The sequence below is a fragment of the Phragmites australis genome, chromosome 4 (assembly GCF_958298935.1).
Source record: "Phragmites australis chromosome 4, lpPhrAust1.1, whole genome shotgun sequence".
In the NCBI taxonomy this organism is placed as follows: Eukaryota; Viridiplantae; Streptophyta; class Magnoliopsida; order Poales; family Poaceae; genus Phragmites; species Phragmites australis.
In genome coordinates this window covers 11,593,705-11,651,191 of record NC_084924.1, presented here as the reverse complement: position 1 = coordinate 11,651,191, position 57,487 = coordinate 11,593,705, and the positions used below count along the sequence as shown (strand labels likewise).

Here is a 57,487-nt window from a genome sequence, read left to right as displayed (position 1 = left end):
AGGCGATCACCAGTTTGCAGCAGTGGTTGATTGTGTTTATCCTCACTCACCGTCAGTTCGATATCGTGGATTTGATTCTGTGATTGAGGATGCGATATCAGAGGGGATGTCTTGGGCAAGACAGCAGCCATATGCGCACTTCATATCTCATATGCTGGCTCGTGCTATCAGGTATCCTGACTACATCAAGGCCTACGCACAGAGCCCTACTTGCTCCAAGGTGTATGCTCCTTCAGCTCCTACTGACAGACGTCGTGGTTAGCATGCTATGGTTCTTGCTTAGGATCATATTCTAGATGATGAGCGTGAGAGAGCAACAGCTGAGGAACAGACCCTAGCAGAGGCCAAGACAGAGCTACCTCATTATATCTTTGACGTGAACAGCGATTCGGACTCAGACAATATTGAGTATATTCCTCCGATCGCTAGGTCACACGATGCTGAGGTAGCAGGTTCTACTCAGGCTGCCCCCCAGACTTCAGTTCTTACCTCTTCAGCACATGAGTCGGCTCCTCCCGTGCCACCTGCTGCACCGCCTTCTGAGATGACAGCTATTCTTCAGTAGTTGCAACAACAGTAAATGGCAATTCAGGCATAGCTTCAGATGAAGCTTTAGGCTAATATGGTTCACCAAGACGAGCAACAGTTTGTGCTCATGTAGTCATTTTAGCAGCAGCAGCAGGCTATTCTTTCAGCGCTTCATGCCAACAGAGAGAACAACACCAGGTTGTTCACATGTCTCTTCCAGGCCCAGGGCCTTCAGCTGCGAGCTCCACCTTCAGCACTTGCTCCAGCTCCTAGTCCTCTCCTAGGCAGTGTTGGTCATCTCTTGACTACTCCGGGGTCAGACCTCCCCCTCTCAGCTCTTTTCACCACCGGAGTACTTTCTCAGCCTACCGGGACTGCTCAGAGGCTAGTGCTTTCTACGTTGTCATTGCCTTTGCCCGCTGGACCTCTTAGCTTTGAGGACTCTCGGCAGCCGACTCTTCCAGCTCCTCCAGTTGCTCAGCCAGCTCTTGACGAGGTAGACTCCACTCTTCAAGATGTGCTTAGTCAGGTTGACTAGGAGATGGCAGCTCAAGGTGTTGACACCTCCAGCTCCGACCCCCAACCAGACGTAGAGGTTCCTGCTCCTTCAGCTTCTATTCAGCCTACAACAAGATCTTCCTCTCCTGACATCGATGTCGGTGCCACCCAGATAATCTCTTCGTCCTCCAACTCCGAGATCTCTGCTTCCCAGTTCGAGGTGCAACCATCTTCAACGGCGTCGCCTTCCTCGTCTCCTCTGGCTCTAGATGCTTAGTGGTTTATATCTTTTTGGTGCTAAGATGCCAAAGGGGGAGAGAGGTCTAGTGTTTGGGGGAGTTTTGGAGAGAGATAATTAGATTGAGTGGCTAGAGAGCTTTTGTTTTAAGGGGAGTTTAAGCTTTTGGGTAGCTAGGTTCGGCTTGTTGGATCTTATGGATTTTGATGTAATGACAGGCCATTTGATTCTTAATCGATGTGTTTCGCATGTCATCTCATTGTGTTTAATTTCTTGCGTCCTTAATTCTTTTTTTCTAGCATGTTATATTGTCATATGCTATCATTGCCTAGCATGATAGGGTGTACTTCAATTCATATCTCTATATTCTTATTTGTGTTGTCATCAATCACCAAAAAGGGGGAGATTGTAGCATCTAGGCCCCTAGGTAACTGATAAGTGTTTCAGTGATTAATGACAACCGTATCATTGTGACTAACAATTTGTTTTGAACGGAATCAGTAGTATTGGTCTCTAAAGGACATGTGCATTGAGATTAAGGATCTTCTAGTTCTAGGTGTCACAAAGGAGATGAAGGACACTTAGAGTAGTATATGTTTCCTTTCTTAGTCTTTTGACCGTACTATAAAGAGGGGCTAAGAGTAGTAGCTTGATCTAGTTAAGTCTAAACTTGGTTTGATGCACACTTGTGAAATTCTAGCACTAGGTGGCTCATAGAAGTCTGTGGTTGAGATGTTGAGAGGTTAGAGTTCAAGGAAAGTTTGAATTGGATGGGCTCAGAAAAACTTGCCTCACCGGATGATCCGGTGGTTGTGTTATTGGTCTTACCAGAGCATTATTTGCAAAAGTTAGAAAAGCACTTCTATGTTCACCGGGTGCTCTGATGATCAAGGCTATGGTATCACCAGACGTTTTTTTTTTACTTGTGTCCAAAATTTTTAGAAGTGTTACACCAGATGGTCCGGTGTTAGAGTGTTTAAAGCACCAGACTAATTTCAGTAGAAGAGAATTTTTCTGGGAAAAATGAAGTTGAACTCATCGGATTATCTGGTGATGGGAAGATGTACTCACCGGACTAATTCTTGTAGAGAAGCTTTGCTGGTGACCAAAGAGATTTGTACTCACCGGATTATCCGGTGATTGAAGGTTGAGATCATCGGATTAATTTCTGTAGAGGGGTTTCTTCGGGCAGTTTGAAGTGGTCTACTCACCGGATTGTCCAGTGATAGATATGTATGAGCACCGGAGCATTTTCAGCAGAGAGCCTTGCAAAGTGAAGTTTGGCTTGGTTCAACTGACCGGATGGTCCGGGGTCAGTGTATTGAACACAAGATGTTTATCACCGGACTAATTCTCAGCAGTAACGGCTAATGACAACTGGCACTTGGGTATTAAAATTGTACTCACCAGATTATCCGGTGTGAGTAAGGATATACTCACCGGACCATCCGGTGATAACATAAAAAGTTGGTGGTTAGACAACAGCTATAATTTGGATCTCTAGCCTATTAATACCCCTCCACTTGGTTTCATTCCTAGCTCTTGCGATCCAAAGGAGTTCATACACTATGTGTGTCATCAAGAAGCAAAAGAGAGCACTTGAGTTGATTTCTAAGTCCCTAATTGAAGATTAAGGACATCATTAGTGCTTGAAGAGTAGCAAGTGTGCATCTAGCTGTAGTCTAGGCTTGATCTTGGTCAAGTGAAGCTAGTGGCTTGTTACTCTTGGTGGTTGGCAACACCTATCCGGTCTTTGTGATTGGAGGTGTTCTCAGTGAGCTCTTGGAGTTCTTGTGGAAGATCCGAGAAGAGTTTGTACTTGGTTTGATGCCTGCCAATCCGGAGATGGAGAAGTGGCAATCATGAGGGAGCACTTGAGTCTTGGTGACTCAAGGGTGAGCGATATCCTTGGTGGATGCTCCAACGCGGACTATAGGAGAGTGCCAACTCCTTGATACCTCGAAAAAAAATCCGGTGTTCTCTTGTCCATATCTTTACATTCCTGTATTTACTTTGAGCATTTACTTTCTTGCAAGCTTTTGTTTCCGCATTTCTCTTTGTGTTTTTGCTTCCTTGTTTTGGTTCCCTTTCCTTAGCTTGATTGTGTAGTTGCATTTCTTTGCATCTAGGTTAAGTTTGCTACTTGTTCTAGAAATCAGAAGAAGTTTTTTTTAATTTTTTTAATTGCTCAATTTACCCCCCCCCCCCTCTTGGGCCATTCAATCCTTTCATATACTTTATCCATCACCGGACCATCCTGTGCCTTGAACTCTTTCTGCCTTTTTGCACTGTTCATTGTTCGGTGTATTATCCGATGTAGCCTTACTTCATCATTGGACCCTCCGACGTGTTGATTTTGATGTTTCATGGCTGCAACCTTCTCTGGTGGAAATATTCTGGTGTGTATCTTCCTCTGATCACTGGACTATCCGGTGGGTTGTTCCATTATGCCTTCTGGATAGAAACACTCCGGTGTTGTCATGCTTTGATCACCGGACTATCCGGTAAGGCTTAGCCTTCATTCTTCAGCACTGCACCCTTCTCTGGAAGAATTGTTCCGATGAGCACACTTGCTAATCACCGGACCTACCGGTGAGGTCTCTAAGCCTCTCTCTCCCCTTTGTCAAATATGCTCCGGTGAGTTCAAACCTCTAGAGCACCGGATCTTCTGGTGAGTTCATTTCTCCTGGGACTTCTCTTATTCAACCAAACTTTATTCCGGCTGCGGTGGCTTCTTCATATGTTGTATCCACGAGACCTAGTAACAAAGATTCTTGACAAACGTGTTAGTCCCATTGACTATATTATCATTAATCACCAAAATCACAATCATAACCTAATGAGGCCATTTTCGCTACACCAGGCACTTAACGAAGAAACAAAAAGAAATACAAATGATGACAAGAAAAAGATTGGAGTATCGCGACTAAAATTGTTTCACAATAGGAATTGATTTACCATCTTTACTCATTAAAGCGCGTCGTAAAGACCGCCATCAGTTGAGCCATGTCAGCATCAAAACGATGTTTGTCGGATCATGATCGTTCGGCTGCAGGTTGCTCTCAGCTGAGGGTTCTGGAAGTTTGGAGAAGACACGCGTGAAGGAACCTCTCCTCTGTTCCCGATCCCAAATAAGGGATTTTTCTAATAGTAGTATTTTAATAGAAAATTGCAAAAATAATATTCAAAAATAGAAAATTGCAAAAAATAGGTGACAATTTGTACTTGGAGTGCCGACATCTGATGTGGCACGCACATGGCAGTGTGGGTAGGGACCTGTCGACACGTGGAGTGCTGGAGGCCATGAATTTTGTGTATAAGTAGGAGTGCTGGAGGCCATTTTAGAACGAAAGCAATCGCCACATCTTACCAGGGTTCCATGGATTCCTGGAGAAACCACCCCATGGGAGTGCCACACTGGCATGAGCATCTGTTGTTCTGGTGCAGTAACCATGTTCGGATGTCGACGTCTTTTGATGTGAAGATTTTTGGAAGGAGGTTCTTCATGTGTCCGGGAATTGATGAAGATTTCATGGTGTGTTATTCTTTTCCACTCTATCCGCATCAACCTATTCTATATTGCGAACAATACTCCTAACGCCACATTTATTATTAACAGCCTTATCGCTTCAAGGAATGGATTGACATGGTGAGGCCGCCTTTCAATAAGGGATGGATCAGAGAGGCTGAAACTAAATGGGAGTATGAGATCCGGATGGAGGAAGCACGATAGCGATAGGAGGCACATCTTGAGTGCCAACATGAACGTCAGTGCTGAGAGGAGAAACACAAGCGACAGGCTGAGGAGCTTCAAAGGCGGGAGGAGGAACACTGCCTCTGGGAGGACATTTTAAGGAGGCAAGAGGTGGAACTTCATAGACGTGAGAAAGTCCTTCAAAGGCATCAAGCACTCTTGCATCGCCAGGAAGAAGAGGAGCGTGAAGCGGCACGTTAGAGAAGGGGGAAATATCCTCGATCGACGCAGTAGAATCCATGTTCAATCCCTGACATTGTAATATTTAGAACCATATGTCGTGAACTTTGTATTAATCATAGACCTTTAACTTTGTGAATAAATTGCCTGCTTGTACTCTTATTATCCAATTAATCCACTTTTCATCAGCTGTAGGGGGGGTCTTTAGTTTAAATTTTTGAACATGCAACACAATTATTATTGAGTAACCTATCACAAAAAAATGAAATGTAATTGCACTTAATTTGTCAGAAACGTTTGCCGTTTCAGACATAGTCTTTTCTAATCACTTTATCACTGCAGCCAGAGTTATCAATTCCTTTCCCAACTAGTTTTCGTAGACTAAGTCCATACACCACCAGTGATGTTGTGTATAAATAGGACTGTAGGAGGCCTGTTCCTCCTCCAAAAGCAACCGCCTTGAGCTCTTCTACTTCTCCAAAATGGCCTCTGATCCCCTCTCCAAGAAATATCAGGCGGATACTACGCCTACCGGTGTGCAGGTGTCAATGTGTTGGTGTGGAGACCATTGTACAGTGAAGAAGTCTCAAAAGTTCTCAAACACCTACAGAAGGAGGTTCTTCATGTGTCCGAACTACGAGTATGATCCACTGGAGAGCAGCATCCCTGGCAGTTACCACCGCCAAGTATGAACTTGTTGCCAAACTACATTATAACTATCTATGATTTAGCACTGACCATTCTTGTCTCCATCGGCAGTATCCGCCACCTCTCTGTAATTTTGTACAGTTGCTGGATACAGAGCAGTCGTAAGCAGATGTGTTCCTCATACACACGCAACATCAGATGGCATGGAGATGATTTGAAGAAATGGAAGCGAACAAGAGGAGGGATACTGAGTGCAAAAGCATGCAGGAGGAGCAGCGGAAGCTGAGAGAGGAGCAGGCCCATCGGGACGAGGAGGCCCGTAAGGTGGAGAGGGAGAGGAAGAGCGAGAGGGCACGTCGGCTGTGGAAGCTGGGCCGGAAACTGCGAGGAAGGGAAAGAACCCATGTTTCACTCAGTAGAGTAGCGGTTGTAATCATGTTGTTTACTTTCCCTAAGGCATATTACATTTAGAGGCGGTACATGGCTTAGGTAGTAGTATAGCGTATTGTACATGCCACCATATCTGCTCATTGGTCTAAAAAGTTGTGATTGTTGTGTGGAACCCATGGTGCATTGAGGACTTGTACGATGTCCTATATGGAATGCGCATAAGAAAAGAAAAATATGCAACAGAACACATAACATAACAGAAGCATCCTACAAGTAGCACACTGCAACATAAGCATAACATAAGCACCCAACAACTACAACTACGACACTCAAGGCAAGTCGCGATCGTGGTGCCGCTTGGTGGGCACGCCTAGAGCCCACTTGCCTTGGCCCCTGGCTTGGTGATGGATGTGTTGCGTGGAGTACGTCAAGGGGTCTGGGGGGCTGCCGAGCCCGACTAGTGTTCTGCGGGGTGGAAGGGTCCTCCTGAGTGGGCTGCATTGCTACAGGAGCCCCCGGCATCTGAGAAGGGCCATGTACGTCCGGCGCTAGCTCCATCCAGTCATCAGGTAAGCTAGCGGAGGACCCTGACTGCACGACGTAGTAGCCTGTAGAGGCCGTAGCATGTGGATCGCCTGCCATGACATATAAAAGGTGTAGTGAAACAAATAAGAAATTTTAATGTGCGCTAGTGTGCAATGTATTGGAATCTAACGTACCTGGCATCGAGGTCCCCGTGGCCTAACCTGGGGTGGGCATGAAGCTTGGCAAAGGTGGCAAACTTGACGACGACAGCGCGGTGGTAAATCTGGACGTCCCTGCCACTATGCCCGGTGGAGACCTCCGACGTGCGCTATGCCCCATGTCTGACGTCCACTTCCATGAAGCCCAGTGAACCCTGCCCATGCAACGTTGCCTAAGGTGACGCAAAGCGTTGATAAGCTCTGTCTTGTCAACGCGAGGTGGGTTTGCCTCGAAACAATCGCCAAAGTCAAAAAGCTCATGTCCAACCTCCTGGCAGATGTCCGTCTGCAAAGCACAATAAGCACATTGAATAATTACAACGTACCATGTCTTGGTAAGCGGCTGGAGGCTTGGTGCCAAACATGTCAGTGATCTTCGGCTTGTGCTACAGAGTAGAGGGAGGCACTGGGAAGCACCTAACCCATGTCACCCCGTGAAACCAACGTAAGTAAGTGTTGTATGTGTTCGGGTGGTACTAGCCGCTCGGGACGTGCACGTCTGTAGCTGCACTCTCCGACTGCTTGATCCATGGCAGCATCTTCGCACTCCAGGTTGCATCATATGCAATCCCTTGAACCTTCCTCGTCATCTTGCAATAAAACATTGTTAGGAGCATAGTACTACAAATGTCATCAACAATGTAGTTAGTGAGTTGACTAAGCACTTACAAGTGAGAACCATCCATCAGGTGCCAAGGTATGGGGAAGGGCTACAGGTAGCCAAATTGTCAGAACACACGATTTGCGTAGTAAGGCTCCATGGTGACGTCAAAGACAAACTGTCGCCTCGTCAACCACAAACCGATGTCCTAGTAGCACAAGTGTGACAGGCCACGTGGAGAAGGCTCGCTACATCTGGTGTGGCGTAAGGTGTCCACCGAACTCGACCGGGGCGGAGCTGGTCGAACGTGATGACAAATGTCAGGTACACGCCTCGAGACATCCTCGTTGCCCACCTTGGCTGCAATAAAATAAGGGTGAACCATTACAGAAAACGTATGTATGTGCAATGAATACAAATGTATTAAATTCTATTACTTACATTGCGTTTTCACCAAAGGGAACCCATCAACTCACTGTCCACCGGATCAGCTAGTCCGAACTTATTCGTTCCATACAACGCGTCCTCGTATGGGTCGTACGAGCTAATATGTTGTCGTCCAATGTCGAAACGCTTGTACAACCAAAGTAGGAGGAACAATGGACAACTATTCATCGAACCCACCGAACTCTTCAGTGACCACGCGTCACACAGAGTTATGTACATCACAGCAAGTACAACCGAACCCCAACTGTATTGAGGTATTTGCAAAAAAGAATTTAGAAATATTGAAACATTGTTCGCAATATAACATGTAACATAGTACATGTTCCTGTGGGAGGCAAGAAGTCTCTTCAAATTGCAAGATTGATGCTCGACAATTGACACAACCCACACAGTCTCACACCTCAGCAAATAACCATGCACTTGCCAAGTACAACCTGGAACTATGCACTTCACGTCGTATGTCCTAGGATTAGAAATAATCACTTTGAAATCCCTCTTCTCTAAGAAACACCATCTTTTTACTGCATGTTGCAAATGCACCTTGTCATGAAACATTTGCCCTTTACCACAATCACATCATACTCCCAGGACGACTGGTGTCCATCGTTAACTATCAAATTATTCATTGCAAAATTTATCCATTTCTCTAGTATACCACTTCCCATATCTCATTTAGTTCTAGCAGCAGCATCCACAAAGGTGCGGAACTCATCATCACCTGCCTCCATCTGATCAACAAGCGTCTGCAACCATCACGGCCTCATCATCTTCATCATTGCAATCTTCTCTTGTAGGCTGCACCTCCTCCTGAACACTTATCCTCAAAGAATCCTGAGGAACCTCATTCTCCTCCACAACATCAACATTTTGACAAACCGCCTCAGAGGAACTAGCCCTGGCTTCTAAAAAACCAACACCACTCGCTTTTACAAGGATGACATGGGAAAAACCCCAAGTCAACCCCATTGTCACAAATTGTTGCCATTATTATGAACTTTTGACCTCTCAAAGCTCTCAATGCCATCCAGTTTCACGATGCCTAGGAATCAAAACCTTGACTACAAACCGCTGCTATGACGAACTAACTTGCAAAAGATTATGCAGCCACCCGAACACTTCGACCTGCTTCATCTGTTCTGGACTACTCAGGCTTGTGTCCACGTACTGAAAATTACTCAAATCTACCCCACTGTCACAATGCATGATATAGCCATGACCGTAAAATACTCTGAAATTCACTACTGTAGATATCCTTAATCTAACAACCATACTAATTTGCGTTAGCTAAAAAGAAACTAATGCGCTTACAAAACCTAATAGAAACATACAAAAATATGCGCTCAATTCCTATGCATTAATATTGTTTCTAAAAACTAACCTACAACCTAAAACTAATATACACTACCTAACACTAAAATTGTTTCTAACATTCTATTCCTAAATTACCTACTCTGAATATACCATAATACTACTCTAATTCAAACAAAAAATGACTAAATAAAACAACAACAAACATTACCTGCTGCCGGTGCTCGCTCCCCACCGCCGATTGTCGGTCTCGAACGCCCCTCTCCAACCCTCTCTCTCCGCCTGTCTGCTCAGCTCTCCCCATCGCCCCTCTATAGACATGAGAAAAGTTTTTTAGCTAACACTAACACTAACAATAAGTAAACCTAAAAATACCACTTAAACAAACCCTAATACGTCTAAAAAAAATCCCTAAACTGGACATACAAATTGCATAAACCTAACATTCTATTCCTAAATTACCTAAACCTAATATACATTATATTTCTAAATTACCTAAACCTCATATACATTATATTCCTAAATTATCTAAACCTAATATACTTTCTATTCCTAACAATATTTCTACAATTCTACCTATTATTATTTCTACCTAAATAAAACACTTAATAAAAAAAACTTAACTGTCTTGGGTCGCCACTCCTCTCCCGCCGGCCAGCTGAACCTCCCCCTCCACCCCCTCTCCTTCCCTCTCTCTCCACGCGTACTAGGGTCGCTGCCGCCACTAATCTATCCGCCACCACCCCACTCTCCCGAAAAAATCATTTCGGGAGAGAGGAGGCGGCCACCGCCGCATTATGTTAAAGGGCATGTCAGCACTCCAAGTACCGAGAGGCCTTACGTTGCAGCAGGTCGGCACTCGGAGTGCCGACAAGCCTTACGTGGCACCTTGTTGGCACTACAATTATTGACAAGACCTACATGGCCCCTAGTCGGTGCTCCGAGTGCCAATAAGACCTATGTGGTGTCCTATCAGCACTCGAAGTGCCGACAGGCCTCTTTGCCGACCGATAGCCTCCGTGGTGTCGACCTGGTAGGAGGCTGACCCCTTGTAAGCATTCAGTAAGCCAACATGTGTTTAGTCAGCACTCCAAGTGCTGACATGAGCCTAGTCAGCAATCAAAGTGCCAACTGGCACCTATATATGCAATTTTCCATTTTTGAATTTTATTTTTGCAATTTTCCATTTCAATAATATTATTAAAAAAATCCCCAAATTCAGGCATCTCTCCGGTTGCTCTCCATCCCATCCCCCTAATCCTCGACCCCGCCGTCGCTTGCTCGCACCACTGGCTCAACCTCGCGTCACTCGACTCCTCCCACTTTGTCAGTGACGAACCCACGCCGGTGTAACTGGTTCCCTCAAATCATGAAGTATCTGTCCCCCCCCGGCGCCGCCGCCGTCCGAAACCCTCGGTCGTATCCTCTCCAACCTCGAGTCCCACCCGTACCTACTCACCCCTACCTCCTTGCCTCCCTCATCTTCGCGCTCCCATGCCACCCCTCCCCACGCTGCCGCCTCTCGTGCCTGTGCCACCACCTCACCGTCTCACTCCTCCATCGCCAACCAGACCACACCGTTTGCCTCCTCCACCTCCACGCCTCCCTCAGCCTCGTCACCTACGTGCACCACCTATTTGACCACCTGTTGCCCACGCACGCCCGAGAGGACGCCTTCCCATGGAACTGCCTCGTCACAGGGTACGCTAGCCTCGACCACCACAAAGATACGCTTGCGCTCTACTTTTAGATGGATGAGCACGGCATCCCGCGCGACCGCTTCATCTTCGTGTGCGCACTCGAGGTTCGCACGGGTGTTAGGTCAGTCGTGATTGGCCAAGCCATGCACCGTGACATCGTGTGCGTGGGCCTCGCCTCTGACGTGCCCGTGGGTGACACACTTACGTATATGTATGTCCAGTGCGGCGACATTCCCAAGGCTCAGTGAGTGTTCGACGCAATGCGGTAAGGGACATTGTCTCATGGAACATCATGCTTGTTGGGTGCCTGTGGCTTGGGTTGTGGCCGCATTCTATGGAGATCTGGAGAAGTATGCTCAGAGATGGGCACTGTCGACGATTTGTGAACTGACAATCTAATGAACTTGTTGAAGAATTGGGGAATTTTGAGAAGACGAATCACAAGGGAATACAAAGGAGTTTTTATACAGGTTTGGGCCTCCAAGAGGATAATAACCCTATGTCTTATTTGTCTTGCATTGATTGAGCCTGTTACAAGGGGGTATGTGACTAGCCTAGACGGATCTAAACCTAGTCGACTACTTCCTTGCTCGGCTTTTGTTGGCTTTGATGGGCTTGTGTGATCTCTCATGGATCTGTCCTCCGTAGGGTCCCCTAACTTCGTATATATAGGAGGACGTCATACGTCCTTTGGCTTATTTGGGTGCGCACGATAGGTAAAGGTACACGGATTGCAGCTTACCGCCGGTGTACCTGTCTTACGGGTGATAGATGTTTAGTTTAGGGAAGATAAAAAAGAACACAAAGAGATTCAAGCGACCTTACGGGAAATATGAACATTTACTAGAGTAAACTTACTCTTAGTACTTACACATAGAACTTTTAGAGTTGGTCAATATTCCAAGAATTATTGAAGACTCATCCATCCTCCATTACTAAGAGACCCATTGTGAGTGAGAGGATCGGTGACGTCCTAAAAAGAGGGTGAATTAGGACACTTGAAACTAATTGGCTCCAAGAACTTCACAAGATAAACCTATATCAATTTCTATCTAAATGTATTCTAGGTTTATCTAGTGTGTCTACTCTACCGTTCAAAAGAACTTGCAACCCATCTAGGAAGGTAAATTGCAAGAATGTAAATGGAGAAACGTAAATAAGGTAGAGAGAGCAAACTCGACATAAGAGATTTTTATCTCGTGGTATCGATGGCATAAATGCCACCCTAGTCCACGTTAGAGCTCCACCAAGGATATGCCCCCCGGATACCAAGACTCTTCTGGTCATGGCTCTTGAGCCACCAAGCCACCAATGCAAGACCTCAAGTCAGATGAGCCACCAAGGCAAGATCTCACCACTAGCCCCTCTTCCGGTCACTTGCCGTCATCTTCACTTCAGAGCTTTAGTCACCAAGATAAGGGTCTCCACGTCCCCGTACAAGCTTTTTACCGCCGCTCCACACCAAGTAGGAGGGTCAACAAGCTTAAGCCGCCTATGGCCTAAGGTGCAGGAGAGTCACCAAGACTCCAAGGTTCCGGCGTACCACTTTATACAATGTAGGATCACTCATTGATCCCCTCTCTAGATAGCAACACCTAACAACACTTCTCTCTAGGCCTAATAACACTAATCACAACCTAATCTATGTACTAATTGCCTTGGATGAACACTTTTAGCACTATGATGGCTTGGATGTCTTCACTAGTGTATAGGAGCTTCCTCTGGACTCCATCACCCTCAAATGATCGAGTGGAGGAGTATTTATAGTCTCAACCCCACGGACTAGCCATTACCCCAACGGCTCAACTTTACTGTATATACCGGATGATCCAATGTAAACAGCATTGTACTTATCGGACCATCCGGCGTGTACATCCTTCAAAAACTAGCTGTTGGATCTCCACTCAAAACCCACTGTGAACACCGGATATCTGGCGTGTTCACTGTCTCCATCGGCGGACCATCTGTTGTGTTCACTTGAGCCGACCGAGTCACTAACATCTTCTCTACACAAAACACTCTGGCATAGCCAATCTTCATCGTCGGACCATCCGGCGTGTATAACCACGCCAAACTGCTGTTGAAATCTTCTCTGCAAGACTTGCTCCGACGTACACCACTTCATATCGCCGGACCATCTGGCGTGTTTCAGTTCTCTCCCCCTTTGTCAGAAACACTCTGGCGTGTTCAACCTTTTGAGCGCTAGATCATCCTGTGTGTGCATTTTTCTCTGAACTCGTCCAATTCAATCTCGAGTGAGGTTGTGGTGGCTTCTTCATGTGTTGCATCCATGAGATCTACTAATGCATATACTTGACAAACATGTTAGTCTCATTAGCTATGTTGTCATTAATCACCAAAATCACATTACATGCCCTAAGAGGGCCATGTTCGCTATAATGAGTAGACTCGACCACCATGTAGAGACCCTCCCACTTCAGGGATAGCTTGTTGCCATTACATTGGCTCGGAACAGGTTGTAGAACCAGGTTCCCGGTTTGGAGGGTTCGTTGTCGAACATATTAGTCGTAGTATCTCCGGAGGGATTTGATATTCGGCCGATCATATCAGCACTTGAGTCTTTCTTGGTAAAGGTACCGATGGAGATGAAAAAGAACTTAAAGCCCCCATGCGCTATCGGGAAGGGCCCCAGAATATCGAGCCCCCAAATTGCGAAAGGCCACGACAAGGGGATCATCATCATGATTGCCTCGACTGTCATCCCTGTGTCCAATGGCAAAGATTTCTCAGGGGTAATCTCCACTAGAGGAGTTCAGATCCATCATGGATTTGTCATCGGATTGCTCTGAGTAGGTATCTCAACAATCCGTATTGTCGAAAACTGTAGGGGAGGATCCTGGCTTGTGGTGAATAGGGCATTCACGGTTGTATTAGCAGCCGAGTAGTTTGAACTCGATGTCGTAGTCCTTTGCACATTGATCCATGAAGTGACTTACATCATCACTTCAATCGTCATCAGAAAGTTCATAATCAAAATTCACCCGATCGATTGCCGGCTCGCCAGGAAGAGAGATAAAGTTATCGTAGAACCCCTCATTCGAAAAACCGGTTCTCAGCGAAGGCTTAGGTGATGCCGACGTCATGTTCTATGTAGATTCTTCAACGCATTTTGTCAAAATCCCCACGGCCGGCGCCAGCTGTCGATGATTTGTGAACCGCCGATCTAACAAACTTGTTGAAGAATTGGGGGATGCTTTGAGGAAATGAATCACAAGGGAACACAAAGGGGTTTTATACAGGTTCGAGCCTACAAGAGGATAATAACCCTACGTCATATTTGTCTTGTATTGATTGAACCTATTACAAGGGGGTATGTGGCTAACTTAGACAGATCTAAACCTAGTCGGCGATTTTCTTGATTGGCTTCTGTTCGCTTCGATGGGCTTGTTTGATCTCTCATGAATATGTTCTCCGTAGGGTCCCCTAGCTCCATATATATGGGGGGACGTCATACATCCTTTGGAGTCTTCCTTCCCGTTCTTGGAGATAAACTTTCCTGTTTACGGGATGTCCTGGGTATCTACAGACAGTTTCCTTTCATCTAAAGATTATCTTCCTGGAGATAGAGATATGGCCTAAGAATTGCGGGAAACCCTGGGGTGCTCGGATATGGTAATTATACAGTAGTCATTGTTAGGAACAAGCTGGAATCCGCTGCGTTATCAACAATGTTATCGCTACTGCCATGCCTTGTAGGTTCTCATGATGCTCCGACGCATGGACTCCGGGGAGCAGCTAGATGAGGCCACATTTGCCATGGTGCTCTCTACCTACAACAATTTGGGGTTGGTGGAGGGTGGCATGAGGTTGTTCTCTGAGATGGAGAACGGGCATAGAATTCAGCCTACCATGGAGTACTGTATTTGCAAGGTTAACATGCTAGGCAAGGCAGGGATGATCAATGAGGCTTATGAGTTTGTGTCAAAGCGGACATCTCTCAGCAGTGATCTAACAGTCTTGAGGGCTCTGTTGCGTGCTTGCTCAGTGCATGGCAACACCAGGACTGCAGAGATCATCGCAAAGAGGTTGTTTGACCTAGAGGCTGACAATGAGCATAATTTTGTATTGTTGATGCAGATTTATCAAAACACGGGAAAGTTGGAGGATGTGGATTATGGAGAATGCGAAGATGATGGGGCATAGAGGGCTGTAATGTCAAGCTGAATAGATCTCAATGAGTGTGGCGGTCAGCGCCATCTGCTGCGAGGGCGCTGTGGTCATTGATGTCGGCGATGATGCTCGCCATGTTCGCCACCATGGCCTTCTTCTACATCACCGATCTGTGAGTCCGCCCCGCCTGCATGGTTTTCGATTCCCTAGGCGGTAAAATCTTCCAAGAATCTAGCTATTAAAAGGGCTCTGTGTTTCCTGTCGCAGGTTGACTCATGCTCTGATTCACCCATGGCTCACAAAGAAGGTTGCCAGGACAATTCACCACATATATTCTTCTTTCCCTCTTTAGCTTTGCTTCGCAGGTCAACTTGCAGCCCAAATTTTGGGCAGTTCACCGTGCAGTATTCAGAGCAGCTTGCCCATAGATTGCTCACCCCTGAGAAGTCAAAGCACACATTTGTATCCTTCTGTGGCAATGTTCGCACAGTTAGCTTTGTGGATTTGCTTCCTTTTTTAGATAGTACTAAGGAGAGTGAACCGTGTTGCAACTAATCCCCCCTATTCCTTCCATGGTGGATTCCTGTTCAGTCTGGCCGGTAAGGCTTCCCCTGCCTGTGCCTTTCTGGGCATTTCTTGCCCACTCACAACACTATGTTTTCTGTGGTGTTAGGGGACCCTACTCAAATAATTCAGGAAATCAACCAACTATGTGTATATTTATTTATTGGAAATCATCCGTATGATTGGATTGGTCCAATATTTCACAAAAGAAACATAATATGACTGGTGTGTAAATGCTTTGGTACAGTGGTCAGTAGTAGGTTGTATTGCTAACCTGGGCACCGAAAGTGTGGTTGGTTTACTGCTGGCAATTTCCCCATACCTGAGACGAATCATTTACTGTTACGGTAAACCGTAAGCGTATAAATCGCCACTGATCATGTGCCTTTGTTACTTTGTTTATGTTTGTTTCTTTAAGAAACTGCTTTATCGTTTGTATTGTCAAACTGGCATCAGGAATCACCGTAGAAAGACTGCAAAAACTACCAGTTTTCCTGGCAGTATGCTTAGTTTGTAAAGCGTAGGGTGATCTGGCTAGGGAAATTCTAATCCAGCTATTGGTGAATTTTGGAGCTCGCCTGAGTTCGGGACAGAGATTCAATTTATTTTTGTGTAGTTGATGTTTGCTCGTGCAGCTTCGGATCCTGACACCCCGCAGTGTCACAATTAATGCATGTAGCATTTTTTTCTTCATTGTTATTTAAATTTTGGACAGATCTTTGCTTTATCTGGTTGACAATTTGTCATAGTAATGGGAGAGGACTCATTTTTGTTTGCTTGTAGAAATGATTGAGTTTTGACCTTTTGCTGTTCCGAGAGGAAAATCTTGTTGTCTTTGAGATTTTAGATTGTGGCAGGATGCACAGAACCGAGTTTGCCTGATTAAAGAGCTCGACAGACGAACTGGTCAGGTGGTAACCTGAGATCCAGCCCTTTTGCTCTCCAGTGCTACTATTTACTTTACTGCTGAGTTGAGAACACAAATACTATTTTGTTATGTATAATTCAGGGGCAATCGGCAATATCAGTGGATGATACGAAGGTTGTTGCTTGCAGGTAATTCTGACCCTGCTGCTCCATTATTATGTATAGTACAATACCCGTGTGTTGCAATGGACCCTAAATCTAGCACCGCCACATTGAATGGCTCATAAATCTTGCACACAATATTGTTTTACTTCTCATACAAAGAAAACAAAACATGATGGTAAAGATAATACTTAATTTATAGGGCAATAATGCTCTACGATGCCTAAGATCCAACATTAGTGCAATATCATGACTCTTGATTTCTTGTCTAACATGAATATAACAAAAATAACATCTCCACAATAACATCCTAGAGATATCTATGTATAAGAATATCTCGCATAAAATGTTCTTAGTGACTGAAAAATGGAGTTTTTCAGTCAAACATCCCTCGCCATTGGATGTACATCCAACGATCCGCCATCATCTCCTCTAACCGAACAACCCAATTGCCTTTGTTCCTTGCTTTCTCCGACAGCGCGTTGCCTTATCTGCCACGCGCCACCTCGCCTCTAGCAGCTCTTATACACAGTTAGCATTGAAAAATCTTTTTTGTTTTTTCATGTTGTTTGTGTTGAGAACAAGATGTTGCTAGTCTTGAACCTTTTTCTGAAGCACGTTTCTGAACTCCCAGGCCATTCTTTGTTGGATGAAATGACAGTGGAGATAACAACAACATCAACTCCGCTAGAAAGTATCCCCTTGAACACAGTGCAGCTCGGATAAGTATTGATGATGTTGCTGAAATCCTCACAAGCGGCTTCAAGCTCAAGTCTGTTCAGTTTTGAAACACTTGAATACAAGAAACAATAATGCATTGAAGCACCTGGATGCTAGGACATAATTTTAAGTGACAAGGATATCCAAAATATAACTAAAAGAACAATAGAGTTCCTGAACTGTCCATATGCTTAGTTCACCAAGAAAATCTGGGAGTCTCAAAGACTAAATGCTCACAAAAGATGCAATACTTTGCATGCATTAACTTGCTCAACTGTAAAATTAAATAGAATGATAAAGAACGTTTTACCTGTTACATTAGCCTTTTGAAGAGCTCCACTTAGCCCTGTTTTCCAAGGGACTAATTGGCACACGCCCTCGCATTCGCCAAACCAAAATAAATGCAACAATCAGGCTAATAAGCAATATTGCAGCCGGAATTATGATCAAATATGCCCACTTGCTATACTTAGCGCCAGTCAATTCTTCATCAGTCGAGTGGGCCACTTCTGTAGATAACTGCTGCACTGTGGTAGCATCAATCACTTCAGGAACCAAAGGCATCAGAATTTGGCCATCTGATTTTGGAAATGCAGGGAATGATCCACTCCCTAGAGAAAGTACATCAACAGGTCTTTGGGTTTCTTTTGAATTTGCCGGATCAGAAGATTTAGCATCATTCCCTGAAAGAGGAGAGCAGGCAGGTTGCCAGCTTCAAGGACTGCATGGCACTTGCAAAGGACTGCAAATTCTGCATTATGTGTGCCTCACTGAAACCTGAAAGACATGCATACAAGGCTATAAATGTTTGATGCAGTATATGTAACATAAAGCAGAATGAAAATGCAAAAATACTAGGTATATTTGTGTAATATTTCTCTCGGAGGCCACTGAGAGAAATCCAGTCCTTATAGCCTGACCTGTAAAACAAAATCTGTTAGAAGGTGAGGTAAACATTTAGAAACAAAACCAGTAAATATTTGAAGCTATGTGGACAATAAACAGAAGTAACATGAAGTAGAGCCCCTTACCAGCACCCTATTTTTCTGCTCAAGCATCCTGCTTGATCAGCAAGACAGCAACTATCTCGTGGACATCGAAAGAAGAGACACCTTCTTGGAACTGGTTATCATGAAGCGATCTGGAACATAAGAGTCCATCAATATATCAAGAACAAATAATGGAGGGCCCAATAAGTCTTACAGTTGTCTGAGCAGTGGCATTGCTCTTAGTTCTTCCGGAATTGCTCCATCCAAGCTGTTGCTGCTCAAATCTAGCACTTCTAGATCAGTCAGCGTTCCAAACTCTCTGGGAATTTGCCCATAGAAATTGTTCTTTTGAAGTAAACTGAACAAAATAAGAGGTAAGCAAATATCATCCTGCATAAGGATTTGAGGTACATAATGCACAAGGAGCCTCCCGGGTCAGTTGGCTAGCACCATGGTGGTGGGTTAGCCAAATCGGGCTCAACTCCTCTCTTCTTCGAAATTGTTGGAGGGTATGTCACTCCCTTCCAATCGCGTGTTTAGGTACATAATGCATTGGACTGAAGCTGAAAGAAACTTTGAATGCAAAATCAGTATATTCAAGTAGCAGGCGAGCATAAATGCATATGAGCGAGGAGGTTATGCAAAAGTAAAATCACTTACGGTGAAGATGCTGTGAGAGTGTGCCGTAGCGAGGAAGGCTAGGGAGCAGGGCCGAAGCGAGGAGGAGCACGACAAGCGCTGCGAGTCCGCAGGCGCACGTCGGCTCGGGCCAAAGTTGGGAGCGGGGCGGGAGCCGGAGGTGTTACCGCGTTACCCGATTCATCGTCGACTCTGGCGGCGCGGCAGGGGCACGGATCGCATCGGACGCGGCACGCCGGCTGCTCGGCGAGAGATCCGGGATCCTGGCGAGGGTAGGGATCCGGAGGGCGGGAGGGGATCCGATAGGCACATTTTCTGCAGCTTCGCCCCCAGATTTTGTGGGGTTCTATTGGCTTCAGGTGTATGTGCGGGCGAGGAGGACTGGGGCTGCGCACGTGAGGAGGAGGAGGAGGGTGGAACGCTGCAGCCGTCATCATGCCGGAATGATGGAGCCGGGGAGAGGTGGCGGGGCTGCGCACGGGAGGATGAGGGCGGATCGCGGAATGCGGATGTGAGGGCGGCGGGGCTGAGCACGGGAGGACGAGATCCGGACGCATGGAGGTCAGGGATGCCGCCATCGACGAATCGGATTTGGGGGAGGCGCGGTTTTTCGGTTGGAGTGGGAGACGCGGTTCGGGTGAGTTTTGGGTGGTTTTTTTAATATAGCAGTGGGATGGGGAGGGAGGGGAGGATGACAAACTGTTGCTTTATATTAGAAAAAAGAGATAGAGATAGAGAAGAGAAATATCGTCTTTTTAATTTATAATCTGTAAATTGTTCAATAATTTGTAAAATATAAATGTTTGGTGGTAGATTAGAGCCAATACACCTAACATACATAATTAATTTTATATGCAAATTTTTAGTGTTATAGTAATTCTTAAGTGCTGAATATTCACTCTACATTTTAAGCAGCAAGGCAAGAAGTTGGTATCACTTGAGATAGAACTGGTTGTAGCGAAGCATGAAGGTTTTGTTGGAAAATAGAGCTCTGAGACAAATACAACTCATTCTAAAATGAAGCCATTAATTGTTATAGGAATAATGACAAGTTTTGGAAGGACAAACTACCATGATGTTGTAAGTCATGGCTTTCAATAGGTTCATAACTTCATACTTGCGTTTCTCTTATGTCTAGCTTCCAACAGTACACAACTTCGTACTTGCATTTCTCTTTTGTTTAGATTTTGATGCTTTTAACACACATTACCATAGTAATATTTTCATAGAAAGTAATAATTATATTTAGATTTGGACATTCAGTTGTAATTACTATGTTACAAAGTTCTTATAGTACTTTTAACATAAGATGCTTATTTTTACCAATCTTGCATTAAGAGAAAAGTTTTGTTTGCCAACTATCAGAATGTCGGCCAGTAGTTTGCTGTCATGTCAGAGATATGGCCGATTTCTTAAAAGTGAAGTTCAAACAAGTTCTGACCTTTTTCAAGTCACGAAGTTATTTTGTTGTAATGTAATCAAAGTCTACGTATTTTTTGCTGTAATATGCACAATATCTTAGACATTTTACAATAAACCTTTTTGTTCCTCTAAAGCATCAACCGGATAATCTCTTCTACTTATATACAACCTCTCGACGAGGGTCAACAGGCGCGATGGCAAAGCCGCGCCAATTTTCTAGTATATACTAATCTTCTATACAAGCATATATTTTATCACGATAACTCTCCAAACCAACAAGGCGTGTACACAAAAGCCGAGTCTATAACATCGCCACGATAGTTTACTTGTAAGTGACCCAAGTCTTGAATCTTCGAGCTATTCAAATGGCAAGCCACAACTCTTTCGTTGGTTAGAAACAAAAAGACTGTCTCTTTATAGGGATGGAATCCAAATATGAAAATATGCCCAATAGAATGGCACTTTTCACTCCTATATTCAATATCAAGGACATTATCATTGTCGGAGTCCCATTCCAAATTCTCTTCCATTACAATTCCTTTGTTGTTATCTTCATCGGGGTTGCCATCCTGTAAAATCCAGGGTTTGTCGATTGGATAGTGGCGATTTCGAGAGAAATGCGCTACCACGGCTTCCAAGTTGATGTCACGATTTAAAACCCACTCAATTTCATCACCCAATTCATTGAGAAATAGAACTTGGAGCCGGTATTGATCACGAACTAATGCACAATACACCCCTTTCTTTGATTTTCCAAGATGAAGTTGATTAGACACGCTCGAGTTAATACCTGTTGGTAGTTTAATTACTTGGTACTTATCATTTGATAAGGTTACTCTGCAAAGAAAGTTAGTGACAAAACATATTAATAAATCATACTTTGAATAAATCTTGTAATTAAGGAAAAATCAAAATAAAAAACAGCGTTTAAGGAATAAGTGGCTACCGCATAATAAAATCACTTTTGCAATGCACGTAAAGTGCTCCATGCCAGTAGACGGCGTGACGGTATTCAGGCTCCGAAGCTGACTGAACGTCTTCAATGGTACCTGCAGATCCCCCTTCCCGGACAAAGGGCTTCTCCTCCCATGTCCCTGTTCGTGATGAGTAGACACACATCGTGCATGGTGACGGCGGCCATTCTGATCCCTCTAATAGTGTTTTGCTGTAATCAAGGGGGTCTTGGATTAAGAGCACCTCGTAGTGTGGCGATAAGATGGGGTCGAACGCAAGGTAGGCATCGTCCCAACCGAAGCCCGTCATCCCGTCGAGCAAGGCCGGGCAAGGCGGCAAGCGTGCCCATCGTTGTGTTGCCGGGTTGACCACGCGCCCGTCGAGCAGGAGGAGGCCATTGCAGCAGTCGATGATGATCGGAATGCTCCAGCAGTCGTCCATCTTCACGTAGTTTTCGAGCTTGCAAGCGATCTTGGGCCCCTTCGAGGGCCGGGCGAAGAATTCTGGCGGTGCTGGCTCACGCGTCAGGCTGATGAAGATGCCACCCAACGAGAGTGGGAGGAGGTCTGCTCGCAGCAGACGGTGGCCGTCGACGACGGCACGCCATGCCTTGCAGACGCAGCGGGACACGGCGAGGCTGCACGGGGCAAGGCGACGGAGGACGTCCGCGAGCACGTCGTCTGGTAGAAGCCGTGGCTGGTCCTGCATCCTGTCGATTCCTTGGCGCAAGGGGAGGGGACACGAAAGGCTCTGCTCTCAAGGGGCGTGGGCGCTTTTGTTAAATAAAACGATGGGGGTCGAATCCCGTTCTGTTTCGGTACCATACTAGAGTCCGTCCCAGCACGGGACACGCGTACAGCGAATCGGACCCATGATGGAGTTCTGGCCTCTCGCGCCGCGGAGGAGAGCCTTTCTGCCTGTCCGTCTTTCCTGGCCACCATCTTCCCCCCGAACCTTCCAACCGAACGCAACCTTCATATCTGAAATGCCAGGTTCTCGTTTCTGCAGACCCATCGATGAGGTACAGATAACTGCTGCTACATTCATGAGGACATTATTCGTCACTCCTCCAGGGGACAAAGTATGTCATCTGAAGTTCCATTGTCATCGAATACAGACAGGCCGATGAAGGAGCACAGAACAGTCTTTGATTATACATTGCAGCCATTAGCCTCAAAGTCCTTGTCTCCAGCGCAGAGATTGATTCACGTCCTACGGCCATGAAAACTAGCTTGTGATGTGAAGGAACTCAACCATTGCAAATTTGCAATGTAGTCGTCGATGCAAATTGCAAAGGGAAGAAACACCATATTGTTTGTAGAATGAAACCAATTTCACTTGAACCCCCAGAATAATAAAAAATGGCAAGACCCGGAGAAGTCTAGAACGTCATACTGTTTCAACAGAACTTGACTGTACTCTTTGTATTTCAAGAACCGAAACAAGAAGAAGAAGACCCTAGCTAACCAATTCAAAGCAAGCATATAAATCAATGATCCGGGCACGTTGGCCTCCATTCCACTACTCCCAACTCAAACGTACATCCTTCAAGAAAAAACACTCAAATCTAGGCGTATTATTTCGTCCCAGCACCGGTCGGGTGATACGGAGGCCCGCTGCAACAATGGCCTGGGTGGCGGTGGCGTTCCTATGGATGATGCAACGCACTGGCGCCGCCGAGAAGGGCGACAAGGTGACGGCGTCCTGGTCCTTTCGTGGCGCCAAGGGGACGGCGGCCACCGCACTCCTGCTAGTATTGATAGCAGAGTGCGCGTGCGTCGCCGAACCGAGGTATGAGCCAGACGACGTACATTTATACTTCAAACTGTCCACCCAGCAGAGAAACGAGCTGTACGAGCCTCTACGCAGAGAGCTGGTTGATAATAAACCGAGAATGGTGGTAGCTGGCCACGTATACCTCGCGCCCAAGGACGCTCGACCTAGAAGCCCGCCGGCGAGGTGGATCAAACTCCACCTCGTTGGCGAAACCGACGAAGACCGGTGCACACTTGCTTTCGGCGATAGCGACATATATTTACTGGCATTTCAAAATAAAACCGAGGACTGGAATGCTTTCCCTGGATATGACACGCTCTTCCCGAAAGGGAGGAATCTGTCCTTTTCTGAGTCTTACACATCGCTCGTAGGAGGTTTTGACAGACTTTACACGGTGCCTTTGGGGAAGCCAGCTGCCCTAAGAGCAGTGAAGGTACTTTCCGGGTATAACCCTGACACCACTCCTGACTCCGAAGCCAAGGTGGCTGCGGCCACATTCATGGTTATGATAGCGGAGGCGCTGAGGTTCAAGCCGATACGCGAAGCATTCAGTAAAGACTGGGAAAGCGAGACATTCCTCAGTAAGGCCCAGTCAAAGTACGTGGTGCACTGGGGAGCGATCTCGTACCTTTTGTGGAAATGGGAAAGAACTGGCAACTGGGAAGGCAGCGAAGCAAAGGGGGCGAGGAGGATTGGAGTCACCAATGCTGCTCAAGCACTTGAGATGCTAGACCTGTTAAAGCGTCCGAGAGATCTATGCATCAATAGCACTCTTAGCAAGTAATTAATTGTTAATGTGATGATATATGTAAGCTCCTGTATCATTCCAAAATTCCAAAATTTCGAAAATTAAATAAAAAGAAAATTATTTCTTTCCTCTCTGGGCCGACTCCCTCTCTTTCTCTGGACCGACCTCTCCCGTGGCCCATCTTTTTCTCCCGGCATCCTTCCCTCTCCCTCTCGTGCCGGCCCGCTCCCATTTCCCTCTCCCTTGGCCCAGCCTGACCGACACGCCTTTGTCTTCCTCACGTGCTCACACAGGAGCAGTACCCCCTCCTTGTCTCTTCCTAGCGCAAAACCCGGCAACGCGCCCGGCCCCTACCTCTCGCGCGCTCGCTCCGAGGCGGCAGCACCGCGCGCGCACGCAAGCACTCCCCGCGCCCAGCCCCTACCCTGAGCCCTCTCGAGCACGCCATCCCCCACCGCCGCGCCAGCCACCTCTGCCTATAAAAGGCCCCGCCCGGGCCTTGCCACCACAGCCCCGCCGGCATCTCGAGCAGGTAGCCCCCCCCAATGTTATCAGATATGAAGCTGCATGGAAATCAAAGAAGTGGGATCATACTTCGAAAGGCACCTGAAAAGCTTCAATATCATGTATTTAAGTAGTAGACAGTGTAGATAGTACTGGCTGATGTACTTCTAAACAATTTTAAAACAAAAATTGATCAAGAACTTCGTAGTGCATACAGTATGAGCTCAAACTAATTCTACAAAACAATGTTGGAAAATTATATTCTCCAAGTTTTAAAAACTACGGTACGAAGGGCTTGTAAATAAAATTTAGCAGGGTTTGTCTAGATTTATGTACAGTTGTACATGTGTTCAACCATTCAAGCCTAAACACGTCAACCTCGGTGCAAAATCAAACTCAAAATCGAAAATAACTCAGCTTGGTTTCTTATTGTCCCTTATCAATATATATAGTGCCACACATCCAATCCAGTAGTACCCCAGGTTGGTCCACAAATTGCCCAAGTGTCCATTGTATGAGTTATAAAATAGTGAAGATCCATTGTAGCATTTCACACAACATTCAGAAATTATGACAACATAGATTAGTTTTAGTTAAGTAGACACCAAAGAAACAAACATCACAACGAGTAATGCACAGTATTAACCAATTAGAGGCATGCCTTGTCCACAGAGAAAGTTGTTTGCTTACCATGAGATATGACGATGGCCCATCTGTTCTTGTTCGATCTCATTTATCTTCTTCCTGATAGCCAACTTCAGATCCTTGACCGTGGCAGAGTTCAACACCGCAACATCTTTCACATGGAGAAAAGAAGCAGATGAATAAACTGAGGTGAACTAAGAAATGATGCAAGATTTGTACATCTATTGGATGGAATTTTGATGAAAGCCTGAGAACAAAATGTGAGGTTTGAAGAGGATCGTGTGTACCAAACGAGGTGTTGTCCAGCTTGACGACGGTCACCCCCATGGCGCTGCCGAGCTCGAGGTTAATCAGCGTGTCGACGTCGGCAAGGGAGGGCTTCCAGGGGACGTCCGCGAGAATGGGGTCGTCGAGGAGCGCGGAAAGCATGGCCTCGATGCTCTGGTAGGCGGCCACCTCCTCGGGCTTCGAGGATCCCGAATCCATCGCACCCACCGCCGCCGAGAACGATTTACTCAGGTTCTACCGTGTAGCTCCGTGGCAGAAGTCGCCCCGCAACGGCAGCGACAGCGGCGCCTCGGCCGGAACACGAAAGGGAAAAAGTGCCGGATGCTGAGATCTGAGAGGCTGACATATGGGCCCTGGATGAGTGTCACAAGGAGCGGTACCGTTTACGGCGTCCGCAGCCGTCCGATTGGAATGAGGACCGACCGGTCTGGACGGAGATCCGTGCTCTCGGCATGCTGTGCTATCGTTGTACCGTGCTAGTTGAGATAAATTCCGCTTCATATCACCTGTTTATATATTTATTTTTTAATATCTTATACGCATATCTCTCATATTTACACATCTCTCGTATTTAATATTTACATATTTATCTCTTATCATCTCACATTTATATCTCTCATACTTATATATTTATTTATTACTATTTGTCACCAAATAAATAGAACCTTAACGTCTCACGCTTTATATTAAAAAGATTAAAAAATAAAAAAATCTTACAAATTATGTCATGCGCTTTTTTTTTTCCGCGCCGACACATCCACTGTACCAGACCCAAAATATTTAGTATCGTGGTGTGATCGTACTCGTGAAGCCCCACCAAATATATCCCGCCGCGACCGCGAGCCCTAGCTGCCGACCGCCGTCGTCTGGAGTTATCGGCGCGTCGCTGCGAGGAGTACCACCGCACAGCGCATCCGCACATCGTCTGGAGTTCTTGTTAGGATTGATGCACCGCCGCCGCGCTCTCTGCTCTGAAGCAAGAGACCAGCGGAGCAGATGCAAATCCTCTCACGCTCGATTCTTCGTCTCTTCCGACGCCCTAACCTAACGGTGCCTACTCTCCAGCCCCCAATGCACCGTCTCTCCCCTCCCTTGCGGTCTCTCCTCTCCTCGACGCCCTCTGCTCCGCCTCGCTGGTGGCCACCAGCGCTTGCGCGACGATGTGCTCCATTACTTACGGAGGCACCCAATCGACCTGCCCGTCGTGTTTCCCGGTGTGTTTTCTTGTTCTGATGCTAAAGTTTGCGCCTTTAGTTGGTTGCTAAAAGATTGGATCTGGATTTTGTTGAACTTTGGATTATTATTGAGAACTTTTAAATCTTATTTGGAGAAGGCTGGTAACGTTCTTATGTTGATTTTTTAAGGCATACAAGTGAAATACGAACCCCACTAAACAGAAAAAAAATTGAAACCATCTTATCTGGGTCGGATGCTAAGATTTGCTTTTTGTGCTCTTTGGTGATGGATTTCCTCTTGGATCTCGGAACATGGCTAGCAGCAGTGGAGTAAAAGGCGAGGAGTTGCGTAAACTAGACAGTCGTCGCCTCATCCCTTCTGCCAACGACCCTATCCGTACCACCAATATTGAAGAGAATAGGGCCCCAATGAAGGAGTTCATTGCTCGTTATGGAGATGGCCGTCCTGCCAATGGTGAAGAAGATGGGGGAAGGGCAAGCATGGATGTCTTTAGCAGGCTTGAAGATAGTTGTAGGACAACCGTGGAGGCCACTGATGGCAAACGAGATGCAGAAAGTTGCAATGGCTGCCCCAGATATGGCGAAGAAGACGCGAGCTGTGAAACTGAGGTCAGTGACGGCGAACAATATGCCAGCTTGGCAGACGAGGAGGATGCATCTTGTTACCAAGATGGCTGCCCTGCAGACTTTGTAAGGCCTATGGTCGTACTTGAACTTAGTAGTCACCGTGATGGTTCTATATACAGGAACACTCGGTACTGGGAAGAGTATCGTGTTGCAGATCGTAATGAGAGTAAGTGATCATATCTTTTCCTGTTTGTCATCTATTTTGTTCTTAGGACATTTGTCAAGTTATAGGGTAACTAATATAGTATTCTCTGTTGATATTTTGAGGTTAATTTTGAATTATTCTGTTTACTTTATAAGGAAAGTTACAAGTTACAGAAACCTACATGTATAAGCAAAAGGAAAAAGTCCACTTACACCTCTGAAACATCTCAGTGTCTGCTAAACCCTCTTAAAGTTTTTTTCTTTTTTTGGTTCATCCAACCCCTTGATCTTGTAATACCTGCTAACACCACCCCCTTCAGCCGGTTCTGGAAGTGTTTTGGCCACGTCACCTGGTTTTCGCCACCGTTACTGCCATGTCATTGTCTTCTTCCTCCAGCCACCCCCATCTCTCTCCTACAGTGCGGGGGAGTATTGATTTCTGAGGTGATGAAATTCCATCTTTCAACCAAACTAAACAGCGTTGTAATACTTCATTATATACCTGCAAACTTCATTAGATTTATGAGAGGATTTAAGTCTTAATCAATTCCTCAGAAATAGTCTTAATAAAAGAATCTCGAACTAGAATTTTCATTTGTTCAAATCAAGAAGTCTCACCTGTGCAACCAAATTTGGGAGAAACTTGGTTCGGCCAATTCATCAGTTCAATTCCTATTCCGACTCCTGCAAACCAGCACGGGCATATGCTCAAATCAAGAACCACTCGCTCCCAAAATCAAGAAAAGCACAGCAAAAAAGCACTCTGAGTCCTTGCGATGAGTAAAATGGACTTTTTCTATGCAAAAATTCTCACTTACCCCTCAGTTATTCATGCTGACAAATGCTTCTGAAGCCCCCATTGCCTGACCTATTTTGCAAAGATGGTAAAAGTGACAGTCTTAGGAATTGTGGCTTACCTGCTAGAGGCGATGAAGAAGAAAAAGAAAGTAAGGCAGTGCCTAAAAGGACAAATTGGTTAAACCAGTGTTTGGAGAATCATTTTTGTCATGAATATATAGGTACATGAGATTTTTCAGCAGTTTTCTACAGCACAAATACATGGAGGAAAGAATAATTTACTTTTCCTATAGCTGGTAATTGTCTACTGTATTAATTGCCAATTACAATATAACTTGTAATCTTTGATGAAGCTCGGTTGGAGTCAATGATGAACTCGGATCCCAAAGATTGCATTCTGGATCATGGAAGTTGCATACGGCATGCACCAAGTCGCATGCTGCAAATTATCTCATTAAAGTTGGCTAAAATTCATGTGGGCGGTGGCTCAGTGGATGCATATGGGTACATAGCAGTTCGGGATCTTTTGGATCCATTGCTTAATTATGTTGTCAATTTTAGCAGGGATGATCCGATCAACCTGGAACAGGTGCACTTCTGTCCTTATCTGCAATTATTTCAACTTTATTCGTTTCACAGTATAAGGCCAACTTATCACATGCACAAAACAAATGAGATTGGAGCATACATACTTTTATCGCATACCACAACCACTTAAATCTCTTTTATATAATTAAAGTCAGGATAGTGGAAATGTTGTACTAATTGCGCTCTTAGTTTATTTAGTGAATGTGGGCTCAGTTTTCGCTCTTGGTTCCCTTATTAATTTGAAATAAGATTAGTTTATGGTTGTTGTCATATATATATATATATATATTATGTGATTATTTTCATACCCGGTTTTAAGACCAAACCGAATATAAATTACATTTATGTCAGGATCAAGTTACATACATGTAGTGACGTCATAAGTGAATAGCAGACACAATATCTATTATTACAATGTACTTTATTACATCAATAACCCAAAGGTCTAAAAGAAGATTACAAAGCAGTGAAAAATAAACCTACCACAACGCCCAACTCCACAGGTAGTTGACCGAAAAGCCGCATGCCTAGAACTCAGCTCCATCTTTTAGAAAGCCCTCATAGTCTTCACCTTCTGAGCAGCAACAAGATTATAGAGAAGAGAGCAAACGTGAGTATATAGAATACTCAGCAAATGTGGGAAAATTATGATACGGGGCCAAAAGTCAAGATAGGTTTAACTCAAAGGTTTATTGGTATAAACGCTATTTTATTTGTAAAACAGCTATAAAGGCAAACTACTTCTATGTGAATGATTTCTCTAAGACAAGAGCTAAGATTCCAACCACCTTACTCCACAACCGAAGTTCCAACCACCTCTAAACAACGCTAACTAGAATCACAGTCCCCACCACTGTGATCCACCAAATCTAACCCAAAACACCCGACTAATCATGTGAGGAGTCCATGTCGTTCATGACCGTAAGCATGGTTGATATATCAGTTTTTACTCTGCAGAGGTCGTACACTTTATCCACAAGACGTGTCCTCCTTTTTGTTCGTGTTGATCGAACACTTACACACTTTCGAGGTGTGCGGCCAGGATTCCACTGCATAGCCTTTCCAACGCCTCTCTCAGCACGTGTTGACCCGCTGAGGTTTCACCGCCGTACATAAGTGGAGTACACCTTCCACCCCAGAAGCCCCCTCTTGCGCCTTACGGTTCCAGGAAGTATACCATTCCATCCCCGTACCACCAAATGATCTTCACAATGAGAAAAACGAATTACTGAGCTAGGCCCGTCCCATACCAGGCTCGTGGTTGTACTGTTTTCATGGGTGATCGCTTCACGAACCGGTTCTTAACATGGTCTGGGTAAGACTGCTATCAACCCAACAACAGGGTAATAACCAATTATCCGAAAGCCAACAATTCTGCCTAGAACACATCCACAGGCCAACCAACATGCCAACTTGCCCAGATCCTACTATCTTAGGCTAAGCACTTTTACCAAAGTTCATCATTATTAACATAATAAGTCTATGCTACCTATGAGTAAGCATAACTAAGCACATTCTACCCAACATGAAAACCAATCTACGGTTACAAGGAAAATTGAGGAAAAACTAGTAAACCCTAACAATGGGATATCATATTTGAAGAGCATGCGATTTCTAAAACAAAATTTTATCAAAGTAGGCACAAAATGTTCAAGGACACTTGCCTTCTCCGATGAGTTGCTCGAAATCTCTGAAGCCTTGATCCTGGACGTTCTCGAACGCTTCCGGAACAAACTCCTCTACAAACGAGCAAAGCAAGCACATAAAACAAATTTTGTAGAATTATTTTATAGCATAAAAATGTTTAAAACAATTTAATGAAATTTATTTGCATTTTTTAGAAATAAAACTAATTTTTATATTCATAAAAACAAATTTAAGGCATTTATTTTATCAAAGAATTCATTTTTAAACATTATCATAATTGATATATATTTTCTAAACTATTTTACAAACAAAAACATTATTATATCCTTAAAACTATTTTTTTCAAAATTAAAACAGAATTGAAAACCTATTAAAAACAATTATATAAAGCATTTTCTATTTTCTGGAATTTTTCTAATAAAGAAAACCTATTTTTGAAATATTCGAATTATTGCAAATTAATTTTCTAAAGGAAAATCGAGTTTATTGCGCAATCGCTGACGTCATCGCTGATCGGGCTGCTGACTCGACTTAGAAGCGCTGACTGGACTAGCCACGTCGAACACAAGCGCACACATGGCTGCTAACTAGGCTATGCCGACTCGACGCGAAACTCATTAAATCCTACGCACACGATTTCAATCAGACGACCGAGATCATCCAACGCGAAGGGGTATCTACCATCTAATCTACGCCGCACATCTAGGATCGAACGATGGGAGAGCGGGGCTACCTCGGCTCCGGCGGGATGGCGACGGCGATGAGCTCGGGACGGCGGAGGACGGCCGGAGATGAGTGGAGATGATGCTGCGATGGTCGGTAGTCGACGGCGAACGGCGGACCACGACTAGATGAGGGCGGCGAACTCGTTTGAGGGGTCGTAGGATGTGAGGGAAGGCTGGAGCGGCTCGGCGATGGCGGGCTTCAACGGCGGATGATCGGCAGCCTCGGGAGCTCAGCCACGACGGCGGAACTCGACGGCGATCGGCCGAGGACGACGACGTGCGGACGGAGAACACCGGCAAAGGCTTGGACGGCGTCGGGGAGGCGCAGGGTGACTCAGCGACGACAGCGAGGTGCAGAATAGGTCCGGCGACGACGCTAGAGCTCACGGTTTCAGAAAACTCGATGAGGTTTGTGGAATTGGGCGCAGTGGAGTGCAAAGAAACTCGACCGAGGGGTGAATTGAGGTTTTATAGAGGGGGAGGGCGAATTGAATCGACCTGCGGGTCTTAACACGGCGGCGAGAAATATGGCTCGGTTTCCTTTTTTCCCTGTCGATTTCCTTCGCCAAAATGAACCGACGTGACAACCCTCTTCATTGCGGCGCCGATTTCCAAATGATATTGGCCTCCTTCCATTACTCACGCATGGCATTGATGGATTTCCAACGGGTGGACGACAGAGGAGGAAAAAACGGCAGGGAAGAGGATGGAGCTGACGGATGGGTCCCACACAACAGAAAGAGGCAGAGAGAAGGAGAGATCAAAGAGGGAAGGGGGAGAATATGCGTGACAGGATTGTAGAAGACACTGCTATATCAAGTCTTATATTGTGAAATGATGATTACGATGTGAAAAAACCTAAATTATGAAACTAAGTGTAATTGGCTATCACATATTCGAAACAAAAATCCAATAGAATAGTTTCGGTCCCTTGGTTGCTGCTTTGTACCACACAAAATTGATTTTCTTTTGTCTATATATTCACCAACTAATATTTTCCTTCCTTATAAATAATAATTTTGTAGGGTTCCCTTATCGAAATGACTGGTCCTAAACGAGGGATTGAATTGTATGGCGCAACTCTTATTGAATATGACATGAGGATCAAGACAGAAGATCAAGAAAACGATGATCTACAGCTGATTGATGGTCTCTCACTGATTAACGACAGAAGTGCATCATGTCACGCATTCACAGAACGCATTCATGGTGATTGTGGCGCAGTTGACATAACTGTATCACGTCTTGACCATGCAGTTGAGGCAACGGTACAAGTTGTCATATCAGAAGTGCCGAGTAATTTTGATTTGTGCATTGGTTGTTTTAGTAGTGGGTTACATGAAGAAATTAGGCTCTTTCATGGCGCCATTTGCGAGCCACGTGCCTTAAGGAGGCATGTGGTTGCAGTAGTGATGGGTACATGGATGCATTTGAAGGTCAAGGTAGGTTCACTTGAACATTGTTGTTCCTTCTACGCGGTCAATCATGGATGTTCCAGTCAACAAATAAAGATCGAGTCTGCCTCAATCTTGGTGAAGGTGACTTGGTCGACTTTGCCTTTCTAAATTGATTCGTTGTGTTTTAGTTTTGATGACTCAACCGAAACTACTATACTAAGTCAATGTTTATACTGTTTTGTGCTTGCGTTTGGTTTGTCCTTGATTGATTTCTCAATGCATTCATGTTTAATTTCTTACTTACATATTTGTGTTAAAATTTTCATTTCCTCTACTTTTTAAGAGTGAATTAAAGTAGGCAAAATTCTTCTGTACCACTGAAAGATCATGTATTTCAAAAAATCACCGAAAGATCCTGGCTCCATAAAATACCACCGAAGGATCAAAACGTTTTGGAACTTAGCACTCTGTTAGATTTCGGCCACACAGCTGTTATATTGGAATAAAATGCCCCTGTGCCAGGATACGAGTGTTTTTCTCTCACAGGGATTGCCACCCTTAGCACCCGGGTGGCATCCGATTTGCCACCCGGCCCCATGTGCATAGGCTCAAAGGGCCCGTATGTCTTCCGTAGTGGGAATTGACACTTGTTTTAGATGGCAAATGAGTAAATATCCCAGGGATTGTGCTGAACTGAAAAAAAAAAAATCATGTGAGAACTGCAATTATTTGAACTGAACAATTAGACACGCATGCACTAGCCATTCAAATGGATGTGCTCGCTGCTCACATGCTCAGAAAACACTGATGGGGGCGGAGTAGATGGAGCAGGCCCGACAGGATGCAACTGTCATAAATGAAATACGCTGGCCGACATGACCTCTATGTCAATGTGTTGCCTATTGATTGGACAATCCCTAAATTCTAAAATTTAATTTGCTTAGGTTATAATTACATGTTGCATTCATGCTGCCTCTGTAGGTTGCAGTAGATCCCCTCCCTTGTGTTTTTGGGTGCATAAATTGTTTTCCAAAATATAGAAATAGATTAAGGAAATCTAAGGTTGGATTTATTCCTTTTATCCTCCTCCAAAATAATATCTAAATTCTTTAATTCAATTTCATATTTTCTGACACATAAATATTCCTAAAATCTTTTCCTATCTAAAATACCCTATCTACCCCTGGGCCCACTGCCCAAAAGTCCTACCCAAAAACCCAGAACCCAAAACCCCAAAATCCAAAGCCCAAAACCCAAACCAGAAAATAGAAAAGAAAAACCTAACCTAAACGATGAGTTTTTTTATTTTTATATTTTCGAACATTAATATTTAAATAAATAGACTTTTGCTGAAAAAATTACAAGGATAGACACTACCACCCTCTCGCAGGGCGGTTAGGCTCTCAGAGGGCGGTAAGCAGTCCCACGCATTGCGCAGGGGCTAACAGCCCTCGGCGATTATAGTCCGTATGAACATTGTTTCGTTGAAATCACTGTTCATAATAATATTTTCCCTTTTTATATAAAATTATGGTCTTCTATTACTCAAAAAAACCTAAAATATTTTATATGTGTTTTATAATTCATGTGCAACCTATTTTAATTAGATTCACCTAAAAAGCATATGTAGAATTTAAACTAAAATTCTCTAAAAAAAAAGACTATTTTTATAACTTTTAACAATCGTTACGGCCTCAAATAAATTTTCAAAAATCTGAAAAAATTCACTAATATTCATCTTATGTGATGAACTAATTTCTAAAATTATTTCTACCTAAATTATATGGTAAAAAAGTGAGTTCCTTTGTAAATATTATTTCTAGACGTCTATTTTTATAAAAAAAAAATTATCAAAAGTCTATTTATTTAAATATTAATATTAGAAAATAAAAAAATAAAAAAATCCCTACACCCTAACACATCTAACCTAACAAAGCCCACTTCTCTATCTCTCTCGGGCTCCCTCTTTCCTCTCTTTCATGGGCCCAACCCACTCAACCGGACCCCTTTCCTCTCTCTCTCCCTCCCCAGCACACTCCCAAATTTTTTATTTTTATATTTTTTTATTAAAAAATTAAATAAATAGATTTCTCATCGCAAAAATTACAAAAATAGGTTCCTCCCCAATTTTCAGAGGGCGGGTAGGGGCCTCCTGCCCGCACGCTACCCCTTACAGCCCCTGAGAGGGCGGTAAGGAGGCTGCCCGCCCCCTCCCCTCCTCCCTTCTCTATAAAAGACTGAAAATTGAGGAGAAATCCTCATTTTAATTTGAAAAAAAAGAGAAAGCTCTGAAGAAGAGAGGAGAGGAGAGTAAGAGAGTGCGGCGAAGCCCTGCTGTATTTGATTCGCGAATTTGAAGAGCACTTTTCGGTAATTTCTTGTATACTTTTATTGTTGTTAATAAGTATAGTAGCACTGTATGACATAGGGTTTAGACATGTATGACCTAGGGTTTAGAAAATACTGTATTTAGTAGAATATTGTCAATATTAATTACGATATATTAGGATAGCAATTAAATACAAAATATTATTTTTAGTATGGTAGTTTTGAATATGTAGATTGTACAGAGTAATAATTGTAGGAATTAGCACTGTATGACCTAGGAATTAGCACTGTATGACCTAGGGTTTAACGGTATGACCTAGGGTTTAGGGTTTAGAAAATGCTAGTATACTGTCAATATTAATTTCGACATGGTAGGATAGCTATTAAATGTAGATTGTATAGACCAATAATTGTAGGTTAGTTTGGTTAGAGGTATTATTGAAGAACCTATTGTTAGGCATGAATCGGTGTCGGTAATTTTTTTAGTTTCGATACTCAGAAATATAGTTCGTAGGTCTTAATATTGGTTATATTTGCGGATGTTTCTAGGGATGGCAGATAAATTAATTTTTTAGATATATTATGGTGAGGGTGAAATTAGATATGGTCATAACGGTGTAGATTTGTCTGGGATTCATCATGTCATGAAGGGTCTTAGTAAAGCTAATGAGAGGACCATTGCGAGTGTGTGCAAGTGGCTGATGCAATTTTTCCAACTGGATCCACAGCAACATGATTTTAAGCTGAAAGTTGTCCTAGTCGTGCTAGTCAGGGATACTTTGGCGAGCTTGTTCCGATCGAAGCCACATCAACTTGGAGGCAGTATATAGATATATCTTGTGAATGTGACCTGCCTTTGATTTTGTTAGCTAAAGCATACCAGAAAGATCAAACAGAGGTAAACTCTACGGAAGCAGTAGCGGAACCAAGTGAGGCAGTGGAAGATGAATCAGACCCGGTAAATGTCGGGACCAGGGAAGATGTTGAGGATATTCTTGAGATGCAATCGATGGGTGTAGCCGATAAGGGTGAGCATATTCCTAGCATAATTGAAGAGATGGAGTTGGAGGATCAAGAGCTGGAGGAAGCCGTTGCCGATGGGATTCATTTGACGAGGAGGGTAATGCTCCAGTGCCTATAGAGTGGAGGGATCATAAATTTTCAAAGCTGGTGGTTAGTGAGGCTGATCGGACACCGTGACAGTATCATGAGAACGAGGTGTCTCGGGGTGTATGTACCCTACAAAGGAGGCTGTTATTGATGCAGTTAAATTATGGTCGTTGTCTCTTCGGAGGTAGTTCAAGGTTGTTAAATCCAGTAAAAGGAGTATGATGTGAAGTGTTTGGTGCCTCAATGTCCTTGGAGGGTGCACGCATTCAGAAGGAAATGGGTAGACTACTGGCAGTGCTCAATAGTCAGGGAACATAATTATCACATTGAGGAAATAGAGTTCGCCTACCGGAACTTTTCATCTGCTTTTATTGCTAATGTTATGTATGGGGAGACTGTGGACAACCTAAGTTATGAGCTACGATCAATAGTCCGTGCTATTGAGCAAAGGTTCTAGTATACAATAAATTATGCGAAGGTATGGAGGGTGAAACAGAAGACTATTGAGATGAGGTTCAGAACATGTGAAGATTCATATCACAATCTACCTCGTCAATTAGCCACAATATGTGGAAGGAACCCAGGCAGTTACTATAATATCAATCATTACCCCTCCACTGATGCGGAGTACAGCGAGAAACGAGTATTGCGGCGTGCTTTCTTTGCATTCGCTGTAACCATCAAAGCATTTCGGTACTGTCGACCCATCATTTACTTGGATAGGACACTGTCAACCTATCATTTACCTGGACAAGACATTCCTGATTGGGAAGTACAAAGGACAGATATTGTGTGCAATTAAGGTCGACGGTAACAACCAAGTCCTATCACTGAGGTTTGCCTTCGTGAAGAGTGAGAACGGGGACAGCTGGTTTTGGTTCCTTCTACGAGTGAAATAAGCTATTGTTCTTGACCGGCCAAATGTGTGTCTCATTCATGATAGACATGGATGGTTGTTGCAGGCTTTGCTGGATATGTAACATGGGAGTGTTCAACAGGGTGTTGCAGCACAGTGGCCCGACCTGAAGAGCAAGTGGTGCATGCGCCATATGGGTGCAAACTTCTATAGACAGTTTAAAAACAAAGAGTTGATGAAGCTTTTCAAACAAATTGTGTAGTCAAAACCAGCAACGGAAGTTCAATGCCATATGGGCAAGACTGAATGAACTAACTCTGAAACAAACAGCAGAGGTTGCACCCACTGGTGATGAACCGGTAGCTCTTGGACCTCTCCCAACAGATACTCCTTAGATAGTAAGGAGGTCAGGGTCAGCTATTAGGAGCTTTTCACAATTGATACGTAATGAGCCAAATGAAAAATGGGCTTTGCTGTACGACAGTGGGGGGGCAAGGTATGGAATAATGACAATAAATCTTGTTGAGGTTTATAACTGGGTCATGCGAGGAATGAGGTCCCTCCTACTCGTTGGAATTGTAGAAGGTATTTTGCATGGAACTTGTAAATACTTTATTGATCGGTACACAGTTGCTAAAAATGTAATGGAGGATAATCGTATGCTTTTATAGGCGGATGCTATGTGAGTATATAGAGAAAGCCACAAAGAAGACACACATGCATCGCGCTAATCAAGAGGGGACTCCGGAGCATAGGTTTAGTGTTCTGTGCCGGGATAAGGGTCGTAGGGGTGGAAGACGTGAGCGGCATGTGCAAGAGTGTGTGCTTAGGAGTAGGACATGCATTTGTACTTGCTAGAAGCCACAATTACTTCATAAACCTTGTACACACATCATAGCTGCGTGTGCGGAGCACAATATGCTTCCCAGGCAATTTCGAAGTATTTCATGAAGGATCAGATACTGAACACTTGGAATCATGAGCTGTATGGTTACGGTATTGTTGACACTTTTACAAGTAATCGAGGCACTTCACGAATCTATGTGCCTGATTTGGAAAAGATGAAGAATGCACCGGGCCGTTGACAAACTCGTCGGATTCACAACAATATGGATGAATCTGAGGTGGGTCCTAGAGTCAAGCGATGTAGCCAGTGCAATGAAACAGGTCACACGTACAAGTATTGTCCTAAAAATGCACCTGTTGTGTAGGTAAGTATTGCGGCTATCGGTGATATGGGAACCAAGGGTCCCCGAGTCCCGAGACCAGGACAATGCAATGCCACGTGGCGCCATCCCTCGGGGACCACCTCCCCGAGGGTCGAGAAAAGACAGTTCCGGAAGGAGTGCTCGGGGCCATGAACAGTTGGCCCCCGAGTACCCGGAGTTCCCCGAGGACCCGAGAAGAGCCAGTTCCGGGAGGGTTGCTCGGGGCCATGAACAGTTAGCCCCCGAGTACCTGGAGTTCCCCGAGGACCCGAGAAGAGACGAATCCGGGAGAGGATGCTCGGGGCCAAGAACAGTTAGTCCCCGAGTACCCAGAGTTCTTCGAGGACCTGAGAAGCCCCTCGCCGATGGACCCTACAAGGGCTCCACGTTGAGGTGTCAATCGGTGGGAGGCCCGATGCTGCATTTAAGAGGGAGCGTGGCCAATCGCATCTAACCACTCCCCCCCCCACGCCTGTCGTACTGATTACATCAGTCCCTACCACCGCCTGGCAGGAAGGTGTGGGGACAATTAATGCGACAGATCCCATCGCACGTCACCCTGTGGGGCTCATAAAGGAAGACGGCTTGAAGATATCGTCGATAGGCTCGAGGCGTATCGTCTGTCGCCCTGCTGTGTTAGACCGCGTCAGATCTACTCTGACCGGACGGGCATGCGGGGATATTCAGCGGCTGGCCGGTGGATCCCCTTTGCACCTGCTAAAGTTGGGGCGTAATGACCGACGGAACCGACCGAAGGGCGCATTTTCAACCCTTGTAACATCAAACTGTAGACCCATAATAGTTGCTTTCCATTTATAGCTTACGGAAACTTGTGCCCCCGTTCTGGGCACGCCGAGCCTCCCCCGTTAGGATAAAAGGGGGGGAGCACTTCTTAGAAAGACAGGTAACAAGTGACAAGCTGATCGAAGCTCACCTCCACACAAGTTCAGAGAGACCGGCACTTGAAGACCGAAGCTCAAGACTTGATAGATAGACAAAAAACCTTGTAACATAGAGATCCAGAGAAAGGCATTCCAAGAGCATTAATAGCACATCAGATACACAGGAGTAGGGTATTACGCCCCATGCGGCCCGAACATGTCTAAATCATTTGTGCATTTACTCCTACTAGCCGACGATCATCCGTCCCGCCTAGATCCCATACATTCGCATTAATCCCATGTACGAGGTAGATCCAGAATCAGTCCCCGGTCGAATCTCAAAGGGGGTCCCTCAGGATCCCCGCTTGCGGTGTTCATCCACCGACACCGTCCCTTCACATACCCATGGAGTTCGATACAAGGCAAAAAGCATAGTTCAAAGCCTTCAGTTAACAAGAAAACTTGACTGACATCGCATCTTATCCTTTTGTTGCATATTTGTGTTAATTATAAATTTTTGTTGTAAACTTGTCTTTGTTATGAACTTTAGTGAATGGCATGTGAAAAAACTTGAATGTATGTTTATCTTACTGTATATATTGTATGTGATATTATTTATATTGTTATCGGCAACAGCTAGATCCTGTTAAAAAGGGGAGACCATCAGTGCCGGCTCATGACAAGGGACCAGCTAGTTTCCGTATTAGTACCGGCTTATCTCACAAACTGATATTGATAGTCAAAATATCAATGTTGGTTACTAATAACTAGCATTGATACTTATTATTAGTGTCGGTTCACAAGGCGACACCGATAGTGCTAAGTAATTAGTGTTGATTTAAAAATCACTATTGATAATTTTTTTAGCTAGTACTTATGATATTTTCTATGATTGTGCGACTAGATGGATCGATTAGATTTTCTCGGTAGCTAGAGGGAAGACTACCAAGTTCCATCCGCTTACATCAATGTGTTTGGTTGAGATCATCAGATGGCAGCAACCAGGGATGTTCTTGCAGTATTTCTTTTGCGCACTACATACCGCATGCAGTGCTCACTACACCAAAGGTAGCCCTAGCATGGTGGAAGGTCCTACCTCATGCAACAACCGTGAATGTGTACAGAGGCGGATCTAGCAATACGGCGAGCTAGGGCGGTCACCCTACCTACTGCTGGCAGCGACACCCCCTCCCCTAGGACTCCGACCACTAGGTGTTCAGCCGGATTTGGAGAAGATGAGACGAAGCGCTGCTTACATGCTGCATTGAGCGGCATCTTGGCTTGTTGGGGAAGACAAGGAAGAACGAAGGAGGTATAGGCCTCGGGGCTATGATATAAGGTTTTAGCCGTCCCAGCATTGTGCCACTATAGATTAGAGGAGAAGAACAATTGGAATTGAACGCTTTCTGGCCCTCTCGCCTTGACGAGGCACTTGCTCTCCCCTGTCTCTCGCCTCTGCGAAGTGTCATAGACGAAGTCCCCAGTGCCGCCAGCCACTAGAGTGCCAAGGTGGGAGAAGCTGCAGAGGGCGGTGTGTTCGGCTCCAGCGCGAGGCATATGCACATTCCATTGGAAGGAACAAGTGCTCGGCTAAAGGCCGGAGCCTGAAGGAGTAGAGCTACCCGAGCAGCCATGGAAGAGGGAGTGAGAAGAGAGATCGGAAGCAGCTGGCCTGGTGCCTGCACTGCCCGTAGGAGCGGCACGCTCTCGCAAGCGCATATGAAAAATATGGACCTTTTACTTTAGTTTTTAAGTTGAGGGGAGAAAATCGAACAACAAAATGGATCGTTCTCCTACGTACAAAAAAACGTGTATTTGGGAGCAGGCAACCCGGCCCATTCCACATGTATAAGCCAGGCAACTGAACTAAATTTCCGGCCCACCCATGTGGATGGGCCGGAATTGTTTGCTTCCAAACAGGCCCTCCCTGTCATCGCTGGCTCTCTCCGTCGTCAACCCCGCGGCCGGACATGGCGATCTCCCGTCTCTAACCGCCGCCGATGCAACCGCCGTCACCCCCGCGGCTGGCGATGGCGAGGCATCGCCGCCGGCCCCAGCCCGTGCCCTCCGCGCCCGCGTACCTCTCCACCGCGCTCTCAGTCCTCGCCCTCGCAGCGCTCGTCTACTCCCGCACCGCCTTCCCCCGCTTCCCCAACCAGCCCGCCACCCGCCGCTGCCGCCCCGACGCCGAGGGATCCTGGTCCGCTGGAGTCTTCCTCGGGGACTCCCCCTTCTCCCTGAAGCCCATCGAACACGTATTCATTTCCCGAATCAACCCCCTTTCCCCTTCCTCTCATGGAGGAGGCACAGCTTTGATGGCTGTTAAATTTGATTTGTGTGGCCGCAGTGGAGGACCTCGAGCGACGGGGGAGCGGCGTGGCCGGTGGCGAACCCGGCGGTGACGTGCGCCGACGTGGCGGAGGCCGGATTCCCCAGCAGCTTCGTCGACAACCCCTTCCTCTTCATCCAGGTTCCAAGCTCATCGGTTTGCTAGCCTTAGCGTTTTCATAAGGGAGGGGTTTACAATGCCATTATGGGACAAATGAATGCAGTCAATCAAATATAGCATATTTTGTATCTATTCCATATAGAGTTAACAGTCAAATCATGATGCTATCACCACAATGGCACAATTTGAATGTTCGGTTGTGCTTTCGGAGATAGTGGTTTGCAGTTTGTTCACACTCCATGAATGCAAACTACAATGTCTTTAGGGGGATGCCATTTATATGATTTTCGAGACCAAGGACCCCGTTACATCGCAAGGCGACATTGCTGCTGCCGTGAGCAAGGACGCTGGTGCAACATGGCAGCAGCTGGGTGTAGTGTTGGATGAGGAGTGGCACCTTTCGTATCCATATGTGTTTAGCTACGAAAATAAGGTAAATGTTTGATTCACATGTTGGAGAAAATTGTGTTTCATTGATCCTGGACAAGAAGTCCCTGTTCTAATGCTTCTGGCACATATATTTTTTCTTTTCCTTTGCCTTACTTCACAGACCTACATGATGCCTGAAAGCAGCAAGAATGGAAACCTTCGGTTATATCGCGCCGTGGATTTTCCCCTTAAGTGGAAATTAGAAAAGGTCCTTCTGGAGAAGCCACTTGTAGATTCGGTCATCATAAATTACCAGGGTTCCTATTGGCTCCTTGGATCAGATTTAAGTTCTTATGGTGCAAAACAGACAGGAGAACTCTGTATTATGTACAGCAGCTCTCCTCTTGGTCCTTGGACTCCGCACAAGCAGAATCCAATTCGTAACGTGGACAACATGTCGAGTGCCAGAAATGGAGGCAGGCCATTCATTTACAATGGTAATCTTTATCGCATAGTCAAAGACCGTGGTGGTGGCTCTGGCCATAGTATCAAAATGTTCAAAGTTGAAGTCCTAACAGCAAATGAATACAAGGAATTTGAGGTCCCGTTTGTTCTCGAAAAGCCTCTGAAGGGCCGAAATGCATGGAATGGTGTACGGTCCCATCACCTTGATGTCCAGCAGCTTCCAATAGGTAAACTTTGGATTGGGGTAATGGATGGTGACAGAGTGCCCTCAGGTGACTCGGTTCATCGTCTGACCATAGGCTACATGTTTTATGGTGTTACTTCCATTTTAGTTCTCCTGCTTGGTGGGCTTATTGGTGCAATCAAGTGCACCTTACCACTCAGATGGCATCTACCACATACTGAAAAACGGAGTGACTCCTTCAATATAGGTCAGCAGTTCTTTCTATACCATAAGTTTAGTTCACTGATCTCCTATGTTAACAAGTTGGGATCTCTTATTGGTGGAAGAATTAATTACAGAACTTGGAAAGGCAGAGTTTGCATAGCTGGGATAATATTGATTTTAGTAGTCCTAACTTGTATTGGGACTCACTACATCTATGGTGGCAATGGTTCAGAAGATCCATATCCTATTAAGGGCAGGTACTCGCAGTTCACATTGTTGACCATGACCTATGATTCCCGACTTTGGAATCTGAAGATGTTTGTGGAGCATTACTCCAAATGCACATCTGTGAGGGAGATTGTTGTGGTCTGGAACAAAGGTCGACCCCCAGTGCAAGGTGAATTGAAGTCGATGGTGCCTGTTAGGGTCCGAGTTGAAAATAAGAACACTCTGAACAATAGATTCAACATAGACAGAGAAATCAAGACAAGAGCTGTTATGGAGCTTGATGATGATATTATGATGACATGTGATGACTTAGAGCGGGGATTCAAGATATGGAGGGAGCACCCTGATAGGATTGTTGGGTACTATCCACGCCTTGCTGAGGGCAGGCCGCTACAATACCGCAATGAGAGGTATGCTCGGCAACAAGGAGGTTATAACATCATTCTAACAGGAGCAGCATTTATGGATTATGGGCTGGCCTTTAAGAGGTATTGGAGCAAAGAGGCTGAGATAGGGAGGCAGATTGTCGATACTCTCTTCAATTGTGAAGATGTTCTCCTAAATTTCTTGTTTGCAAATGCAAGCTCGACGAGCACAGTGGAGTATGTTAAGCCAGCTTGGGCAATTGACATGTCTAAGTTTTCCGGAGTAGCCATTAGTCGAAATACACAGGCACATTATCTTGTTAGGAGCAAATGCCTTGCTAAATTTTCAGAAATCTATGGGAATTTAACTGCCAAGAGGCTCTTCAATAGCCGAGGTGATGGCTGGGATGTATAGTGACATAGATAACTGGGTAGCTTTTTCTTGACACTTAAAAAATTAGCCTTCTTAGCGAAGTTTATAAGGTAGTCAAACTGTTGTCTGTTTGTACTAGTTTGGTATAGCCCCTTTATGTAAGTTTTCCGTAATCTTTCACATTCCATTACTCGATCAATTTTGAATGAACCTTTTCAATTTTTAGTCAGAGTTGTTCTGGGTCTGCAAACTGTAACTATTGTCACAGTGCATGCAATTGCAACTCTGTTCCAGAATAAATTATTTGATATCCCTTCAGATCACCAGAGGTTATCATGAAATGTCCTGATTTTATTAATAGCTACACAATTAATAGCTACCCTGATAGGATTGTTGGGTACACATAAATTTTAGTAATGCTATCAAAAAAAGAAAGACAGGAAATTTATGTGTACAAGTGTCAACTTAATTCAATGAGAGCTTGGTAGGTAACTTCAGAATTGTTTGCTCCATACTGTGCTTGCTCTTGCATTCCATTGCTCAAACCATTTTGAATTGAACCTTTTCTTTTGACCAAAATGAATTGTCCCCTTTTCAATTGTTACCAGAGTGTACTGGTTCTGCATATAATTATTGTCACTGTATATGCAATTGCTACTCTGTTCTCAGAATAAATGATTTGATGTCCCTTCAGATCATCAGAAATTATCTCCAAATATTCTCAATTCTTTTAATTTGCACAATTATGTTACATGCATAATGATATCTGAGAAACAAAGGCAGGAATTTCATATGTACATGTGTCTCAACGTCAATGAGAGATCGGTATGTACTTCACATTTGCTCTGCACTATGATCAATATGGGAAGTTGACTTGACTTCACATTTGTTTCTTTCTTTCTTTTTTCCTTCTCGCCTTTTCTATTTAGTAAATAATACCAAGGGAGACTAAATCTATATGTTTTTAACTTTTTGCAATGCAGGTCCAGTATTTTATGGTACAGGTTTGAATAATTAATCAGATCCCTGCTACAATAAGCCATGAAGTTACATTGCTAGTATTAAAACTTGAAGTTCTTCTTCAGGTAAACCACCACCTCTTGCTGCAAAAGGTGCAGTGCAAGAGTTAATGTTCCATTTTTATATGCATTAATCCTTCTGTACTTTCAGGAAGGTATGAGGTACAGTTCACTTACAATCAAGCAAAGAATGACGCAACCTGCAGCTCCAGGGAAAAGTGCGTACCAAAATTGCAAATTGTGAAACTTTGGGCCGTCAATAAACAAGAGGGGCAAGCTTGCAGCTGCAAGAATCCAGAAATAATAATAATAATAATAATAATAATAATAATAATAATAATAATAATAATAATAATAATAAGAAGAAGAAGAAGAAGAAGAAGAAGAAGAAGAAGAAGAAGAAGAAGTAAATAAAACAAGAGTTCAGTAAATCACGTATGAAATACCAACAGTTGGGCAACACAACCAGACCGCATATTTCTCTTTGGAGTTTTACCTGGAGGGTGTGAGGCACCTGTTATGGTCATGAATGCTATGCATGCAGAAAGAGCTGCACCTCTTGCTAACCAGCCGGGCCCAAACAATGAAAGGGCTAATACACCAAATGCCGCACAACCAATCTGGGCAATGAACATATTATATTTCTGCAAGTTTTACCACCGGTGTTAGTATTGATTATCATACATGAAGCTCAGTTTGATTCCCTATAAGAGAGTAGCTACAAGTTTCTACAATCTTGGATCAACTAAAAAAATGGAAGAAGGTAGCTGTAAAGCCTGTAACAATGGCCTTTTACTGCACTGAAAACCTTACATAACTCAGGGAACATATACATTTTTGGTTACACTGGATGGCTTAAAGCTGAGTCTTTCAAGCGCATAAATTTTCCCTTGGCAACAAATGATAAAAGTCCTTGTTGCTAAATTCTAAGTGTTACATTTACTACTTGCTACATGTTCTTTAGTGGGAATTTTGTTTCTGCAAATTTCCCCCCTCTTGTGCTTGCTTTTTCCACCTCTTGTTTGTGCCACTCTTAGGTTAAGGTTTTTCCTTTTATCCATTACAGTCATTTATCTTTAAATAAACCATTGTTAATCATATACATCCCATGTTAGGGTAAACATCTGCCAGGAAGATAGCCGGCGGTGTCGGTTGTTAGGGGAGGGATTGGACTATAGATTAGAGAGACTTAGAACCATATGAAAGATATAGAAGAAAGGAACTAAGAACTAGATTGATTTCTCTTACTTGATTATAAAAGTTGATGTGCTCTTCTTTATACAGAAGACAGTCCTAACAATTTAAACTAATAGATCTTATCTCTAAAACTAACTAATAGATCTTATCTCTAACTAATCTAATTTGATTCTTAACAACTAATTTTATCTCTAACCGGGTGCTACAGCACGCGCCACTACAGAACCGCGGGTAGTGTTTACGCTGGTACTGTTCAGCAACATAACACCCAAGTGATTGTTTGCGGAACATTCTGACCTTTTATTAGTAGATTTAGGAATTTAATGGATCATTTCAAGAATAACAATGTGAGAAAAGTGGCAGAGTCTAATTTGTGTGTCCTATATTTATCATCACCAAATCTTAGAAAAGGATAGCACAACTTTAAAAAAAAAGATAAAGAAAAGTTTAAGATGAATTTGAACATAGGATTTCTTTGTAGTATTTTGTTGGTGCCCAAAGCGAAGGACCGCGTGTTAACCAATGTAATAGGTACTTTGGTCCTAGGTTCCTAGTAGCGTCAAAATATAAATATTGTCTAACTAAATTTTTTGTATGTCGACTATGAACCTTGGCTGCGGGCGAGTCTGGAGCGCTGAAAAGCACGCAGCAGACTGCTCCAAGGGGCGCAATCGTCAATGTTACTCCCTTGAACGCCAGCATCTGATCGAGTCTTCCCAGTATTGCCATTGCCAGGAATGCACCTGCATGATATCAATATTGGAGAACAAAATTATCAAAGGGGAGGCCTTCTCTTCTGAAACACATTGGTGAAACCTCAAAACTTTTTGTTTCTTATTGAGGAATGTAAAGCCATGAAACTCTCTGCAACTTTATTGATATGTAGGAAATAATTGTATTAATCTGCAAGAAATAGTTGTCATCGTCTGGCAGGTAGCAAGACAAGGGTGAGCCCGCAAAACTAGGACGCGTCCATAACCACTCAGCAGAACATATCACAGGGAGGAAATCAATAGAACCTCTCCGAAATTGTCGAGACGAGGAAAAAAGATTCATGGACACCAGCGAATGGCCAAAAAATCATCAGCGTTTGGTTTGGTACTCACCAGCGGAAGGCCAGACAACATCGCTGATGCTGACGCTGCGAGGCGACGCCGGTGTGACGTTGGCCGCCGCGCTCGCTTCAGCGACGACGCACAGGTCCCTTCCTCTCGTTTGGCTCAAGCTTATCGCATTACCAGTCTTAAGGATAGGGGAATGAGCCTTCTTGCCGCCATTGACTCGCAGGAGGAGAGGTAGACGAGGCGCCTGCGACGCCGCTGCCAGACGCTGCACCTTTGCTCGTGCCAAGATGCTGCTGCAGCCAATGCCGGGCAGGCTCTGCTGCTGCAACAGTGCCATATTGTTTCTCTCTCCCCCCTCCTAACTCTACCTCCTCCGTTTCTCTCCCCAAGAAGTCCAGGTATTTAAACGAGTAAGATAAGGTGCGGGAGGGCAGAGGAGATGACCTCTTGGGTGGGTGAGAGGAGAGGGGAGATGAGCTCTTCAGTTGCGTGGAGAGTCGCAGCTGTTCAGACTGATAAAACAAACAGACAGTCAGATACTGTGTCATGCGTGCCTCCTTGTTTTCTTCTAATTTTGGTCCCAAGGCTGACTGGATCACCGGAGAAGTTGCTTTCCCACGTCATTCACGTGGCCAGTGATCACCGTTGCAGCTGAATCCGAAGCCAGGTAAAGCCTTGCTGAGGACGGATTTACTCCCTGAAGATATTTTGTACAAGATCAGCGAGTCCTGGATATCTTATTTTAAAGGTTCAGAGAACATTCCCACAAGAAAAAAAAGGAGTTTTAGGTCCTGGTTGGATGTTGCAGTATTAAAAAAGATATACAGTATTTATAGTATCAGAGCTTTGTAAACTTGTGAAATCATATGCTCTTCAGATGACACTTTTATGCTCTATTTCATGAGAGAGATGGTGATATATAAAATTCAATGTGAGTTAACGCCGCAACTTAGGAGAAGTGATGCAACAGGTAAAATGGCGTGTTTGGTTGAGCTGAGCTTTTTTCAATAGCTGTTTTTAAGAGTTATTGTTGAAAAAGTGTTTTAAAAAAATTGCTTTTGAATTATCTTTTGATACGGATAAAATTTATATATATGTAATATCCCTCGTAACATCATCTCTCAAAGTTACAAAAGCTCTTCTAGACTAACTTATAGCTTCTAAGTAATAATTACAATTTTTGTTAACTTTTACTTCTCTAAAGTTATTTTTAGAAGTAGATTGCTTGGTTTAATTTTCTGCTTTTGAGTAGTAAAAGCCGACATAAACTAAACCAAACCGGACCTAAGAATGTTCACCACGGGTACGGTGCAGTATGTGTGCTTAGATCTAGATCTAATATATGCTCCAAGATTCCATCCATTTTTTTAAGGTCAGACTCCTACTGCTAAGCATATTATAAAATACGCGAAGCATAGGTCATCTTTGCATCCATATGTATGTGTTTACGCTATCTATACACTGAATACATTGGACCGTAAGAGTATCTGTTTAAAGAGTTGGCCATATTTTATGTCTAGGCTTCAAAGAATTCAGGTTGATGCAAATTTCATTCCATGATAGCGACCGTGACCAGCATTTTTCAAGAGTTGACATTCGATCGTCACACCTGTTTGCAAGTGCGATTTCGGTGTATGAAGGGAAGTCTGGTTGCTAGTAGCGGACCCAGTCTAAAAATATAGATAGGATGGAGTCACCCGTTCGGTCATGAATTAGTGTTGTCGAAGATGAAAAATACGATACAGAGAGGTTAACGTGGAGATCTCGTCACAAAAAGATAAGACGCAGTTCTACCTAGCTCTATTGGTCGGTCCACCTATGTTGCCCACACTTTTTTAACCGGCCATACCTTGTCACTCGTGGCACCAAGCTAATAAACAGCGAGTAGTGGGGTTGCAGTGGATTGGTATCGCAGTAATGGATAGCAAGCCGTATAGCATACGCTAAATTCCAATAGCACCGAAAACTTTGTGTAATAGTGTGTATCATGACTTTCTCCCATAAAAAATCATACAAAATAGACTAATCTAAAACATAGAGTTTACAAGTATAACTTATATATACAGCAAGTGATAAGACAACAAAAACTTTAAATTTAAATTTTAAAGAAATATTTTGCTAGTAATTGATTATTATCGTGACTAAATAGCAGTCGCTAAAGCGGTTTTACATGTGCTATAGAAGTCTGAGAAGCGCTATAGCAGCCACTAAATTTCAATGCCCTATTTTTTTCAACACTACGTGAAAAAAGACTATAGGTGACTGATACGAGATCCATCACTAATGAGGTCTCGTACCCATCACTCCGAACACATCACTGATAAGTTATCGTTGATGATGAGTTAAAACTTGTCACTAATGAGATCATAGGTGACAGATGACAATTTAACCTGTCATTAATAACTGATAAGTGACGGGTCATAACAGTGACCCGTCACTTATGGTTTATTAACTTTTTCATGCTTTTTTAATACGAAATATATATATATTTACCTGAGCCACCCCAACATAGGGGTCTATCGTATTTGTCCCACAAGCCATATCATTTTTTAAACTATTTTTAGTCTTTGTGTTCCGTTTGAATTGAACCCGCGACCTCTCCTCGTACGTGAACTACTCTTACCATCTCAGTTATAATATCGTTGTGATAGGAAACAGATATTTTATCTTTTTAACATTTTATTGCCGAAGATCATAGGTGACAGGTCATTGTCACCTACGACTAATTCGTGACTGAGCCATCACTTATGATCATGTTAACAATTTCAATTATATGTTGCTCCAGAGCTTAAGAGCAAAGGGAATAAAAATGTTTCTAATGGTTCAATTCAAAGTTTTGGAATCATAGAGGGGAAAAGTTCAATTGACTTGTTCATTTTGACCCAAAGCAGCTACATAATTGAAATAAGCAATATAACGAATGTTTCAAATTGGTGACTCAGAGTATCTTCAATAAAACAGGCATAATTTTTGCATATAGACTCTGATTTTGATGTTTTTTTATTCTACGGATATCTAAAAAAAGTTACATCTGTTTTCCCCTACTTCGTCGAGTTCGGCAAAAATTTTGAGGCAAAAATGGTTTGGAAGATTGAGTTCTCGCCTCTGAAGCTTTTGCACCATTTTTGAAACGCGCGTTTGTATCTATAGCCGTCACCTCTTATATCAAACTTGAGCAGAAATGTATAATAATTCCTATTTTAGTGCTTCTGAGGTAAGAAAAAAAAAAGCATCATACTTATTTTTGTCAAGCTTGAGTGGATATTTAGTAATAGCTAGATTATATGCGTACTAAGTTGTTTATTCAAAAACTATGCTGACATTTTATCATTTGGTTATTTTCGCTATGGGTTTGTATGATGTTAATTGTAACTCTATAATAGGTGACTGATTCGTGCTTTTATAGAGATAGAGGCTGAGATAGCTTTTATTCCATTGTCTAAAAAAACAAAGCTGTTATTAGTGACGTGTTACAACTTGATTCGTCACTAATGACTGGTCTATGATGATCCATCACTGATAAATTAATCATTAGTGATGAGTCATAATACTAATGACTGATCTAAGATTATCCATCATAGATGAATTAATTATTAGGGACGGGTCATAACTTGACATGTCAGTAATGACTGGTTACGATGGTCTGTCACTGATGAGTCGTTATAAGTGATGGGTATAAGTTATAACCTATCAGCTATGACTGATCTAGAATGATCTGTCACTAATGGATCGTTATCCCATATCAATAATTTTATGTTTACTTTTGTTTGTTTTTCAAATAGTGGGCTACTACCTCTATTGTAGCGCTTATATCTTTTACCACTATCGTAGGCACAACTACGACCGTTACCAACATTATTTATTACACCATATGAAAAAGAAATAATTTGAAAAGACAACGCTGGGTGCGGACCGTGCGGTGCGTGCGGCTCTTCCGAGCGATCAAGAGCCAAGTAGGTAGCACTAACCAATTAACCACCGAGCCAACCAAAACCGAGTCAGCCACCGCGAGAGGTCGCGGCATCCGTTGGATGATCACGCCGTGGCATGGCACCAGAGCCGTTTCGGGCAAGTTTCATGTACACGTCATCTCTATGAGTAGTTAGTGTTGGATATAAGGGCAATTTCATATTTAATTTATTTTCTAAATATAAATTTCTAAATATAATATTAATATGAACAAATTGACTAATATTATTATACTGCAACAGTTAATCTAAACATATACCTCTATAATATATTTTATGATGAAAGTAGCAGGAAAATAGGCATGATATACATAATAGATCATAGTAAACTACTCATCGGTAGCGTAAGAAGTAGAGGCATCCATGATGGCAATATAGCAGACAACGATGAAGAGGACGTAGAGGAAGCAGACTGTGATGATATAGAGGAAGTAGATCGTGAGCGGTCGTGCTGAGCGCTTTTTAAAAATCTTATTCATCATCTCTTGGTGCAGTATCCTAAGAGTGATGAGTTCTGGAGACACGCTCTCCTGATCACCGATGCATGTTGGTGCAGCGGGACGAAATAGTCTACCTGTAACTGTGCAACAGAGAGAGGCAAAATCCTATGTTTGTATTCTATTGTGGTGACGGTGGCTGATAGGTATATATAGAGAACCGATCAACACAGACGTGTCACGATTGATTTCTATGTATATAAGTGTGTTGACAATTTTTCCACATATGAAAAGAATAAAACTGCAAAAAAATATCATACCTACGCAAGTAATTGGATCCGATTTCAGTGGACCATTCATACAGGTGTTGTGCGTCTACGCCCTCCGCCCCCGTCCCAGCCCGACCTAGCGAAATGAGACGAGCAAGCACACACGTGTGTCCTCCCAGTCTCCTCATCCACACATGCTAAGTAGGTGGAAGAGATAACTTTTAAAAAATTAGTTTTCCTTTACCCCCACTAATAATATGGATTAAAAAACTACAATCTCCTTTCATATGTTATGTCTTTAAAATTTATTTAGAATTATATAAATATAATGGGCTAATCCCATGTATTCTAACAGTTAGCTTGGCGGTTGGCACAAACTGATGGTCCAAGGTTAATTTGCAGTAGTCTAACCGTCCGGATCTAGTGGGGCCATAAACGGTGTTTTTTTTTCTTCTATGGCAGATGATCCATCGGACTAGATGATGTTAGGAAACTTGAAGTTTCACAACCGAATGTGGGTCCGTCTCGATGTCTTGAAAGATTCGATTCTATCTCTTAGGGATTTTTGGCACTATATACGAGACAGTACCTCTCATTGTAAACACAGATGAATAGATAATAGACAGTTTTTCTCCTATGCTTGTGTCTCCTTTTGCAATTGATCTAGAGAGAACGCTCGACTACACCCGGTAGCAGCGGTTTCTCAACACGTTATCAGCACGAAGCTCTGCTGGAGATCAAGCTAGCGGAACGAATCTACCTACGACCGATCTGCACAGCATCGGTATCGACATCAAGTGGACAGGACTTTGGCCTAGCCTACATGCCCTACGCGGCACGAATCATTCACAAGAATTAAAAGGTACGATCGATTCGGTACTGTCGGTGAATCAGGAACCAGGGGTCTCCGAATCCCGAGGCCAGGCCAGCATTCTGCCACATGGTGCTTTCCCGCGGGGTTCATCTCCGCGAGGTAAGAAAAAATTAAGTCCCGGGAGAGGGCGCTCGGGGCCATGAACAGTGGTCCCCGAGTACCCGGGTTCTCCGATGATCTGCGAAGACCAAGTGACCAGGAAGATAGTGCTCGGGGTCATGAACAGTGGCCCCCGAGCACCTGAGTACCCCGAGGACCCAAAGAAGGTAGTTCCGGGAGAGAGTGCTCGGGGCTGTGAACAGCGGCCCCCGAGCACTCGGTTCCCCGAGGATCCGAACAGTCAATTCCGGGAGAGAGTGCTCGGGGCCGTAAACAGTGGCCCCCGAGCACTCGGTTCCCCGAGGACCAAGAGAGGGCGTTTCCGGGAGAGAGTGCTCGGGGAGTTGAACAGTGACCCCCGAGCACTCGGTTCTCCGACGGCCCAAGAAGTCCTTCGTCGGTGGCCCCCACAGGGGTTCAGCGGTGAGGTGTCAGCCTGTGAAAGACCCGATGCTGCATTTAAGAGGGCGCATGGCCTGTCACCTCCAACTGCTCCTGCCACGCTCGGTGTCAGTCCCTGCCACATTCTGGTAGAAGGGCATGGGGACATTTAATGCACGAGTCCCATCCCGCGTCATCCGGTGCGCCTCGGGATAGCATCACAAGGCCCGAGGCGCCCCTCCTGCCGCCCTGCCGTGTCAGACGAACAAGACCGGGCGGGCATGCCGGGCTGCTCTGCGATTGCCCGGTGGACCCTCTCCACGGCGCCCGTTGCCAGCGCCATCATGACGACCGAAGACAGGGCGGGGGGCGCGTTTTCAACCCCCCGTCACTTCGCACTAGCAAGCCTATGATGACTGTCTTTCCATTTATGGCGTCTTGGAACTCGTGCCCTCCCTTTCGGGGCACGCTACCGCCAGCGAGTATTTAAGGGAGCCGGCGGGCACAGACCAAAAAACGCTCGAACTCTCAGACAACTCTCAGAGAGCACGACGCCAAGACTCGAAGAACATCTTCGTACAAGCGTAGAAGTTGAGATCACCGAAGAACAAAGAGCCTGAAGCTCTAGGATAGACAAACATTCTTGTAACCAACAACATTGCTGAGAGACATTCTCAGGGCATTTATAGCATCCACACAGGAGTAGGGTATTACACTCAGTGCGGCCCGAACCTGTCTAAAAATCCCTCTAGTGTATTTACTGCGTTTCTGCATTAGATCGTTCCACCCCACCTACCATCGTATTTACACCCATTTATTTCTCCCGCAAACATTTTCAGAATCATCCCTCGCCGAATCTAAAAAGGGGTCCCTCAAGATCCCTGCGATAGGAGTTTATCCTCCGACAGGTACGTATCCTCGCAGCTACTGTCTTTTGCATCAAAATAGATCTGAAACCTCGTTTGCATCAAAATAGATCTGATGAACAGTAGCTCGTTTGTACGAAACAGTAAATTGATTCTCTATCATCACCCCCATCAGCCCGAAGCCGATCTATCCGCCGCCGATGATGACAGGCCAGCCTACAGCCCTGCAGCCGACGTGCCCTTGTCTGCTACGCACCCACCAGTCGGCTAGAGGTCCTACAGGCTGACGCCCTATACTGCTGCACGCGCCGCGCTGCTTTACCACCGAATCTTGCTGCACGTGCATCCCAGCCGCTGTCCTGCAGACCGCCAAGTACGTGATGAAAAGGCCTGTCTTTTGTACGAGGGACTTTTAAAGAGCCATGGAAGCATCGATGCTTTGGCTGGGCTAGTAACAACTTCAGCACGCACTAACCTGGATAGGGATGAAAACGGACGGGAACGGTCGGGAAAACCCTCTAACCATTTTCGTCTTCACATTTTCTCAGCCGGACGAAAACGAAAACGGGATAGACGGGAACGGAAACGGTCGGGACATAATCGGATGGTCGAAAACGAACTAATCCGATAGGGAAAATGGCGGTATCGGTCGGGATTCGAAAAACACAACGAAAACAAAAACCCACAAAACTATCAAGATGTGTCAACATGTATAAGTTTAACATGACTACAATAAATGCATCATCCATGCTTAGTGAGATAACATGTGATATAACATAACGATGACATGTATATATTTAACCACACAAACAATAAGTCTCAAATAGATATATAAGTGAACGATAGTACAAATATCCATACAACCACACAAAATCTTAACATAATAACATCGAACCACTAGTCCACCACAATATCAACATATGACAATAATAGGACAATAAAACATGAACATAAACATTCTTCAATCACTCTCGGCCTACAGCTGCTCATAATCATTCATCACATCTGGATCACTTGCTATTTCTTCTTCTTTCTCCTGTAATTTTACAATGCATGAAAAAAGGACATGTTAGTCAGGCTGTACATAAAGAACAAAAAAAAAAGAGCATAGCTAGAGAGCGAGTGTGTGATCAGCTTCGGACATCTATGTATCAAAATGATCAAGAGATTCTATGCACCTCCAGCCTTGTACCATGAGAGGATAGCATAAGTATGGTAAGTACCTCATGCATCAGTTTATTAGAAATGGTCTCTAGAACCTCGAGATCATCCACAATGGAAGAAAATTTCTTGGAATCTAAAAAATCAAACAAAGACACATACATCATATGCAATGACAAAGAAAATAACTAATTAATGCACAATTATAAATGGCAAACTATTTAAATTATCACCTTTTCTTCCTGCAGCTACCCAATCTTTGGTGCAAATTAATGCTTGTACCATCTCAGGATCAAGACGGCTGCGATAAGGATCAATGACACGGCCACCAGCACTAAAGGCAGACTCTGAAGCAACCGTTGACACTTGTATGGCCATCATATCACGGGCAATTTGTGAAAGAATAGGATAATCTTCTGTATGGTTCTTCCAATATGCTAAAATGTCAAATTGGCTCTGCTTCAAAAGTGGCTCTGCCATGTATTTGTCCAACTCACTTAGGCCATCTCTATCAGGGCCACAATCATCATATAAGAATCTTTCTAGTTCATCATTTCTATTTCCCATGAGCTCATCTATTGGGTTTGTAGGTTCATTCACATTACTCTTTCCTTTTGATGATATAGGTGCAGAACTAGCGTAAAATTGATACACCTTCTTTACAACACTAACAAACTCTTCAAGGTGAACTTGATACAAACCACCATAGAACTTTCTCATGTAAAATTCTACAAGCTTTTTTTTTACCTAGGATCAAGGAAGCATGCCACTGCAAGAGCAGTACTAGACTTGTTCCAATATTTCTCAAACTTTGTATCCATAGCAGTTATCATTTCACTAATAATGAAACTTTCACTAACTTTCCATTTACCAAGCAATTCTTTTATCTCACAGAAACCTTTATAAAACATATTTGCAGTTGGATATAAAGTACCAGAGAGAAGTTCAGTAAGATCATAGAATTTCATCAAGCACTGAAAAATAGTTATAGCCATATTCCATTCATCAGAAGATGGAGAAATTTTCTCGTACCTACGGCAATCCGAGGACTTAAGCCTCACAAAAGCAGGCTTGTAGTACAAGGCATCCCTCAGCATCAGATAGGTTGAATTCCACCTAGTTGAAACATCAAGTGAGAGACCCTTCGTTGTATCCAACCCACACTCAATGGCACACTTTATGAGTTCCTCCCACTGCAACGGAGAGTCCTTTTACAGCTAGTACAAGTGCTTTAATCTTCTCAATTATTTTTGCAATTACACTTAGACCATCTCTAGCAACCAAATTGAGTATGTGGCAGGCACATCTCACATGAAAAAATATACCATCACAAACTAAAGAAGCATGAACATCCTTGAGATCAGTAATTATGTCGTTAACTGCCACTTCATTTGCACTAGCATTGTCCAAAGTTAATGCAAACAATTTCTTCTCAATGTACCACTTGACCATAAGTTCAGAGAAGGTCTGTGCCAACTTCTTACCAGTATGTCGTCCTTCTACATGAAAGAAACCCGCAATTCTCTTCTGAATATGCCAATCATCATCTATCCAATGAATGGTGACACACATGTATGATTTGTTTTGACATGATGTCCACATGTCCATGGTTGCACTAAAGCGGCAATGAACATTTTTAAATTGTGCATACAATTTATCCTTTTTCTTCCAAATATATGTCCATGATTTCCTTTCTAGCAGTAACACGAGACTTGATTGGAAAGTTAGGGCGCAATGATTTAATAAACTCAACAAAGTAATCATGCTCAACTATATTGAAAGGATACTCATGCATGATTATTGCCAAATACAATTTCTTGAGACTAGCTTCCTGATCATACCTGTAAGGCTCAACAAAAGTAATGTCTTTTCCATGATCCTTTTCCACTTTGAGTTGTTGCTGCCCTTTTACTATACTATGAGCTGACTTCAAATGGTTTCGAAATCCGGATGTTCCATGATAGCTCTCAGCCCTATATTTGGACTTGCAATTTGGAAAGTTGCAATATCCCCAGCACTGCTCATACTTCTTCCCATTGACCTCTACTATATCTGTTTTCTTGGTAAAGTACTGCCAAACATTAGATGTGCACTTCTTCTGCCGCTTTGTAGTTGTCTGAGATTCTGCTCTATCATCAACAATAACGACATCAGGATTTGGAGCTACATCATCACCCTGCTCTTGTGTATGTGTGCCACTGCCATCGGTGCCAATAGAAACCCTCTCAACTGCAGGTGTTGTTGTAGATGATGCTGACACACCAAGATGTACACTCGAGCTAACACTTTGAACTTCGTTTGCCTTTCTCTTTGGTCCTGACAAGAATCAATAATACAAGAACCAATAATGAGCAATGTCTTATTCCCGTGCTAGATATTACAATAGATTCTTGAATAAAAACACAAATAAATGAACACATGACATTATATCATTGTCATGGGAAATTCGAATGAACACTTTCTAAAATCATCATTTTATTTTCATCACAGTGACTAGAACACTTCCTAATATTTATTTTCTTCACAATGACAGTCAATATCGCAACATTTCATTTTCATCACAATA

The 57,487-nt window shown here is 44.0% G+C and overlaps 6 protein-coding genes and 1 long non-coding RNA gene across 8 annotated transcripts; 3 read left to right on the top strand and 4 right to left on the bottom strand.

The window, feature by feature from the left end:
* Positions 1-16,928: 16,928 nt before the first annotated feature.
* Positions 16,929-19,714, bottom strand: LOC133915706 (uncharacterized). 2 transcript variants are annotated; one of them, XR_009909374.1, is made up of 5 exons: positions 19,129-19,714; positions 18,683-18,826; positions 18,511-18,620; positions 17,790-18,399; positions 16,929-17,533 (listed from the first exon to the last, which is right to left on the bottom strand). It is a non-coding gene; the product is annotated as an uncharacterized LOC133915706 (long non-coding RNA). The 2 variants fall into 2 exon arrangements; XR_009909373.1 differs by having other exon boundaries at positions 16,931-17,533; positions 18,511-18,601; positions 19,129-19,713.
* Positions 19,715-21,471: 1,757 nt separating this feature from the next.
* Positions 21,472-22,191, bottom strand: LOC133914600 (uncharacterized). Its single transcript, XM_062357676.1, has one exon. It carries the CDS (start codon positions 22,189-22,191, stop codon positions 21,472-21,474), a length of 720 nt encoding a protein of 239 aa, XP_062213660.1.
* Positions 22,192-23,107: 916 nt separating this feature from the next.
* On the top strand, positions 23,108-24,043 carry LOC133914599 (uncharacterized). The gene has a single exon (XM_062357675.1). It carries the CDS (start codon positions 23,108-23,110, stop codon positions 24,041-24,043), a length of 936 nt encoding a protein of 311 aa, XP_062213659.1.
* Positions 24,044-25,197: 1,154 nt separating this feature from the next.
* Positions 25,198-25,663, bottom strand: LOC133914191 (U11/U12 small nuclear ribonucleoprotein 25 kDa protein-like). The gene is made up of 2 exons (XM_062357327.1): positions 25,444-25,663; positions 25,198-25,307 (listed from the first exon to the last, which is right to left on the bottom strand). The coding sequence occupies exons 1-2, from the start codon at positions 25,640-25,642 to the stop codon at positions 25,198-25,200; spliced, it is 309 nt and encodes a 102-aa protein (XP_062213311.1). The 5' UTR covers positions 25,643-25,663.
* A 653-nt stretch (positions 25,664-26,316) lies between these two features.
* LOC133914190 (uncharacterized) lies at positions 26,317-32,805 on the top strand. Its single transcript, XM_062357326.1, has 4 exons — positions 26,317-26,658; positions 26,943-27,433; positions 28,563-28,798; positions 32,195-32,805. Exons 1-4 carry the CDS (start codon positions 26,441-26,443, stop codon positions 32,732-32,734), a joined length of 1,485 nt encoding a protein of 494 aa, XP_062213310.1. The 5' UTR covers positions 26,317-26,440; the 3' UTR covers positions 32,735-32,805.
* An 8,048-nt stretch (positions 32,806-40,853) lies between these two features.
* On the top strand, positions 40,854-44,379 carry LOC133915704 (glucosamine inositolphosphorylceramide transferase 1-like). Its single transcript, XM_062358969.1, has 4 exons — positions 40,854-41,204; positions 41,297-41,419; positions 41,664-41,831; positions 41,949-44,379. The coding sequence occupies exons 1-4, from the start codon at positions 40,950-40,952 to the stop codon at positions 43,626-43,628; spliced, it is 2,226 nt and encodes a 741-aa protein (XP_062214953.1). The 5' UTR covers positions 40,854-40,949; the 3' UTR covers positions 43,629-44,379.
* A 151-nt stretch (positions 44,380-44,530) lies between these two features.
* Positions 44,531-47,340, bottom strand: LOC133915705 (uncharacterized). Its single transcript, XM_062358970.1, has 5 exons — positions 46,909-47,340; positions 46,412-46,545; positions 45,102-45,249; positions 44,783-44,889; positions 44,531-44,689 (listed from the first exon to the last, which is right to left on the bottom strand). The coding sequence occupies exons 1-5, from the start codon at positions 47,201-47,203 to the stop codon at positions 44,648-44,650; spliced, it is 726 nt and encodes a 241-aa protein (XP_062214954.1). The 5' UTR covers positions 47,204-47,340; the 3' UTR covers positions 44,531-44,647.
* Positions 47,341-57,487: the final 10,147 nt, after the last annotated feature.

Bases quoted from the DNA above. Each gene is read 5' to 3' on its own strand.
- LOC133914600 (XM_062357676.1), bottom strand. From the start codon at position 22,191: ATGCAGGACCAGCCACGGCTTCTACCAGACGACGTGCTCGCGGACGTC.
- LOC133914599 (XM_062357675.1), top strand. From the start codon at position 23,108: ATGGCCTGGGTGGCGGTGGCGTTCCTATGGATGATGCAACGCACTGGC.
- LOC133914191 (XM_062357327.1), bottom strand. From the start codon at position 25,642: ATGGATTCGGGATCCTCGAAGCCCGAGGAGGTGGCCGCCTACCAGAGC. The intron at 25,308-25,443 runs GTACACACGATC...TCCATGTGAAAG, and splicing joins GCTGGACAACACCTCGTTTG to ATGTTGCGGTGTTGAACTCT.
- LOC133914190 (XM_062357326.1), top strand. From the start codon at position 26,441: ATGCAAATCCTCTCACGCTCGATTCTTCGTCTCTTCCGACGCCCTAAC. The intron at 26,659-26,942 runs GTGTGTTTTCTT...CATGGCTAGCAG, and splicing joins CCTGCCCGTCGTGTTTCCCG to CAGTGGAGTAAAAGGCGAGG. The intron at 27,434-28,562 runs GTAAGTGATCAT...TCTTTGATGAAG, and splicing joins TGTTGCAGATCGTAATGAGA to CTCGGTTGGAGTCAATGATG.
- LOC133915704 (XM_062358969.1), top strand. From the start codon at position 40,950: ATGCAACCGCCGTCACCCCCGCGGCTGGCGATGGCGAGGCATCGCCGC. The intron at 41,420-41,663 runs GTTCCAAGCTCA...CAATGTCTTTAG, and splicing joins ACCCCTTCCTCTTCATCCAG to GGGGATGCCATTTATATGAT. The intron at 41,832-41,948 runs GTAAATGTTTGA...CTTACTTCACAG, and splicing joins TGTTTAGCTACGAAAATAAG to ACCTACATGATGCCTGAAAG.
- LOC133915705 (XM_062358970.1), bottom strand. From the start codon at position 47,203: ATGGCACTGTTGCAGCAGCAGAGCCTGCCCGGCATTGGCTGCAGCAGC. The intron at 46,546-46,908 runs GTGAGTACCAAA...GATATCATGCAG, and splicing joins TGTTGTCTGGCCTTCCGCTG to GTGCATTCCTGGCAATGGCA. The intron at 45,250-46,411 runs GTTCATAGTCGA...TAAAACTTGCAG, and splicing joins CAGACTCGCCCGCAGCCAAG to AAATATAATATGTTCATTGC.